Source organism: Sinohyriopsis cumingii, chromosome 4 (genome assembly GCF_028554795.1).
Source record: "Sinohyriopsis cumingii isolate HCF-2022 chromosome 4, ASM2855479v2, whole genome shotgun sequence".
In the NCBI taxonomy this organism is placed as follows: domain Eukaryota; kingdom Metazoa; phylum Mollusca; class Bivalvia; order Unionida; family Unionidae; genus Sinohyriopsis; species Sinohyriopsis cumingii.
Genome location: NC_142964.1, coordinates 139,647,683 through 139,719,771, shown reverse-complemented (window position 1 = coordinate 139,719,771; position 72,089 = coordinate 139,647,683). Strand labels below are relative to the sequence as shown.

At 36.4% G+C, this 72,089-nt stretch overlaps 1 protein-coding gene across 3 annotated transcripts; it reads right to left on the bottom strand.

Annotated features, from left to right (window-relative positions):
• Positions 1 to 14,677: 14,677 nt before the first annotated feature.
• On the bottom strand, positions 14,678 to 69,844 carry LOC149802199 (monoglyceride lipase-like). Of its 3 annotated transcripts, none has more exons than XM_089956610.1 (9): positions 69,567 to 69,844; positions 58,599 to 58,801; positions 51,568 to 51,674; positions 48,527 to 48,663; positions 43,957 to 44,067; positions 39,292 to 39,381; positions 30,542 to 30,594; positions 25,364 to 25,526; positions 14,678 to 17,598 (listed from the first exon to the last, which is right to left on the bottom strand). In XM_089956610.1, the coding sequence occupies exons 2-9, from the start codon at positions 58,622 to 58,624 to the stop codon at positions 17,497 to 17,499; spliced, it is 789 nt and encodes a 262-aa protein (XP_089812736.1). In that variant the 5' UTR covers positions 58,625 to 58,801; positions 69,567 to 69,844; the 3' UTR covers positions 14,678 to 17,496. The 3 variants fall into 3 exon arrangements, with proteins under 3 accessions (XP_089812736.1, XP_089812737.1, XP_089812735.1); XM_089956611.1 differs by lacking the exon at positions 69,567 to 69,844 and adding an exon at positions 61,007 to 61,278; XM_089956609.1 differs by lacking the exon at positions 58,599 to 58,801 and having other exon boundaries at positions 69,567 to 69,842.
• Positions 69,845 to 72,089: the final 2,245 nt, after the last annotated feature.

Here is a 72,089-nt window from a genome sequence, read left to right as displayed (position 1 = left end):
ATGCCTCCACGTTGGACCAACATCTTCTTTTTTTGACGAATGGGAATTTTCTTTTGAACCATTTGGCGAAGAACGTGACGATGCTTGCTTAAGCATTGTTTCTGGTGTTTGGACAAAGGGATCGTGCCTTTCAAAACGTTCAAACAACATTCGCACACGGTATCGATGACCTCTTTGGAGGCTGTTTGAATGAGTTTTTTTCGTAGGGGTGGAGAAGCTTTGGACAGGACAGATAACATGTCCCCATGTTTGGCTAAACGTGGTGGCAGTCCTTTCCTTTTCTTTCCTTGGGGTTTTCTGGAGGGTGACATCTTTGAGTCTTCAGGAGCACCAAAAAAACACTGATACCCTACTTGGTCACAGGCCTTTTTTATACTGGAACGCGTCGCCACTGATTGTCTTTACGTCGTATCAGTTTGAGGACAGGCATGACACGTCGTGCAGGGGTACGCAACGGACTAAATCGAGCCAGTTCTTGCTTGGACAAATCCAGTAAACTTTGTAACATGCCCGATCTTTCATGGACTTTGATTTTGGGAGAAGGTACTTTGTGAGCAGCAGCCACTGCCACTAAATTGAGAAGTTCTTGGTGTGATCAACGTCTCCAAGTACTCTTCAGTTCCTGGTGTCATCAACGGAGAAGTGGATGAACGTGAGGATGCCGGAGACGCAGTCACTGCCGTGGCAGATCGTGGTTTGCGAGTGTAAGGTTGCGTCCTGGCCGAAGTGCCTCTCTTGCGACTAGTTTTCTTCTGTGGACTTTTCTTTTTCTGGGGACTTTTTCTCTGTTTCTTTTTCTGGGGGCTTCTTTTCTTTTTCCGGGGTGGTGGTGTCTGGTCAGAGGAGGCTCCTGCCACTGGAGAATTCTCCTTGGGGACCTGGTCTTTTTCTTTTTCTTCTTGGGGCTTCGTTGGACTTTTTTCTTGGGTATAACTTTGGGGTCATTAGGATCCCATCTTAAGAGTGAGCGAATGATGACCCCTCCTAGAGTACCGCTCCCTCCAGGTTTCAAAATGATTTGTTTTTTGGTTTGAGTGTCGATGCGGGGATCGGCCAGTTGGACCAAAGCGACTTTGTTTCGATCGAAAAAGCGTTTGGTTTGATGAGGAATCTGAATGATTCCTTGGAGTAATTGACGTGCCGTCACCGTGAACCATCGTAAGACTTCTTTGAGACTAGCTTCTAAGACACGAGCTCGTGTTTGTGGATCTTTTTCTCGACTGATGCCATGCAAGGCACGAATCAATTTGACGGGAAGATGCGACTGAAAGGACGTCATGTTCACACTGTGTGAGACAGACGAAAAAGGGTCTGAGGTTTTTATAGATTTTTTTATGGGGAGTGAAATGAAGTCGAGGACGGAGACGTGTACAGGACAGGCCCTCCGTCTTGGCACCAGTGGTGAAACAAGTGGGTACGAAATCGCAAATCCTCGGGAGTCGTAGGTTTCAAATCGACGAGTAAATAAGCGTGTGGCGTTTGAGTGGCATCGTCGTACGCCTGAGTAAGCCAAGGCGTTCCTAACTGTTTGGCTAAGACTTGCACTTGCGATTTATCTCGAGGGCTTTTAAACAAGACCACGTAATGCGCATTGAGACTGATGGTGCGATGGGCTTTACTTTGTTGAAACAAATTTTGGGTGATGTAAACGACACTGGCAATACGGTGATGCCCTTTGCGCGTAAACCACAGTTTAATTTCTTCTTCGTCTTCTCCTAACATGTCGTCGAAAATGACCAAATGGGTTTGACGGGAGTCAGAGACGATGCCGTCGCCTTCTTTAGGAATGCCTTCCACAAACACGATGGAATCGCCTTGACTTTCTCGCAAGATGTCGTACGCCGATTGCCACTCTTTGTAACACCACACGATCCGTTGAGGTGGTCGATCGATCAAATGATGTTTATGTTCGATCAAACGTTTGACGAATTCGGTTTTGCCTGAACCGCTAGGTCCAGCAATGAGCATGTTAAAGGGATGGCGAAGATACAAAGCCTCCCAACTGGCACGATCTAAGTTTTCGTCGATGACTTTGACAGTAGAGGAAGAGGGAGCAGAGACGGCAGAGGTAGCCATGGTGTGAGAAATGTCACTTGTGACACGAAAAACAAACAAGACAAGAGTTTATATACTTTTTCAGAACACGTTTATTGAATGTTTTTTTTTTCAAACATGAATACGAAAGACAAAAATACATAAAAGCCAAAGGCTTAAGTACAAGAATAAAAGGCACATGATAACCATGAACGTGGAATAAAAACAAGTGTCTGTACAACAACCACATGTTTTGGGTAAAGTTCTAACCAGTTCTATAGTAGGGGGTAAGGTCACACAAGTGTCCTCCCGAAAGGGTCTTTCAGGCCTGTCCACGACAGTCCTGTCCTGGGTGACGGGTTCTTCTGGCACCGTCACTAACACAGGTTGAAAAGTAACTTTTTTCCTTGAATAACTCTCGTGCATACTGGGCCACCTCTTGTGTCCAAGCCTCAAGACCCTGGTCTCGGTGATGTCCAACATTTGACTCCTAACCAATCTGGTTTCTTCTTCGTCAACGACATGGTAAGTTACTTCAATGAACAATGAACTATCGATCTTGCCTAGGGTTCCTTTTTATATACAGACCAATACCGACGTGACCGTACGGCAACGTAAAGTGATTGGGAAGTCGCACTCGCTTCTGGTATACAATTTGATAGACTTTTTCCAAGGGTCGACTGACGATGTGGTGAGTGGGTAAACATACAATCTTGTTCGGTTGATAGGTGGTCACTTTAAAGTTTCCATCCTCTCCCGATTGCAAGGCTTCTTTCAATACCCCAAAGTTCACCACACGACTGGTACGATAATTCAGAGTCAATCTTTTCACTTTACACGTCGTGTGCAATTCTCCTTGTGGGTCCCGGTATTCGTAGCCGTAATTTTTGGGACCACCACTGACGAAACTTAGAATCTTGTCGTCGGGATGTTCGTCTGTCCAGGCTCCTAAACGGTCTCCTTCGATGTCAGGGTGCTGTTGACTCGGGTGATGGATGTAAATGCAACTGTCCGTGTCAAAGTACAGGACACGTTCCCCTAACAGTTCTAAAGCTTCGTACAATTTTAAGCGAGCATGAGCTGTCACGTAAGCCGCAATGATGACATTTCCAAAGGAGTCGTCTTGTACAAAGTCCAGATCTTCTTCGTAATTGACCAAGATCAAATCCTCGCGAACGACGTCCACGTGTTTCATGTATTTGGTTTTGTCGTGAATCATCTGAAAGTAGCGGGAAGGTTCTGTCAAATATTCCGTCTTGGGTAAACACGGTCGTTGTGCCATTTTACCCCACAAGCAATTTAACATCACTTTGGCAAACGACCGCCTGCCTTCGTTTTTCTCGATGTGGTCTAAAGAGATGCCTTCTTGTTCATAGTATTTCTCTTTGAATGTCTTTTCGTCTTCGGAAGTGTGACACCAGGAAGGATAGCCGCTGGCTTCTTGTTTCAGTTTCAAAAAGGCATCCACGTAGTCGGCGAAAATGCCTTTCTGAGTAGGGTCACCCTTGTGGTACTGTTGTGTCTTGGGAAAGTGGCAAATTTCGTACACTTCTAACAGTTGGTATCCCATGTCCAGAGCTTTGAACAATTCTATGCTGACCCAGGTTCCCGTCAAGGCCCGTTCTTCCTGGGTGTGCTGACAAGGCTGATCTTGGTTGCACGTTTCGGCACAAGTACGGCACAATGGAAACATCAGTTTGCCTTGACAATGGTGAGGTAAGACGGGATGGTATAGGTTCGTGGGAGGCAAAACTTTACACTTGGTCAAGCCTTCGTATTGTCGAATGTTTTTCAGGTCGATGTGTTCCGTTAACAATTGCGGGTGCCCTACAGGAAAGCGACAATATTTGCACACGTAGGGATACAGCGAACACACGTTCAAGTATTTGATTTCTTCTCCTTTCTCTTCGTCGGCTTGGTACAGCAAACAGGTGGCATTGGTCCTTCCTCCGTACAAACTATCCCTCGGGTTCAGCGGGTCCATGAACTGGTAACCTTCCACGAGGCGTTTAAACTCGGGATCGGTTTTCATACGGTGATCGTACTCGTGTTCCCACATTTCCACCACTTGGTATCCTTCCTGTTCTAACTTTAGGCGCCGCTGACAAGTGTCCTGGTACAAGTCTTCCATGGTTCGTTGCAAAAACTGATTTTTAGTGCCACGGTCAGGGTAACAGACGGGACATCCGTGAAATAAGCAACCGTTAAACTCGTACACGATCTTGGGGTTTTCTAAGTCCCAACCATCGACCGAATACGTTCCGATGGTCTTTTCGCCCCCTCCGTTGCGGGCATGCTGAATCCACTTGTATTCCTTGTCGCACAAGTAATGTAACCAACGTAGGGCTTTGACCGAGTATTGACGTTTGACAAAGTGGGTCGTTTGAGGACTGATGACAGCCACAGTGTTTTCAGGCATGAATCGTTGTCGATACACTAAGGAACACGCTTTGGCAATGGTGCAAGCTTCTTTCAAAGGATCGACCCCTCCGTGTTCCATGAACAGTTCTCAAAATTTTCCATAGCAAGGTCGTAAAATGTCCTCGTTGGAACGACAATACTTTAGCATTTCTTCCTGAAAGTCGAAAGGGTCCGAGGCGTGAGCCTGGTACCAAGCGTAGAAAGCTTCTCCTTGTTCGGTACGCATGTTGTCGGGGTCGTAATAGTGAGCCTCAGGTAAATGGGGTAGAACGGCATGTTGATTGGCTTCCGTATTGAAAAAGTGTGGAAAGTACCCTTTAGCCATTTCTGTCATTCCAAACGTTTTAGGCATTCGGCTCAAAGGCATGGCCAAGTAACTCATCGAATCTTTAAACTGCACTTGTCCCACTTGCATGAAAATGATTTTGGCTCCGTTCAAAGTCACTTTAGGACGCTCGGTGCCTTGTTCCGTATAGTATCTGAGAAGAAACTGTCCATCGTATCCGGAGAAATTGTGAGCCATCACTGTGGCATGACGATGACAATCTCCGTAACGTTCGATGTCCTCTTTGCTCCATGTCTTGTCGATGGGGTCTAAGACCCATTGGGCAAAATCGGCTAACGTGTTCGGTCCTCGAAAGATTTTTTCACGCCCTCCAGGAATCTTGCTGCAGTGAGGGCAATGACTGAAGATAGGTTCTTGAATGCACTTCTCGCACGCTCGATGAGCCACGCAGAAATTAGGAATGTGAATGCCGGTCTCTTGCATGCATTCGAAATCGAAAAAGATGAAATTGCCTTTCTTCTTGTGACCGTCCTCTTTCTCTGGTGGGGGTTGGTATTTTTGCACGTAACATTGGTGTTCCAAGTCCACGATGTGGTGACAAATGTGACATTTTTTCTTTCCTCGACATACGTGTGCCTTGGTACTATTGGTACGTATGCCTTGTCCACAGGTAGGGCACAATCTCAGGAGTTGACAAGCACATTTCTTCTGTGAACCTTGTGTTTTCAAATGTTGTTGGTAACAGGTAGGGCTGACAAACGTGCGCAGACAAGTCGAACAAGGCACTGGTTCTTCGCTCAGACAGGGTGGAGAGGCCAAACATCCTGGGCATTTCCATCCACAATGCTTGTGTTGCTCTCGATTGTTATAACCATAGTCACATTTCTCACAATAATAAACATATCCCAGGAATCCAGTGATACTGGTAATGGTATCGAAATGGTCATCGTGATGATAAACATGAATGTATTTTCCGTCCTTAAAATCCTGGCCTCGAAACAACAGAGACCCGCGCATTTCTTGAGGGTGCACTTTCAAGGTGTAGCGTGGAGCTAGGGCATCTTGCAATTTTTGCATCTCAGGAATGCCACAGGGTGTGTCTTTGGACAGGCCAGCTTGTTGCAACAGGAGTTCTGCTTCGTTTCGTTGTTTGGTTCGGTTCGATTTTCGAATGTTCTCCCAGGTTCTTTTCCATTCTACCGTGTCGTTCTTGTTGGCATAGGTTCGTCCCACCACGATGGCACGGGCTAAGCACATCTGGTCTTGAGGGTTGTTAATTTGGACGAGACTATTTTTGGTGTTGCGAAGGTCGTTCACCAGTAGGACCTTTTTGCGTCCTGTCCCTTGAGGAAGAGAGACGTGAGCCATTTTCAGTGTGGCTTTACCATCGGTGATGTCAAACTGGTCATTAGATTGTTGTACGTGTTGAATCTTGTCCATGACTTTGGAAGGGGTTAGTTCTGCGGGTCTGCTAAACTCGATCCAAACAGGGGATTTCAAACCGTCGTGATCTATGGATAGTGTCAAGCGATCGTCTTCTTTGGGTTGACATTGTCGCTTGAGTGCGGTGAGCAAAGAATCCCACATCTCGGTGATAAACCCTTCTGCTTTCTCCAAGGGTACGTCGGCCTTGAAATCTTTAAACTTCACCGTGTAGGTGTAAGCCGTGGTTCTAAATTTTCTAGAGGAGCGCTTTTCCGTCTCTCGAATGGAATAGTACTTTTCAGGGTTGACTAAGGGTGGTGAACTTGGTTTAGAGGGTTCGGATTCTGGTTCACTCATGTCCTCTTCAAAATCACTGGCATGAATTTGTGCCAAGATTTCAGCCCTGGTACGAGGCGATAGATCACGTTTCTGCCTCTTACTTTCTTCTTCTTCTTCTTTTTTCTCGAATGAATAGGATCGTTTCATCTTGAGTGCAAAACGTCAAATGACTCAAGTTTAAACACCATAGACTAATTTATAGTCATGACAAACCAGCGTATATAAAAGCGTGTGTGTCTTGTCCTTTCACTATTCATTTCACTCTCAAACCGAGCACAACGATGGAAGAGACTACCCAGATGGAACGTTTCGTCAGAGCTTTGCGAGGGGTCATTAGAAAATTCTCTTCAGACCAGCCTACGGACTACTCTCCTTCCTTTCGAGATAAAAGTCAGGATACTTGCTATATCTGTCAGAAGAAAGGGCATTGGTCTTCAGAGTGTCCAGACCGTCAAAAAAGAAAAAAACAGGGGCTAAAAAAGACAAAAGTCAAGATACCTGTTATTATTGTAAAGAAAAAGGACATTGGTCTCCAGATTGCCCAAAAAAGAAACAAGAGGAGTCAGAAGAAAAGAAGGATTCTTCAGAAGAAGAGAGGGATTCTTCGGAAGAAGAGAGGGATTCTTCAGAGGAAGAAGAGGAAGAAAGAAGACAATTCTATTTACAAGAGGCAAAGAAACAGGAGAAGAAAAGAAGAAGGGAAGAAAATGAGGAAAAAACGGTGAAGAAATTCAAAAAACAGAGAGACTAAACAAGGAGAAAGAAGAAGCGTTCTGTTGTGAATTGTGAATTGGATTGTAAAAAATGGATAAAAGAATACATTAATGATATAAGGTAAGTGTCTTTGAGTTTTGATTTTAAAATAAGAAGCTACACTCACGCACTAATACACAGACACGTACTATAAGGGTAAAATGGGTGGGGTTTATTTTTGAGTTATTGGCAAATTGAAATTGTATTTCTTTTCGAGAAATGTGGGTGGCCCTGAAAAGGGCCTTTTTTCTTTATGGTGTAGGAGTGAGTTTAACCAATCAACTTTAACTGCCTTAAGCCTTTGCCACGGCCAAGGCCTACTTCTGATGATTGGGTTGAAATCACTAAGGGTGGTACGATAGGCTTAGTCGCAGGGTTGGCGTGTTTAGCTCGGGAAGGTCGTATTCTCTTCGGTCGTGATAAAGAAGTCTGATACATTTGTTTCAGACTTCTTAACTCCGCTAAAATATCCAACAGTACCGTAGCCGTTTGATTTTCACCCTCTTGTTTCTTTGCTGCTACTTCTTCTTGCTGTTGTTGCTGTTGTTTTTTTCTTACCTCTTCTTGTTGCTGTTGCTGTTGCTGTAGGAGAAAAGCTTGTTCCGCTTCCTTTTGTCGTTGCATAAATTTCTCCAATTCTTCTTTCTGTCTCTGTCTAAAATTCTCCACTTGCGGTAATGAAGAATGAGACGAAGGTTCCGGAACAAATTCTTGCGAGGTAAGAAAATCCACAAAATCCCAATGTACCTCTTCTGAAAGTAAGTCCGGGTTCCCTTGGGCAGTCTCCCTTGCTGGTGCACCCCAATGGATCGTTTTCTGAATTTCCGTCATGTTGAATCACTGTCGCATAGATTGACTGTACACAAGCGCTAGCGAATCTATATAGACCAACTGACGTCACAGACTAATCTCTTCGGATTGGATGCGGGCTGACTGAATTTTGTAACGCGTGTTTGGATTGGTGAATGAACTCGATCCGTTTCAATCCTACCTCTACCTATAAATAAGCGCAGTTCAGTGCATTGATTCACCTGTTCTCGTCGCTTCAAGATGTGGACCGATGTGCAATCTTCTACGCTTGTGTCTTCCATGATGTTCCGGACGGACATACCCATGTATGTCCGATCCAAGTGGACCGTTGTCCACAGGACAAACACCAGTCTGTGGATACGTAGGATCTACGTAGAAAGACAAGGATGCCTCAAAAGAGTCCTGATTTACGGTCCTACAGTGAAACGCAGCCTAAGGACAAGAAGAAGACCAATGCAGTGCCCTTTATGTTAATGAATACATTAACATAAACCCAAAGGCCCTTTTCAGGGCCAGCCATATTTCTCGAAAAGAGATAGCCTTTCAATTGCCTACCCTTTTTTAAATTTAAATTTAAATTTAAATTTAAAAAAACTTTTTAAAAAAATAAAAAAAATAATCCCATATTCAATTCCCTTTGTCCCTAAACAAACCCAAACTCTATTCCCATGTTAATTTCCCTTGTCCCTAGACAGACCCAAACTCTATGTTAAATTCCCATTGTCCCTAAAGTGACCCACGATTTCTTTCCATGTTAAATTTCCATTGTCCCTAAAGTGACCCAAGGGTCTTTTTAATGCTAAGTCCCATTGTCCCTAATGTGACCCCATTCACTACTATCGTGTGCGTTTGTGTCTTTGTCTCTTACGAAATGGTTTTTATTGTGTGTTCTCAAAGATCGATTTACCTTAAGTTACTAAGTTTTTGTTATAGATTTGTTGCTGTTGTTGTCGTTTAATTTTAGTACAACTACGTCAGGCAGAACAGAAGACAGCAAGGGTTTCTTTTTTTTTAAAATAGTTCTGAGCGCGTGGACACCTTGACTGAGACGACTGGTCTGAGATGACTAGACTGAGACAAGAAAAGTAAGGTTAGTAAAACAAGTAGATTTCTCTGTCGCATGGGTGAGAAAGTAGAGTTTTAATCATAACTTGTAAACCTATGTCTTTTCATGAGTGTATGGTTGCTTTACAAGATAATATTACACCTGTCCTGTTTATGTAACACTTTAAAAAACAGCAAAAGGGTTATATAAATAAAAATGTATTCTGAAACAAAAGGCAAAAAGCTATTATGTATATATAAGTATATAGTTTAGTCCTTATTTAGTGTCTACTTAGCGCTTCTCTTTTATTCATTAACTGGAGCGTATCTTGTCACTGCCCAGCAATAGTCTGCAAGTATTGATGGGCCCCATTTGCTATGACAGCGTTTCCCCATTGTTGCAATGTCCTGGTGAAATCGCTCGCCATGCTCGCAGCTCACTGATCGGCGGAAAAAATCCAGATGAGAATGCAAAAAGGTATCTTTAATGACATGTTGCAACCAAGGCTTTTGTATACCTTGAGGAGATTTTCAACAAACTCCCTTCCCTTTAGTTATCTGCTTTGTTGTTTCCGATAAAATTTGTTGCCACTAACTGGAAGGCTTTCCATGCAATCTTATCCTTGCCAAGCAGTGCACGGTCCAATGCATCATCTTGAAGTTCACGAATCTGAGGACCAACAAAGACACCTTCCTTTATCTTAGATTCACCTAACCTTGGAAACTTTTCATGGAGGTACTTGAAAGCTGCATGTATTTTATGCATGGCCTTGACAAAGTTCTTCATCAGACCCAGCTTAATGTGAAAGGGTGGTAACAAAATCTTCCTTGTTTCAACAAGTGGTGGATGCTGCAATCTCCCTCCCAGGCTCCAATGACTGTAGGAATGGCCAATCTTTCTTGATGTTGCAGGAATCTCTATCCCATTTACAGAGAAAACAGCAGTACTTTGTGAATCCAGTCTGCAGACCAAGCAAGAGAGCAAGAACCTTCAAACCGCAACAAACCTACCACTGATGTTGGTCAGAGTTTATGCACCTCAAAAGTTGCTTCATGTTTTCATAGATTTCCTTCATATGGATTGTATGAACAACTGGAATTGATGTTCAAAACATTGCCATTATGCAGCAAAACAGATGTAATACTCGTCTTCGATGAATTAATGAACAGTCTCCACTTATCTGGATCATGAACAATGTTGAGGGCTGCCATTACACCATCGATGTTGTTGCAGGCTACAAAATCACCTTCGATGAAGAATGATACAAGATCCTTTTGACGGTCATGGAACATGAAAACCCTAACATCACTTGACCGGAGATTCCACTGCTGTAGTATGGAGCCCAACAACTCTGCCTTACTCTTTGGATAGTTCCAAATCCCTGACAAGGCCATTCAGTTCACCTTGTGTCGTGAGGTGTGGTTCATTGGAGGAGGATGGGAGAAAATATGGGTCATGTGACATTGATGGTTCAGGACTAGACGTTTCATCCTCTTCCTCTTCATCTGACTCAAGTGAGAATTATTCTGGTGCATCAGGAACCGGCAGTATTTCTCCGTGGTGTACTGGGTGTATAGCTGATATACTGTTTGGATAAAGCACAGTCCACTTCTTCTTCTTTGACTCACCTTTCCCAACATGCAAAAGTAACAACTGCTGATATGATCTGCAGGCTCTCTCCAAATCATTGACACTGAAAAGGCATAGATTTCCTTTTCCTGTTCAACCACTGGCGAAGATTTGTTGCACAAGTGTTGCAGCGTATGTGTGGGGACCACCTCTTGTCCTAATCTCTATTTTTGCAGCCAAACTAAAGCTGACAGGCTTTCATAACCAATAGTGGTTATACTGCACTTTTGTGATGCAAAAGTCACTTCACCACAAACATAGCAGAAGTTATCTGCATTGATCATACAAGTACGAGGCATCCTTATCCACTTTGGCAAAACAGAAAGGCGTCCCTTTGCAAAATCAAACACTGATAAATAAGACAGCAAGGCAAAGAATGATTTCTGGAGCTGATACATGGCAATTTGTTATAAGCGTAGTTATGATTGCATCATCCAAGACTTCTAGGAATAACATGATGCAATTCATATTATGTATGATGCAACACCAGCTTCAGATTGCATCATTCATTATTTTCCCTAACAAGCAAGTATTGTCCAAACCAATAGATTTATTCACAGATCCAGTCCAAGATGTATTTTAGTCATTTCCGTTTTAAAATGAGATCCCTCCAGTTTATAACTCACTTATCCTCTGCTGTTTCCCAAGTCAATGGTCATATATACTGACCCAGTATCATATCTTTAAAACTATAGCCAATCAACAATTTTAAGCATCATTTTAGTTCTCAGTGACCCAGAATAAAGTTTGACATTTATTTCTGAAATAGTTTGGCTGTAGTGCATTATCTGGCACATAATCAACCAATAGTATATATTCAGAGGTTTGTTACTTTTTCAGCAAATAAAAAGCTGCTGCTGTACAGTTGATCTAGCTCTGTCTTTGAATATCAAGTTCACATGACTTTGGTACACTCTTCATCAGTATTGTACGTACGAAATTCATAGAGACAGGTTCAAATGCTGCTAATGGTTGCCGCTCAAATTCTGTATCCGAACTGTATGGTGACGACGAGTCAATTGAAATTGTGGTTTGTACTTTGTCACAGAAGAAATTAGCAAACCTGTCCGGAAGGTCAACTGGAGAGAAGGTAGTTGAAGTGGTGTAGATTTGTTCCTTGACATTAGCTTGTTAGTAATCTCGAAGAGCTCTTCGCAGCTGGAACTTTCCATGATTTTAGTAGTGTAGTGGGCTGATTTCGCTTCATGGACTATATTTGTGACATTTTTCTTAGCGGCTTCATAGATTTGCTTATGAATAGTGAGTCTGGTGGAATGCCAAAGCCTCTCAGCTTTATGGCGGTCTCTTTTAGCAGTGCGAAGCTGGTCCCTAACACTGCCATACCACGGAGAACACTTCTGAATTGATACTTTGCACTTGGTAGCTGGGACATGTTTGTCGAGCAATGACCGCAGGCAGTTATCGAGTTTTTCTGCTGTAAGAGGTAAGCAAGTTGTTAGGTTTGCTTGGATGTCATGCATTAGTTTGGTTCTATTTATCATACGGAGGTTTCTCTTAGTAGCAGATAAAGGTGGAGGGTTAGGGACCGATACGTCAAGATGGCATATAATGCAGAGGTGATCGGAAGTTCATGGGATACCAGGAGGACCGTAGAATGTTATCATCAGGTCTATGAAGAATCCAGTCTAAAATGTGACAATGTTTATGGGTGGGTTGGTTAACCGTTTGAGGTTGAAAACATTTATGGAATCTAGGAGTTTTGAAGTGTTTGGGTTTCCGGGACAGTCAAAGTAAAAGTTGAAATCTCCAAGAATAATCAAATTGCCACCTATCAAATTTCCATACTCCAGAAGATTAGGAAACTGCTCCAAAAAGAGAGATTCAGTCAGCTCGTTTTTTCTACTAAGAGGAGGGCAGTATAGGCAAAAAAAATGGACAGACCTTTGCTCCAGTGTGAGTGTGGTTTGGACTAGTTCAGACGATGTGTAGTCGAAACTGAATGTTGTGGTGTGGTTAAGACGTTTGATCATGGAGTTCTTTGTGATGATAGCAATTCCACCTCCGTTAGAGTTACGGGGGAATGACTTGATGGAGTAAACAGTGGGCTCATTGCCTGATGTTTTTAGCCATGCTTCTGTCAGGAAATAGACGTCAATATTCTGGTCGTTGATAAAATTAACTATTTCTGTGCGCTTTTCTGGTGATACTATGTTTTAAATTCTTGAGCTGGAAAGGGCATAAGGGAGAAAACTGGAATTCTTCTTCCTGTTCTACGCCGGCCAGCTTTGAAACGTTTCTTTTTTCACTTCTGTTTACATCATTTAGGTAATGATGAATGTAGTCCCAGTTTATTTAGTCTAGAGCACAATGTAGTGTGGAGAGCCAAGGAGTGATCATTTAAAGCAATTAATGATGGTCCATCATAGCATAAACGGGTTGACTGGCGAGTATCACATGATGGCGGTTTGTTCAAAAGCAAAGGAAGTTGTAGTAGTGGAGCAAGACAGCTGAGAAAAAGTCTAATTGTTCTCGTTTCCAAAGCAAGGAGATGAAGAAACATACGAACTGAACAGTCAATACATAATAAACACAATAACATAGACGAAGACAAGCACATATATCATAAAAACGGCACAAAATATGGAACAGCTGCTTCATGCCGGTTAAGCGATAGCGACCATCTTGAATCCAAAAGCATATTTCTGTTTCTGCATTAAAAGTGTAATTTTCACAGCAAGAGTTATCAACAATGTTTCTCTTCTTCACTACAAAAATGAGACAAAATCATGTACCAGGAGTTACAAAAGATACACATATACATAACTATAGAAGGGGTGTAGGGATCAGGAACCATAATCAGCCGGTCAGTCTCAAAGTCTATTATGATACTGCTGGCGTTATTAGGGTCAAGTCTAAGGGAAGTAATTGGGAGATAATTTACTGAAGTTAAACTGATACTGATTTGCTGGTACAACTTGCAATAGAAGATGTTATTCTATGCTGTGTGCAGCTAATTCTCACTTCCATTTTACACTGGTATGTGAATTCTGATCAATAATTTACATTCAGAAATATACTGTTCCTAGACTTGCTAATAGACACGGAAAATTATTTAAGGTATGCAATACTGATCCTTCCTGATTAGATTTGCTCGAAAATAACTAACTTTTAATGTCCTTTCAAATCCCTGCACAAAAAAAATATAGATCCGTATCATTTAGTTTAAATTGCTCCTTAGAAAAGAATGCAATTAGGGTAATTGTTATGATGAAGACAAAAACTGAATAAACCATCCAGAGGAACTCAAATAACCAAATTTTTGATAAATGATTCTAGAATGTATGGAGTACAGAGCATTTTCCATATTCTATACGTTCTTTGTTTCCGAATAATCCTATGGAAACAAATAAATAGGATTTTATTAAAGCTTTATTAAAATATAGCTGTTAAAAATGTTTTTTTTATTGTTATGTCAACCTAAAATTGGATTCAAGATTTTATGATGATGATGAAATTATTAATAATAATAATAACAATAATAATAATTAGAGCAACTGCAGCGACTCACCAACATAAAGTTCTCTGCTTTTTATCCAAATCCCCATTCACTCACTCAGTACCACCTACGGTACTCATCTCCCCCGACCCCCCCAAAAAATAAACTATGACAGCAACCTAGACATCATAATACACATTCCATTACATACATAACACATCTCCTGCTATGGTAGAAAGTTTCATCCACAAATATTTTAAAATTTGTAAATGAAAATGTTTCTACAAGTCAAGGATGACACAATTCTTGCAGATGGTTACCTTATGGTCAATATTACAAAGTTTCATGGAGTTTCTATATCTGGTTTTGGAAATGTGGTAACCAACAAGTGGATGGGCAGACAGACAGATGAAGTGATGGATGGTATCAGAATATCACTTGATAAAGCATTGGGATAAAACAAAAGAAACAATAATAATACAATCAGTATTGAATTTAATAACACAAAATTTATACAAAATATGAGGTAATTAAAAGATGACTTTATATGCATTGGCATCTTTTGATTACTGTAGTATGACTAGGGATGCATAATTTAGCTTTGTTGGCAAGTTATAAATAAACTGAAATTACTGAGGCACATGTCACTTTTTGGCACACACCAAAACTCTTTTATAAAACAATCTTAAGGCCAGAAGCAAACATCCAGATCAAAGGTCTTGTATAAAGAAAGTCTTAAGTTCAGACGTAATCACCCAGATCTAAGATCTTGTATAAAGAAAGTCTTAAGTCCAGATACAATCACCTAGATCTAAGGTCTTGTATAAAGAAAGTCTTAAGTCCCGATACCATCATCCATATCTAAGGTCTTGTATAAAGAAAGTCTTAAGTCCCGATACAATCACCCAGATCTAAGGTCTTGTATAAAAAATATGAATTCTAGACACAATCACCCAGATCTAAGATGTATTACAAAAACAATTCCAGAAGTATACACCCTGATCTGAGGTTGGTATAAAAAATTCTTAATTTCAGAAGCAAACACAAGATCTAACATCTTGTACAAACAATCTAAATTCCAGAAGCAAACACCCAGATCTAAGGTCTCATGTGAATAAAAAAAAAATCGACTTCCAGAAGCAAACAACAGACCTAAGGTCATGCACAAAATAATATGAATTTCAGAAGCAAAAACACATATCTAAGGTCATGTACTAAACAATTTTAATTCCTGAAGCAAACACCCAGACCAATCTGAAATCAAAAACATCAGTGGAATGAAGAAAGGGTTTATAGTATATTGCTTCAATTATTCCAATAGTTTTAAAAATAATTTTCATGGTCCAACTTACATAACCAGACAATCACAGATCCTGGTAAAGTATGTACATTAGGCAAAGGGAAATAACCTACTGATTTTGGACAAAAGATTTTCAAAAATATTCTTTCTTGAATCATCATGGAAATTTGGATATGTTCATGGACAAATTAAACAAGAAAACGTTAGAAAAATGAATTTATACCACAAAATATGCCATATCATGATAAATAATTCCAAATTTCTCAACAAAAATTCACAGTTCTCATATCTACAAGTGACTCACAATTCAAATGTAAAAGTTCAATACATCATCACAAGTTATTAATATGAAATATAATTTTTTAAATTTTAAGACATTTTTGAAAATAGTCCAAAAATAATTACACAAATATATAATAATTATATAAATATAAAAATGTGGATATTAAGGTGACATGCAATAAAATGCTTTTACAATCTGTGCCAGAAAATTTATTCTTATAAACACTCAATGCATGTGCCATAAAAAGGCAGTAACAGCTATGCCATTCACTTCTTCCTACAATAATCGTTGGCACATATCAGAGAGGCTAAAATGCATATACATGCATATATTACAGGGCCATAAGTTTCTATTTCCAAATTTGTGAAATCTCATGATACAGCCTAATGTAGAGGTCTACACAAATCTCATGATACAGCCTAATGTAGAGGTCTACACAAATCTCATGATACAGCCTAATGTAGGGGTCTACACAAATCTCATGATACAGCCTAATGTAGAGGTCTACACAAATCTCATGATACAGCCTAATGTAGAGGTCTACACAAATCTCATGATACAGCCTAATGTAGAGGTCTACACAAATCTCATGATACAGCCTAATGTAGAGGTCTACACAAATCTCATGATACAGCCTAATGTAGAGGTCTACACAAATCTCATGATACAGCCTAATGTAGAGGTCTACACAAATCTCATGATACAGCCTAATGTAGAGGTCTACACAAATCTCATGCTACAGCCTAATGTAGAGGTCTACAGACATAATGTTACAACCTTATGCAGAGGTCTACACAGACTGATGATACATCTAGGTTCCATCAAATCATAGATACTGACTGAACAAAACATAAGCTCTCTGGAAAAATGGTAGACAGGTTTACTACATCTATTAACAAATTTATACTGCTAATACAATGCATACATGAAGCTTAGAGTTGTGAACATAATGTAGGCTCAAGACAGGCTATTCTTGCAATGTGCATGAAGTTGTACATATCTTATACATAGTTTGATGAAAATAAATTTTGTCATGTTACAAGACTGAATTAAAGTTTACATAAACACTAGTACTGTTTTCAGCTGGAGTCCCTGTTGACAAAAACAGATTCTCTGATGTTTGGCAATGGTTAGTCAGCAGACCTGTACAGTGAAAACCGTCAATAAACAAACCTTTATAGTGAAAACGGTGAATCAACAGAACTGTACAATGAAAACAGTCCATCAACAGACCTGTACAGTGAAAATGGTCAAACAACAGACCTGTACAGTGGAAATGGTAGATCAACAGATCTGAACAGTGAAAACAGTCAATCAACTGACCAGTGTAGTGAAAATGCTCAATCAACACACCTGTAAAGTGAAAACAGTCAATCAACAGACCTGTCCAGACCTTTACATATTTGTTGCAACTTACTGAAATTGTCAACTACAGCATTTGTAAGTTGTTTCAACTGCACAACCGATAAATACAGCATCCATAACATCAAATTTTGCATGTATTGATTGGCAATAAGAAATCTGAGTTCAGCTATGTAGTAATTAACATTACTGCAGTTTTCACATATTTAATTGTATTTCTATATTCATTTCATGCTGATCAAATATTTGTTCCTTAAAGGATAGCAAAGTAATGCTAATTATCACCAAGAGTTCAATTGTGGATGTACACCGAGGGATTGGTCGTCTAGTTGAGCTGTTGTATTGTGCTGGTTTACTTGGCCCTTGCTGCTAGCCAGGTTTTGATTTCCTTGTATACTGAGTCCTTGACATCAGGTAACTCATTATGAAGCTGGTGAAATGCCCCTGGATATAGCTTGAAAGAAATATAAAAAAGTGAAATCATCCAGTAAATAGGCTCTTCCAAATCAATAAAATGTCAGCTTCAAAAAGAAGTAAAACAGTAGATTTTATTGTAAACTGTTTCTCTGAATACTTACCTGATCACACTTAGGAAATAAACCCCACTACGTCTTGAATCCAGCTCTCCCAGAAAGCCATCTCTCTTTCCCTCTCTCTCTCTCTCTCTATATATATATATATACACACACACACACATATATATATGCACAGCCGGGGCCCCGAGTGGACGAGTGGTCTAAAGTGCTCTCTATTACGGATCACTGCCATCTCACCTCTGTCTTTGTAGGTTCGAGTCTTGGATTCGGCTAATGTGGGTATGTGAGAAAGCTCGCCAGTAGCTTCTCGAGGGTCGCTGGTTCTTTCCGGAGATTTCCCGGGTTCTTCCTCCACCATTAATACTGGCCGCCATGTATAGCCTATCGTGTGCTGAAAAATGGCGTTAAACCGTACAACAACAACAACAACAATATATGCACAGCCACACAAATATACACCAAACAGAATGGAATGTGCTATGGATTTTACAAGTGTGCTTGATAATACTAGACAGAATTAGAGAATTTTAAACTCATACTCAATTGAGATTTTAACCCAAGTCCGCATGTAAATGGCACACACCACCTTGCCTGCACACACCAATCCATTTTCCATCATGACTAATTACACATCACCAAAAAATGATACTAATGAGTCAGTGTTATAGGTACTCATGCATAGCAGACACAATCACATGACAACCTAGTAATTAATTCTCATCTATCTACACAGTCATTCCAGATTCCTACAAGAGAAATCAAGGTACATAGGAATAATTTTTATAGAGAATTAAAAATGTTCTAACATGTATGATAGTATTAATTGTATATCATATTAATTTTGCCTAGTATTATCAAGCATTCTCTGAAGAATCCTGGGATAGCACTTACTGTTCTGTTTGGTGTATATTTGTAGTTCTTAATAATTATTCCTATAAACCTTGGTTTCTTTTGTAGGAATCTGGAAACAGTGCAAAACTAGTTTCTTACTAGCCCAAGCACTTTCAGCTCTAAATGAGACTTTTGCAAAGGCAAATATAAAACAGGGCAAGAGAAAAGTCAAATAAAGAAAATGCAATGAGGTTACAAAATTTTAATAAAAGCTTGAAATTTTTAGGTTTCAACTAGTTCGCTTCCACTTGTTCCTGATCCTCACAAATATTTTACATTAACCCAGAAATCAATGGGCCATAATGCCATCAGTTTCTTTTATGCATTTATCAAAGTGAAAATGAGAAGAAACTCGTCCAGATAATTTCCTCTTGACATAACCGGGTGGTCACCCATTTACCAGATGTTAGTCAGTTTTAAATCTGGTTGAGACATCAAAAAGGATGATCACATCTGCAAAAGAGGTGTGGGAGGCTTTTATAATAATGTGACTGGGCAAGTATTCTTGAAGAAACATAATTAAAAAACTTCCATTTCCAAAAAAAACCCATCACCAATCATGTTTTCATTACGTGAATAGATGACAGAAGGAGGAAATGCATGAGCATCCGACCCCTACCACGTGTACCCTTCTAGGGAAATATGTCCAAGTCCCTGTGTTAACGATATAACAAATCCCTTCATATAATGGCAATGCAACCAAAAGTTTTCCAGACCTTCACAGGATGGGTTTCCTGGCCTTTATGGGAAACAAGAAGCATCATAGGAAGTAAAAGGAACAGTTGGGCCCATTGACTGTTTTTTTTTGTTTCATGTAGTGCCTGAAAGCACCCAAAAGGATCTTGCATTGCTCCCTTGTAGTGTTAAGTCTGAATTTTTTCACTAAATTTAAATCCAGCTTGCAAACACAAAACAGAGTCCAGTAAATGGCATAATATTTATTCACCCCATATTTAATAGACTGAAAGTCCCATATATTGATAACTTACACTTTTGTAAATAATCCCCTTTTCTTCTCTTTGTTACAGTAAACCTGAGCTAGACGTTTAATCTCAAAATCAATAAGCCTCCTCTTTACATAAAGTGTTAAGCCATGTAAAAAGTTTGGTCCAGGTCTGTGATGTAGAACTATGTTATTACCTTTGCCTTTCAACTCAAAATTAGCAGGCTTCTTCTTTACCCAAAGTGCAAGCCATCCACAAAAGTTTGTTCCAAGCATGTGATGTAAAATTATTGTTATTTATATGAAAACCATTTATCTCTTCTTTTGCTCAGTGATCTTGACCTTTTCACCCACAAAATGGAATGGGTTCTTCCTTACACCAAGTTCAAGCTATCCACAAAGTTTGACAACTGTAGATTAAAGAGCACTGCAGTTATTGAGTGAGAACCATTTACCTTCTTTTAGTCATGGTGACAATGACCCAGACCCTCAGTAAAGCACTCAATATTTTCTGACAAATCAGACCAATTTTCAGTAAGGTGTAAGAAAGCAAATCTTGTACTAATGAAATTTAGTATACATGTTTCTCTATCAAATGTATATCTTGATCACATTACATTAGGAAAACTTTCTTAGCTACCTCAGAATCAGCACTCCTGGAGACGGAAAAAGATCTTTCAATCTATATTAGTTTATAAAGGGAAGCAACTCCTCCATGTTAACTCCCATTTTACCCAGTAGTTGGCTAACATTCTACCCAATTTAACCTGATTTTTACCAGAGTGACACTTTATAGGATGCTTGCACTGCAGGGAAGGGTGGGGGGTTATTTGTACTGTGATAGTTTAAGTAGTATAGGAGAACTATAATTTACTAAAAAATTTGCTTTCTACATCACATACAGTGCCTGTTCACATTACATTAGAAAATATGTAAGACACGAAAATACTGAGCGTATTACCTGTGTCGTGCACTAAGATCATGATTACTCTACTAAAAGGATGAACATCTCTTAATGTTAGTTAACACAGCAAGAGATAATTTGTTTATACATGTGTGTATGTGGTATCTCTGGGGGATTCTGCACTGATTTTTGTCCCACCATCAAAAGTTTCAAAAGAAAATCAAGTAAATATGGTAAATTGTGTCTCTGATAACATAAAAGGTCCTGCATCTTTGCTTCTCTTGATAGATTGAACAGAGAGAGGGAATGAACAGTTATTGATGGTTGACAAGTGACAGCAAGCTGTTCTTGAGATGGAACCAGCTTGTGTCATTTGACCAACTGTTGAGCCAACAGAATGGAACTGCATGCAATTCAGATCTATGCATGTCATATGTCACTCACTCACTCTGCATGTTGAAGTTAGCATTATCATAAACTGCAAGTCATGTATAATAGCTGCTTCAGTGAGTTGATGGGGGAAGGTGAAAAGGGTAGCTCAAACTTAGACCAGTCTGGTCATGTTGAGCTCAGGAAGAGATTCCATAGTGAATAAAATGGTTGAGCATCTCTGGATAAAACCAACTGGGCCAAAATTCAAAGGTTAACTTGCTGTGGTAAAAATCATCTCTGCTATGAAATTTTGAGATTATCTGAAATCATGGAACAATATCCCTTGCCTGTGATGGGGGTAACTTCTTGTCTTAAACATGAAATTGAAAGGAGTTTGTAACTGGGCAATGAGCACTGAAAGTGTTGTGACTTCATTGATGTGACACTGGTCACTAACAACACATGATTTCCCCTTGTGTGTCCTCAAAGTGAAGGATCTTCAGCTGTTGCATCCCTCTTCATGATTGAAGCTCTAAACTCCTTTAAAATCAGAACATCCCTGAAAGGAGCCAGCAGTGAAGGCAAAATTTGCATACGAATGGTTTAGAGGATCTCAATACCTTGATAGACCAAAATGTTGAGAAGGGACAAGGTGAGACTTCTTTATTTTGATTATCCACCATGCAATTAGGGAAGTAAGGTTGTTCTGTCATGAACCATAGACCAAACTTACAGAATTTGTTTGTGGTGTGTTATGCAGGAACGTCGCTATCTCTGAACCAGATTTTCTGAGCTCTCAGTGAAGGTCCAAATTAACTGGTATATGGAAGTACATGTCAGACACGTCAAGACTGATCATGAATTAGCTGCATCTCTATTGCAGGTCTCAGTTACCATTAGACCTTGAAACCAGAAATGTCCTGGAGTAGAAGCCATTTGTGCAGTTTTTGTATTATCTACACAACCCTTTACAAGCAGAAAACTTGCATGATGTAAGAAGATGAGAGTGGTGGGGTTCCAAACATCAAATCCATATCACCCACCGTTTTGTGAGAACACTTGGTCCAAATCTGACTAAAGGGGAGTAATTTGGCATGCCTAAAATTTGCTTGGCCAAAAGAAAAAGAAAAAAATTCCGGTGAGGAGATCTGCCACTACAAATTCTCTGGTGACAATCATCTGTTCTCTCTATGACTTTCACAGGAATGATTGGTCTGGTCAATTGGTCAGCTGGATTACCAGCCAGAGGTAACAGATTCCTGACCATTATAAATGGACAAAGCTTGTTCATATGACTGGACCAGTTGGCTAGCAGTTGGAACCGCATATCAAAGTAAGGATATGCCTTGTGGTCCAGCTGGCTGGTGCAGTATGGTTGGTACCACCAGCCTAGCTATACAGTCTGGATGGATGGATGGCTTGCACCGTTTCCGCATCTGCATGAAGGAGGGATGGTAGGCATCTTTGACATCCCTCATTAGATTAATCAACAATTCAACTAAATTCACAGATACAGTATATTCTGGCACTATTTTGCATTTTCAGAGGAGTGGAGAGGACATCTCAGCATCACCCTTCAATCAATGATTCTATTGTATTCATGAATACATTATGTTGCAGAACTATTTTGCATCATTTTGAGCGGTGGAGAGGCATCTACATATCTACTGAATTCACAGGTACAATATGTGTGTGTGTGTGATTTGGATTTTTAATGTAGCTTTAACAATGTTTTAATGATATCTGCAGTGTGACAGTTTATAGTGATGTTTAGCACTGGGGCATCATGCCACAGACATGTAGCATGATGTCCTACCCAGTCACATTATCCTGACACCAGGTTAATCAGTCCTAACACTAGCTTCTTAACGCTGAGCACCAAGCGAGGCAGCTGTAAGTACCATTTTTGTAAGTCTTTGGTATGACTCGGCTGGGGATCAAACCCACAACCTCCCGCATATGATGTGGATGATCTAACCACTAGGCTACCGGAACAGTGTAGGTACAATATGTTCTGGTGCTGTTTCTACATTCTGCAGGAGGGAGAGGGCATCTCATCCCCAATGAGATTAATCCCTGATTTGAGAAACATGTTCAAAGTATTGCTACAATGTACTGGAGCATGCTCGTTTTGCTAACCTTGAACTATTTTTTCAAATAGGTGGATATGGTATAATCAAACTTAAGTGGATGAGCAATTAATTTTATGTGTAAACACATCTCATGTACTTCCTTCCTGATCTTAAATTATTTACACTTCTTGCAACTGCCTGTCATCTCCGTAATGAAGAGGAATGCAATATTGCACACAACAAATATATGTATATAATGTGAAATAATGTAAACTGTATTACTGAAACAACCTGGAAGTGTAATAGCTGGTAAGGACAGCGTCTCTAAATTTCTCCAGGGAAAATGAATGATCCGTATCAAAATCACAGGTAATGATAATGAAAGGTATGATAATTGCAAACAATAAATTCACTGGAATTCACAAAGAATTTGCATGCACCAAATAAACCTCATTCTGACTGACTCTACTACTGAAAATGAAGTGTGGATGATTTAAATTTAAATTTAAATTTTAAAAGATGCAACTAGGCAATGCATTTGACAGAGAATGTATGATATACCGGAAAATGTGCATTGAGAAGTTTTGGTGTAATTCAAAATTATTTTCAATAATGTACACTTCAGATTAATGATACCTAGTTCAGTTACAAAAACTGCAATTGCAAACCAAGTCAATGGCTTAATGATAGACCTCAACTTGATATAATCTTTATGTTCTTTAACTCATATGGTTACACAATCATATCTACCACTATGGGCATTATTAAATTAAACACAATATGATCTCCAATGAATTTAATTGTCATCCTTCCTCATTTTGTGTCCATGCAATAAGAGTATCTGAACATTCCATTTCATACTTATGAACTGATGGATGATGTCTCTCCTTCACCTATGTCCTTTCCTTGTCAGATGACATATCCTGACAATGACGGAATGTAAAATAAAAAGCCTCATCATGGGGGTATGCTGGATGAAAAGCATGGGTAGATTAAAACGTCTGTAGAGCTATTCTGGTTCCTTGACCAACTCCACTGATTCAGAATCTATTAAGCCAAGCCCAGATCCAGACCAAATCCAATCAATACCATATCCAGACTTGATCACAACAATCATATTTTTGTAATTTTTGTTATTGTTCCAAGCATTTTTTATTTAAGTGTCTTTTCAGTAAGCCTTAAGGTATAAATCAGGGTTGGCAGGTCTGTTGGCCTTTTTAAACCAAACCAACAAGATTCTTCCTTAGCCTGCGCAGAACTTTTTTTTGTGTGTCAGTGACCTTGACCCTTGAACTTTTGTGGCTGAAATTAACAGGATTCTTCTTACCCCAAGTGCAAGACAGCCACAATATTTGGCAACAGTAGACCATGGAGAACTAGATTTATGGTGCAGAAACAATTGTTCTTCCTTCAATCACAGTAGTTGTTGTTGTTGTGGGGTTTAACGCCACATTTCAGCACACGATAGGCTATGCATGGCGGCCAGTATTAATGGTAGAGGAAGAACCTGGGAAAACCCCGGGAAGAACCACCGATCCACGAGAAGCTACTGGCGAGCTTTCTCACATACCCACATTAGCTGAATCCTGGACTCGAACCCATGCAGACAGAGATGAGATGGCAGTGATCCTTAACAGAGAGCGCTTTAGACCACTCGGCCACTCGGGGCCCCTCAATCACAGTAATCTTGATGTCTAACCTCATAACCAATTTGGATGTTTCCTTACATTAAGTACATGCCATCCACAAAGTTTGGTAATGACAGACAGTGGACAACTTTACTTACTGTGCAGAAACAAAACAACTAACTGACTGATGGACAGACATCACAATGTAATATGCTATAAAACTGAAAAAAGGGACCAAAGTGTAGTACTTCTGCCCTATCTCAGTCCAAACATGAATATTCCTATTTGAGATTTAATTTAATTTGCTTTTCTAAGAATGAAATTTAAAGAAATTTTGATCCAATAAATTTTTTAGTACCACAAAAGTGTCATACACATTTGGTTTCTAAATCTAGGCATATTTTCTGAGTGCAAATTTCTGCATTTGAACCCCATAGTACTCTTACCACATGATGTACTTTAATTAACTTTAAAATGCACATTCACACCAAAATAAAATAAACTGGATTCCATTTTAAAAACCAAATAATATCAAAGGCCTTTTGTGGGTTTATTGTTGTTGTTGGGTTTAACGCCATTTTTCAGCACACGATAGGCTATACATGGCGGCCAGTATCAATGGTGGAGGAAGAACCCAGGAAAACCCCGGAAAGAACCACCAACCCACGAGAAGCTACTGGCAAGCTTTCTCACATACCCACATTGGCCAAACCCGAGACTCGAACCCATGCAGACAGAGGTGAGATGGCAGTGATTCATAACGGAGAGCGCTTTAGACCACTCGGCAACCCGGAGCCCCCCCCCCCAATCCTTTTGTGGGTACAAAACAGGAGCAAAACCTAATGAAAGTATTGTGGTTTAAAGTATGAAGACCTTCAACTGCTTGTCCTTGCTCGTTGCTTTCTCTTGTAACATTTCTGACCCCTCTGGATCACAAAGAGCATCCAACTCTCCATGCAGGGTTAATATCGGCCAGTCTACTTTTTCCTGCTCCATCTTGATCTTTTCCAATGCACTGAGAAAAGCAAGACCCCATCTGTAAAAAAAAAAGCTTTTAAATATAAACTTCATTTGAAGTTGATTTTAAATGGTTGTTATAATAATTCCCATCTACTTCCAATGGCTTAAGTGCTAACTGCGGTGTTCCCTGAGCTAATGGAAATAGAAAACTAACAACCTTAAATGCATTTACAAATGGGTATAAAACCTGGGACAATAATACAATGTCTGAAGTCATATAATGGGGGGAAAGTTGGATTTACAATAATTGGTAATTATTAGTTCAAACACCTGCTGGAAGAAGGGGCAAGAATAAAGTCTTTCAGATCTAGTGAAATATAATGAACCATCTGAATAATCATGGTGTCAGTGACAGGTTTCTATAGCAACTAAGCACAAGTGTAACGAATTTCCATCTCCTTTACATATGAAAACATGTCAGGAACATTTCATATCATGACAAATAAGTCAAGAGCAACTCTAATTGCTTGCCATTATAAATCCCTAATCTTTCTAGATACTGCCTAAACTGAATTGAAATATGATTTATTAAAGAAATAAATGGTAACATTTATGTTTTTTAGGGTCCTAAGGTCCAGAAAAGTTGCCCCAATCTCAATGCTAAATATTTCACAATCATGTCAAATTCCTAATTTCAGCAGTTTCTCATGAACAATTTTATTCCCAACTGATCAAATTTATCCCCATTAAATAGTCCATCTTGATTACCATTTAATAGTCCACCTTGATTACCACTGAATAGTCCAGCTCAATTCCCATTAAATAGTCCACCTTGATTACCATTTAATAGTCCACCTTGATTACCACTGAATAGTCCAGCTAGATTCCCATTTAATAGTCCACCTTGACTACCATTTAATAGTCCAGCTTGATTCCCACTGAATTATCCAACCTGGTTCCCATTTAATTATCAATCCTGGTTCCCATTTAATTATCCATCCTGGTTCCCATTTAATTATCCATCCTGATTCCCATTTACTGGGCCAGCCTGATTCACATTTAATGGGCCAGCCTGATTCATTTTTAACAGTCCACCTTGATTACCATTTAATGGGCCAGCCTGATTCCCATTTACTGGGCCAGCCTGATTCCCATTTAATGGGCCACCTTGATTACCATTTAATAGGCCAGCCTGATTCCCATTTACTGGGCCAGCCTGATTCCCATTTAATGGGCCAGCCTGATTCACATTTACTGGGCCAGCCTGATTCACATTTAATAGTCCACCTCGATTACCATTTAATGGTCCAGCCTGATTCCCATTTAATAGTGCATCTTGATTCACATTTAATTATCCATCCTGATTCCCATTTAATGGTCCAGCCAGTTTCACATTTACTTACGAAAAACAACTGCAGATAATCAAGATGCTCTATACAAAAACACACTTTAAAGTCATTCGGGAGTGAAAAACAAAAACTGTTTAATTATATCTTGTCTTTCTTCTTTAACATCCAAATATATTTTAAAAATGATAGTACACATTGAACTTTTGCACATGGTTACCATCTGGAAAATTAATGTACAAAATTTGTTCAATATCAATAGTGCTTGTGAAGCAGAGTTACCAAGAAATGAATGGATTGATGCACTGACACACAAGGGTAGATATCACAAAATCACTGGCACTAAAGAATGGGGAAAAGAATTTCTGATGTGCTTAAAGTAGTCTGCTTTTGTAGATAAACACTTACTGCTCAGCTTGAAATAATGTGATCATTTTAACTAGGTGTATCAATGCAGTAAGATGTGAAATGAAGTGACTGCAAATTCTCTTATTAAATAATAATAAAGCAATTCTATAATTGTAATCACCCCAGCAAGCTGTGTGAAAAAAGTTATGTCATTGAAGAGGGAAAAAGTGTATGAGATTTATAAAAATCTTGAACAAAATACAACCTGCTGTAAATCAGCTGTTCAGACTTCTCCATATACTGTGAATCACTTTAAATTTAGGACTACTGACTGAGCAACATATCCTCTCATCCATGTACTGTCAATCATTATATATTCATGGCTACCAATTTTTATAGTTCATGTGAGTAAGATAGACCACAAATTCAACCAGAACAATGTTTGACGTAAACTGGTATTGCACACACATGCTGCCGTTGTAAAGAATCAATTAATTAATATTTATGGTGCGGAGAAATATACATCATGATATGTTTATGAAAAAACATAGAAACGTATTGATTACAATTTAATTTGCATGTAAAATATAATGAAATTGAAAGCTCTGTACTAAAGTAATAGTTCTATATGCTGCTAAATGCATGAAAATTATTAATGGTGTGTGTTCTTCTTTGCTTCCCAAAGTTCATTATAACCAAATTATAAAAATTATTATTATATGCTCATTTTTTTCCTTGTTAGCTATACATTGTCAGAATCGTTCGATATTACCCGATACTTAACTCGCACAACAATACACATATAGCATTCACGTGCATAAAAGAACTATTTTCTATTGTAAACAAACAATGGACGTAGATGCCAGCACTTTTGATTTGTACACAAATCATGTACACTCGTGTAAGAGGCTCTTTATGTTGTGGTTGTTAAACTTATTTCTGAATGAACTAAAACATGCTTCATGGACTGCAAAAAAACCCAGCTGTTTTGGCACCTTACGCGTTGATACAATGTTACGGATTTAGGCTAGCTACATTATATAAGATACGCAAGATAAGGTCCTTACAAATAACATACAAGTGACAAGTCATATACTCTCTTCTTTAGCTGGTGATAAGAATGGCAAAATAAAATATACTTACAGTTTTACATCCTGAATTTCCTCAAAATGTATCTTCCTAATTCTGCAAACCCGAATTACATGAGCCATGTCATAGGTTTTCAATCTGGATTACACTTTTCAAAATTCTGCTGTAATTTCAATGATAAGTGCAACTGCATCCTCCTTACTGCACTCAAAATGAAATAAGCATTAAATTCCATAGCGTCTTCATGATAACTGCAATTGAAAGACTTCATATTTTTCCCACATTATGATTTCAAACATTCAATGACAGAAACAGAAACACATTTACAGATGTAAACACGCTTCTCCCGTGCCACTTCAATCCGATGTATTTCATGTATAATTTGCACAGATGAATCCAGTCCAAAATCACAAACTTTTGTTGAATCGAAACAAAATACCAAAATATATTCATTCCAGATCAAATGGAAAAGTTGTTGCAATGCGCATTCATTCACAATTTGAGTGCAAATTTCAATTTTAAATAGACACACCATTTTCTTTTGAAAGTTATGTCGAGCGCACAACTAAGTTCAAATTTATCTGTGCAGAGCTATGTGCGCATTAATAATGATGTCATTGTGTAATGACAAATCTGCACTTGTGTATTTAGTTTGGAATACGGTATTCATTAATTTACGTTGTTTCTTGTAGTGTATTTTGTTTATATAATTAAACCTTAGGTAGAATTAAAAAAATGAGCATATAATTAAAAGGTTATTGCATTTGTATGGTAAAATAAGAACTCGTTTTGTTGGCAAGATATACTGCACTCCCAAGGTCATCCAGTATTCCATCCCAAAACTCGTTTATATTTTCCCATACAAATGCAGTAACCTATAAATACTCACTTTAACTTTATGCAATCCAATGAAATAAGCACACATCCAACAGCATTCAAGTTCAAGAAAGTTCAATGTCAATTACAGGTTATGCCTTTTACAAGCACACACAAACTATACAGCCATTGCTACAAAAATTTACTCACAAATATTACATTGGTGTATTTGATAAAAAGGAATTAATTATCTTGAACCTGTGCACATTTGATGAATTTTTAAAACCCTATTTAGCTATTATTTTATGAACAATTAGTGGCACTGCTGTTTTTCAATTATTTTTCTACACAATGATCCTTACTTGAGGACCTATATTCACTAAAGATTAGCACAAACAACACATCAGCCAATACTGTAATTTAGTGAATTTGGATTCCATGGACCCTATGTATGTAAAAATATCAGTTTTAAAATGGTTAAATCATCTTTCAAATTATCATCCTTCACTTAAAAGCACTGGGTAACTTCCTTAAATGGTTCACCTGCTCAACTAAAAGTAATGGCCATTCTATGGAGATGGCCATATTACAGAGGCTTGACCATTATTAGAATGGCCTTATTTGGAACAAAATATGTGGTCAGTTGGTACTGGAGATCAATCTACTGACAGAGTGGTCAATCTGTAGTGGAGACTGGGTTACAAACAGAAAGGTCAATTTTTAGTTGATACCAGATTACAGAGGAAGCACTTCAGAGATGTTTCACTGTATAAGCTGTAACTTGTAAAGATTCTTCAGTTGCAAGAAAAAAAATTTCTCACCCTTCGCACCTAAGCTTTATTCAACACATCTGAACACCATTAAAAGATCGAACATGCATTTGGCTGGAGTTATCTTTCTACATTAATTATGGGGGCCCCAGTGTCCATGTAATCTTAAGTGCTTGCCTTTGCTGATCACTGTCATCTCAGTTATATCCCGGTGGGTTCAAGTCTAAGGCTTGGCCAATGTGGGTATGTGAGAAAGCTTGCCAGTAGCTTCCTGTGGGTGAGTGGTTCTTACCGGGGCTTTTCTGGATTGTTCCTCCACCAGTAATACTAGCATGCCATGCACTGAAAAGTGGCTTTAAATGCAAAACAACAAAGACTATATAAATACTGTTTGAATTTAAAATTTATGCTGAAGGGATGGACAAGGTACTTATGAAATATCCTAATAAAATTACCTTCCTATCAGAAAGTCTTTCTTAGAAATAATTTGATGAAAGTGAGCATTTTTTCCATGGTTAATTGCTAAGCACTTCACATCTGTGCTATGAAAATGTACCCTATATACTGTCTATAATCAAGAATGTGCAGTGGACATTCAGTGTTACCTTTGACCATCTTTTACATCTTGGTCAGTTTTTCGTTCAGGTCAGGAGATTCATGTTGCAAAACAAAGGAAGAATGGGGCATTCATATTTTATGAACACATTTCCAGGTGTACTTACCTTGCTTTTATACCACCATGATATACCAGAGGGTCGTCATCGTATTTCTTGACCTTAACAAAGAAGAAAACAGTTAAAATGCAAAAGATCATCTCTGATAAACATAAATGATGAATGATGCCTATGAGAGGCATGTATTTTAAGAACAGCAACCATGTTTGTGATGAAGATAAGTATAAATGTCAAAGCTATGTGTATGCACAGGGATTCCATTAATGGATCACATCGGTGCTTTATATGCCCCAACTTTTCCTCCAGAATTCTACCACCAGACAGTCCAGGGAGTTTCCTCTCTTCCAGCTATATGCAAAAACAATAAACCAGTCATCCCAAGTATTAGGTATCTCTGCCACTTGAGCCTCTGTACCTCTTTAACTGATTTACAATCCCCATATAAGAAAAATACTGACTCACATACCACTTCCTGTCTAGAAATCATTAACATGTCAACCTGGTGTGGACACTGGCAATGGAATATCTAAATTGATTGTGTTAGTCCATAATTTAGGCATATCTTAGCGACCTGTCCATAAATTACATTTATTACCATTTGACCTATATAATGCCACTAGCATTTAAACTGATCAAAGCCATCTTCTTGATGAACATACATGTGTAGTGAATCTGAAAGATTACCGTGACTGGCCAACACAGAGTATTTGCCAACTAAAGGTGTATATTTCACAACTTTAGTAGGCAAAAGACTTCAAAGGATACGTACGCTAGTCACTTCAACTCTGCTGAGACTGGTACTGCTCACATTGTTTTCAATAAATCATGCTAGACATCCTCACCAATTTTAAGCAAGAAGTTTGACTCAGCTGTGCAAGGTTGTGTTGGCAATGGTGAGAAAGTAACAAAATGACACAGACTTATGATTAACTGATTCGACTGTCCTTGGAAAGTTAACCTGAGATTATCATATATATTCATAATAATTATTTGTGTGGCAACATTAGCAAAAGGCCGGATTAATAAGCAACATTGTTAAATAACTTGTTCATAATTCTGAATTGGCAGATTGAATAAGAATATGAGTTATTACAAAATGCATGCATGGGAAAAGGTGGAATTTATAAATGATACACAAACTTTTGGTTTGGTGTTAAGAATAATATTTTTTAAAAAAGCTTTTGAAATATTGTAAATCTTTTATGGAAAAATGAATTAGCTTTTTATTTTTAAAATTGTTACATTTTTTTTTCTTTTTCTTTGTGACATATTTTTTGGTCAATATGTTTTCCCAATATTTTCAACACTCTGCAGCCACAAAACTCAAGAGAAAGGTAGTATGAAAACATATCTCCTGGGCTTATCAATCACTGTAACTAAATGATATTCCCAGGGTCTTTACTACAGACATTACCACACACCATAAGCTTTTTAATTACACTGTAAGGCAGTGTTAGCAGATATGACCTTTAGAATAAATTCTGTATTGCCCAGACCCTTCCTAAAAGACAAAAACTAGCAGCAACAACTAACTTTTATTATCTTCCACCATGACTTGTATAAGAACCTGATCAAAGACAATTTTACCTTTGGTCTTGACCAGAACTGACCATCAATTAAATGTTAGGTGATTTTGAGGCATCAAGTACTTGTTGTCAATTTCAAGTTGAATAAAACACTGTTGCTGGGAAAACTTCCATACTAACATTTAAAAAAACAGAAATATCATTCTTATAAATAAAGTTTACAATGATGTTAATAAAAACTGAAGCAACTGCAAATCAAGCGCAAAAAATGACATGTTTTCTAATAATTTAATAATTAAAGTACTTAATGATTTATTATTTGTTAAAACTTCTAACACCATGTGTTGAATGCTTTCATAGTACATATCACAAATATGTGGCCACAATCTTTGGATTAAAAAAAAAACATCCAGCAAGACCCATTAGAATTTTGGCATCCCTGATATTAGCACATAGTTAAGTAAATCTGAATAAATTTATATTTCAGGGTAAGTGCAATGGTGTGACATCAAGAAATGAAATATCAACGGAATTCCTTGTACATACATGTATGCATGCTTGTATGTGTGTGTGTGTGTGTGTGTGAATGTATGTATGTATGTATGTACATATGTAAACATATGTACCTATGTACATATGTACATATGCATGCATGCAATAAATACATACACACACATGTACATACATATGCACACTGCTTCCTTCACCAGATTAAGATTGGGGGGCAAAAGTATGGGAGATAATGCAGCAAGCAGTATGATGGGCAAAAGACTCCATAAGATGCAGGGCATGTGTTTTGAGGAACGTGATTGCTCTCATGCACTCCTTAAACTTCTACCAGGAGAGCAATCCATCGCTCTCCCAAATCTCATTGTTCAAAACAAAGACTTCCAGATATCTGAGCAAACTTCTCAATTTCTGTCCCAGATTTCATGGCAGTTGCCTTTCACAAATACTTATATGTTTACAGGTTCCAGAAATTTGATATATGACATCATGTGCTGTAAATGACGATATGCCATAAACGATGATATGCCATAAACGATGATATGCCATAAATGATGTTGCAAATGTTTGAGAGAGAATAATTCTAGTCAACACTACCAGAAAAGCATTTCACGGCTCTCCTGCATTTTACAAAACACAAACCATGAAGATGAAATAAAATGATGCATTAAATAAGTTGGAAATAAAAAATTCCTAGTGTTAAAAAAAAGAAACGTAAAGGGTGAAGTACACACAAAAATGATTGTACTCCGTGCTTAAAATTAGGACATTAAATAAGTGTGAAACCAATAGTTGATAACTATGCAATTGCTTAAACATAGTTCATACTCAGCAATAGGTGACCCATCTCTACCATCCTACAAAAACGTAGTCTGCATTAAGATGTTTCAGCTACATGTTGATACAGCACATGTCAACCAATCAAAATAATTTCAGCTGTCACATGTAGCATTTTTGTTCAACAATTCTTAGTTTGGAACAGCGAAAGATATCATGGATATTTATAATGATTCTCATTTTCAAAAATTTCACCACCTTGATTTGTGCATTATTCCGTACCTTCTAACAAGAACTTTTTAATATGGATTTCTTGCTTTTCAGTGTGTTTTTAAAGTGTGCTTTGCTTTGTGCACTATTTCATACCTTCAGACAAGAACTTTTTAATATGGATTTATCGCTTTTTGGTGCGTTTTTTAAGAGTGCATTGCTTTGTGCATTTTTCCGTACCTTCTAACAAGAACTTTTTAATATGGATTTATTGCTTTTTGGTGTGTTTTTTAAGTGTGCTTTGCTTTGTGTACTATTTCATACCTTCAGACAAGAACTTTTTAATATGGATTTATCGCTTTTTGGTGTGTTTTTTAAGAGTGCACTGCTTTGTGCACTATTTCCGTACCTTCAGACAATAACTTTTTAATACAGATTTATCGCTTTTGGGGTTTTGTTTAAAGTGTGCTTTGTTTTGTACATTATTCTGTACCTTCAGACAAGAACTTTTTAATACAGATTTATTGCTTTTGGGGTTTTGTTTAAAGTGTGCTTTGCTTTATAAATTATTCTGTACCTTCAGACAAGAACTTTTTAATACAGATTTATTGCTTTTTGTTTCTTAAGTGCCATCTAAACCTTTAAGTCAGGATTTTAGGTTGCACATCAATGCATGCCTTTTTTTGTAAACAGTGGCACCACAGAGCAAGTGACAACAGGTATAGTTTCTATATTGTTTAAACAATCTTTTTGACTTGACGTCTCAGTGCGTGAAGCAAGGATTGGAGGCAACTGGTATTAAGGGACTATTCATCCTTGTACACGAAACAATGATTATAAATTCAGTTTTTTCTCAAAACAACCGAATTCATTACCACACAATTTAATCACAACTGCTGAATCTTCAACAAACCAAAATGGGTAACTTTTCACGCATGTATGGATGGATACATTTATTCAAGTTTCATTCTGAAGGTTGATGCAGCGTGGTGCATGCAAAATGTCAGCATGCTGTATCACCAAAACAAATCAATATATCTCCTTTTAATCTAAATTTAATGCATACTCATTTGGGATAGGTGCTGCAACTTCTGCATCTAACTAGGGATCAATGTCCATGTGATTCAAATGCTGTGATGTTTGACCACAATTCATATAATCCTAATATCATAACCTCGAATAATGTCATTGTACAGGCACATCGGTCATGGGTAGATCAAGGTGATTTTATGGACAGATTCATCTACTGTATCACATGCAGTTTTATTACATATTAGTGCATTCATTTGTGGTTATCATACAGTATGCATCAGTGTATTTCTCCTGTGATCATTAGATTTGTGTTGGATGATAGTCGATGTATTACTGTATATTGTGATCATTCAGATTCACTGTACAGATTTATTCCCCTTGGATCTGATAATTTAAATTCACTGTACAGATTTATTCCTCTTGGATGTGATAATTTAGATTCAGTCAACGGATGTATTCCATTGCCAATTGTATGCATTCACAATGCCACTTACACCCACAGATGGTGTCACTTCTTAAAGGGCATTCAACTATTATGCCCATATGCTTATACAGCTTCCTATTTACTGTATATCAGCTGGTTATCACCGTAATCATTGCGTCAGATTTCTAGAGTTTTCAAAATCAGTGTCCCTATATACCTTGTTTTCGCCATTTCCAGCTCAACATGCAGCTGACACTCTTAACAACCCTTCAAACTCCCACATTTCTCTTTCCAAGCTATTAGTATAAGCAGATCACTGATAGATAACTGACTGACAGATCACTGATAGACAGATCACTGATAGACAGCTCACTGATAGAGAGATCACTGATAGACGGATAACTTATAGACAGATCACTGATAGGCAGATCACTGATAGATCACTGATTGACAGATCACTGCTCATTGAGTAGTGACTGCCAGGATGAAATTTGCCCATTTTGCTAGAATGTAAAAGCACAATTAAGTTTTAACTGAACATATATTACATATATTGCGTACCGTTTAAGTTTGAACTTAATTTCTTATTTGCCAGTACATCATGGATCTTTCTCTGGCTCCTTGATGTATTCCTCCATGGGTCTTTCCCCGGATATCATGTCATTGTTTGCAAGTAAATGTAACTATGCTTGTAACCAGTGTTTGGAGATATTGTCCGGTGGAGTAAATCTTATGATCAGGTTGAGGTACGTGCACAAGATTTGTTACATCAGTACCACAATCTTCACATGGAGGTGTTTTCTGATGCAGATGCTGTACTTAACCTTAAGCTATTCTGAAAATTAAAATACCAAGTACATCCCTACCTTTCATACTTCTGACATTTCTTGTGTATTTTGCCTGTTAAGTTCAGTTCTGTCACATAACCAGCTTCATGCATTTCACTTTTCTCACAGTACTTCCATCCCTCACATACTATAATACCCACATACTTCATACCAGCTTCCTGCAGAGCATGTATGGTGTATTGGATGCAGCTGTTCTCATCATAGCAGTCTTCAGAGTTAGACTTCCCAAACAGTACTATGGTTATCAGTGTTCCAGCATGCCTTGTATCATCCCTTGTGGTGCCATATGCAGGCATTATGCCCGAGTGGCCGAGTGGTCTACAGCGCTCACCGTTCCAGATCACTGCCATCTCACCTATGCGTGGGTTTGAGTCCAAAGCTCGGCTAGCGTGGGTACATGGGAAAGCCAGCCAGTAGCTTCTCGTGGGTCGGTGGTTCTTCCCTGGGTTTTCCAGGGTTCTACCTCCACCAGTTATACTGGCCGCCATGTATAGCCTATCTTGTGCTGAAAAATGGCGTTAAACCTTAGAACAACAACAAAGCAGGCATTGGACACTCTGCACAACTCTATTAACTCCACAAGACTCTTCTCATGCATTTGTGCCGATAAATTCCTGGCTGATACAGTTTGCTGTGAGATTTGCCACATGTGATGTGATCATTTCAGCTTTACACTAGTGCTATTAACTCATTTGTGCAATATTTGCATGCTGTTTCTTGCCAATATCGGTGCATTTTATGCTATTACATAATTATACCTTTCTTATTGGAGCATTGTTAATATGACTGCTGTTAATTATGTCACCGAACATTGTAGGCTTCCCCACAAAATTTAATTCTCGGGGGACAAAAGCCAAGACACATCAGTTCTCATTGAGCATTCACATCATTCCAATTAAATTTTTCCCCAAGAATCAAATGTCAGTGCTATGTATTGTATCTTCAAACTAAAATTATTACGTGAATTCCACATGGTTGCCCTTGACATCCCAAATGTACTTTGGACAGCCGAGCGTTCACTGGGCTCCTTCAGTTTCTGCAGAATAAACATTACTCAAGCGTTATCCATAACATTCTGTCAGGGAGCATCACAACCCAGCTGTGACCTTTTGCAAAGCCCTGCCATGCCCATTACTATTACATTTGAAAACTCACATCTGTTGTCTAATTTTGAACTTCAAATTAGTTATTGTTATAAAGTTTTCACGTTCCGTTCCAAGAGAATAAATGGGAAACTGATGAATCACATTTTTCAGAGTTTTGACATTGATTAAATATATATGTTTAGTATCATAAATTAGGGAACCATGGGGACTCAGATTTGACATTAATTATATATTTTTGGTATCATCAATTGGGAAATCATGGGGACTCAGTTTTGACATTGATTAAATCATACATGTTTGGTACCATAAATTGGGGAATCATGGGGACTCAGTTTGACATTGACTAAATCGTATACATTTGGTATCATAAATTGGGGAATCACGGGGACTCAGACAAGTAATCCAAAAGTCATGGGTTCTGTAGTCTTGCCTGGGTCAGCTGCCTCAGTTTGTCTTCAAGTAAGTCACTCAGGTCCCATTCACTCATAATATAGCCAACAATGTGTTAAAAGAGCAGTTAAAATCCACAGAAAAAAGTGTAATCAGTGCTTACATTCCTTAAAGCATCTGCCTACTACTGATTTTAAAAACAAAAACCATCAAGGATATAAAAATTCACAATATTCAGTCACTTTATTCATTAATTATTTCTAATTTGACTGTCACCTGGGAGCTTCTAACACTGTTGTTTCCTTTGTGTTTCAGTCCAAACAAGGAATTCTTCATTGAGTAGGTGAGTCTGACGTAAGGGAAGATGTCATTAATAAGTTCTAAATAATTAATGATTACCCTTTTTATTTTTTGGGGGGTGAGAAATACTAGAACTAAACATCACGAACATTGGATGCAGAGGACAGGCACGCATAGTCCAAAGAAAATGCACCTCTTCAATGAGAATGGACCTCTCCAGAAATCAGAAATTGACAGTGAGCAGACTAGGTTTTTTTAATCTCTGTTTGGATTTAATACAAACAAAATGACATGATAGAGACCCTCTGATGATAATCAGGTTACAGATTTAGAAATGAACAAACTCAAAATTTAATCCAGGTCAGTGAAGCATAAAATATGCTCAACATTTACCTACTACTGCAATGATGCAGTACTGCTCATAAAGATGCATTCCAAGGTTTCAGGACTCAATATATAATAGTACACACAGAACACAAAAAATGAGCTTGGAGCTAAATGTAACAAGTTAATCCATGCCAGTTAAATGTGAAATATAGGTCACAGTGATTCTTTTGGTATGGATGTGGTACTAAGAGATTATGAGGCCCATTTCAAACAGTTGCCTGGGACCTAGTTGGCATTCAGTGTAGATATACATGTGTGATGGCAATGCCAACACCGGTGATGGGGTTAGTGCAATAGCATATTACTACATCATAAAGGTGAGCTAAAACCATTTACTGACAAGTAAAATTAACAATTTCATTAGACATTTGGCAACAAAGTGTAATTTATTTTTCAGTAATCATTTTAAATTTAAACGTTTTAGGGATTTTATCAATTAATGACTAGATAATTTTGCTATGCATCAAAAACTTTTCACTCCAGTTTTTGAGGCTGTGTAAATATGAAAATGCATTGCTTATTGATTATACAGTTCATGAATGGTAGTTATGCTTCCAAATATTTAGTAAACACTATGCAGAAAATGTTAAAAACTTAAACAAGATTTTCAATAGACCTTAACATTCCTTAAGGGTCTGAGGGAGGGTAAAGGTATGGGGATATATAACCCTAGAATTCAAGAATGGCAGATATTTTTCCAAGATGTGAGATTTATAACCAAACAGAAAAACCTACTTAATCATTTAGCATCCTTACAATGATAGCAGAATTAGTGATCTCTAAGTATCGCATCTGTTAAAACAGGTGAAACAAACACTTTTTGGTTTTATCCAGAAAACTGCCAGTGATATAAAAAAGAAAATTCAATTTTCTAAGCGCATCTAGAAAATTGAAACTATTTAGGCTGGAATAATCTTCTATTTCTCCCGATTTGGGATTGACATAAAACGGACAACATTAAAACCTTCATATCTTTACAAAAAATTGGGGCAATTAAAATAATTTTCTTTTTCCAGCTAACTTGACAATGGCTGCTGTAGATTATTCCAGTCATGTTGTCAAAACCTTTTTAATAATATGGCTTTTTTTGTAATTGTTGAATTTGTTTTCAATAGCATCTGATGGGGACTAATACAACATACATCCTTTACTGATAATGAGTAGATCAAAGATAATAATAATAATAATAATAATAATAATAATAATAATAATAATAATAATAACAATAATAATGATCTTCCTCTTGATGCTTGATCAGACATGAACTATTCATCAAAAACATGCTTATTACCACAGCCTTGTCCCTGGATATAGTTGCACTGTCAAGTTTAATGACAGGAAGTTGAGGCAACAAACGAGCCAACAGCTTTCCCATGAAAATCTGAAATTATACAAATATTTTCTGTAAAAGCACAAGTTATTTATTGTTCTTGTTATTGTTTCTGTTGTGGGTTTAACACCAATTTTCAGCACATGATAGACTATACATAGCAGCCAGGATATCTGATGGAGAAAGAAAAAAAACAGGAAAGAACCACCAAACCACAGGAGCTAGTGCCAAGCTTTCTCACATAACAGTGTTTCCTGAACCTGAGTATAGAACCCGTACAGAGGTGAGATGTCGGTGATCTATAAAGGCAAATGTCTTCAACCACTTCGCCACCTGCCCCCCACCCCCATTATTTGTGATTTTTATCAAAATAAGAAGTCTTTTTCTCATAGTCTTGACAACTGTTTCAATATATTTCCAGACAACCTTTCAGAAAATTTGGATATACTGCAAAGCAAGTTCTTAAGAACAAAGATATTTCATTTTCTCTTATTTGTTCTTTTGTGCTGCACGACAGTAGATAGAAGAGTCAAAACAAATGGATTTACTACAATTGAAGTCCTAAAGTTTAAAAAATGCGATAGAGACATAAAATGTTCAGTGTAAAATTAAATTCTTTAAAACTTTTTATATCTGCTATGACCTATGTAGATAGTGGTAGAAGAGGAAACTTGGGTAATGGTCCTTACAAGAACGTGCAAATAGGATCATATTAGTGATGAAATGGAAATAGACTGTCACCTTTTTAACTGAAATTTCAATAAGTCATTACAACCAGGGTTAATTGCAATTTCAATAAGTCATTACAACCAGGGTTTAATTAAAATTTCAATGAGTCATTACAACCAGGGTTTAGGGTCCTAGAGTGGCCGAATGGTCTAAAGTGCTCTCCGTTATAGATCACTGCCATCTCACCTCTGTCTGCATGGGTTCGAGTCTCGGCTTCAGCCAATGTGGGTACGTCAGAAAGCTTGCCAGTAGCTTGTCATCGGTCAATGGTTCTTTGCGGGGGTTTTCCTGGGTTATTCCTCCACCATTAATACTGGCCGCCATGTATAGCCTATCGCGCGCTGCAAAATGGCATTAAACCCTACAACAAAAATAACAACAACCAGGGTTTAATTGCAATTTCAATAAGTCATTACAACTGGGGTTTCAATGTGGCACTTAAGTGCTCTATTTATGCTAAATAACTTCCAACATAAGTCATTACCCGGTACAGTATACTTGCACTGCAAATACACCTTGTAAAATTTTTATATAAATTAACTGCAGCCAGTAGGAATTTGTTTCTCTATTGTAAGGAATAGCAATAAAAACACAACAATGATGATACAGAATAATTTGTCACCCTTGGTATAGGCTGTTTATGACCACCAATCTTTACAGCATTAAACTGGATATATTCTATGATGCCCGATTCCAGGATTCAAACTCATTTCTAAAACATCATGCTGAAGAATCAACAGAACACATTAAAATTTCATATTTTTTCCAAGCCCTAGTTTGTTTTATTTCAGTCTATCTTTCCATTAAATTGAAAAAATTCCCCTCTCTCCCCTTTATCAAATGGAAGGGGGAGAAGGAGGAAGGTAGGGGAGATTAGTCACATTTAATTTTCGGAGACTAAACATATGTAAAGTATTAGTGGTTGGTATGAAAGGACTCAATGCCATAAAAGTCTACAGATACAGTTATTAGTTCCAATCTGTTATAAAGGAGTCTCTAAATTAAGTAAAAGCTGTACAGGTCATGTATGCACATTTACACAAAATAAATTAGATACAAATTGTGGTTCTAAAATTTAACATTAATTTTGTCTAATCAAGCCTGAATATTGAATGCTCTGCACCTTATCTGTCAACAAGAATCTTCCAGCTGAAAAATGTTCGACCACTATGGACTTTTACAAAAGTGGCCATGTACTAAGATGGGTCAGGAAAAGAACATGTCGCGTCAAATTGTCACAAAATAGGGTAATAAAAATTTGTTTATCAACATGACTAGCTTTCATTGTGACAGCACAGCACATGGCATTCAATCCAGAATGTACTGGATCACTCCTTAGATTGATCTCATCCAAAGATGTCCATGCACTTTAACAGTGATTTTGCCATATTTACTTCTCAGAGACAGTTAATAATTACCTTCTAAAGGAATAAAGATGCATCAGGATGCAAATAAAGTGAATAGTTGCCATTTAAAGGTATGTAAAATAAAAAATTTAAAAAAAATTAATACCCATTACTAAAATAATTGATACTGAATGGGTATATGGCCTGTATGACTTTTACTATAACTTAGGATGTTCCTTGCTACTTTACAATGGGGCACATATTTCTTAATTTTTAGAAACTTCTGAAAAAAATGGTGGACTTTTCTGGCAGAATACATTAAGAAAGTTGTCTAAATTGGAAGCAGGGTTTAACTTATTATTTGATCCAAAAAAGCCCTGGAATTTGTTTTTGTCAACCCCACTAATAGGTCTTAAAGCTGTATATTTAATTTTAGAGACATCAACATTGACCGACTGAATGATTATAAGAAAACAAGTACTTGTTATTGATGTTGATTTTTGTAATCGTCAACATGGATCTGGTAGCGTTATATACATGATGACCACAAATTCGCTAGATAAAAAAAAAGGATAACTGCACTCATTAACACAGCAACAAGTATTATTAAAGACTGTGTCTTAATTTACCTCATTTGGTGAAGCTGACAGCATTTCCCAGGAAAATAAAACACTGGAATCCAAACTTGTACAAGTTCTTATCATAATAAAGCTGCCTGACTCAATTCCAACAACACTATGCGTGTATGTGTGTAGCTGTGTGATTTGGGTTTTTAATGTAGCTTTAACTATTTTTTTTAGTCATATTGCTACAATGTTGGCAGCACTGGGGCATCATTTTGCAGACATGTTGCATGATATCCGACACAGGTGAATTATCCTGACACCAGGCCAACCAGTCCTAACACTAACCTCCTAATGCTGAGTGCCTAGCGAGGCAGCTGTTAGTACCAGTTTTATAAGTCTTCACAACCCTAGGTAAAGTTCTGCCTAGGAACCAAAATCAGAAAATGGGGCAATTAGGTGAAATAACTCTTCTAAATGAGATAAAACCTACACATGGTACATAACAGTCTACGTGACAATGTACACACCAAACTGGATCAGAATGCACACAGTGGTTTCCTGTTGAGACTTCTTATCTAAGAAAAGACAGAAGTTTTCATCCAAATCAGGGCTGAAATGACAGAACCTTGAAAAGGCTAATCAACATGTTATGTATATCTATATTCTGTATATTATTTTCATAATACAAGTTTTTGTAAGGGTAAGGGTCATTTAATTTATGACATTTTAATGCTAATATTCTTTGATCACAGTCTGCACTTTAAAGATGAGTAATGTATATGATTTCATTCAAAAATTTCAAGGTTGAGATGTACTAAAGTTCAGATAAACATCAAGTCATCCAACAAGGTCTTTATTTCTGGTAAAGGTTTAGATTGACCCATTTCCTGATTGGCTAGAACTGGAACAACTGACTTGTCTACAGCAAAAGTGATTTTGAGATACATCAATGATTCATTGGAAGCTTTGCATTTCATTCTCACTTATAACTGCATGTTAACTTTCTATACACTCAAGTAAATTATTGTTGTGGAACTGGGATATATGAATTGTATTACTGATCTTGTCAGGCTCATGTGAGAAGATCAATTCATTTATTTAATTTTAATCATTCATTGGAATTATTATACTCTAAAATTTGAAGACTATTTGGAAATATAACAAACTGCTGTATGGATTTACTGTGAAAGATTCAAAGACATCTGGATTTTTAGCTCTATTCAGATTACCATTAATTCATTTAAAGACATTTGTATGTATAGCTCTATTAGGATTACTGTGAATTTATAACATAGTGATTCTTCTGTATTGTTTGTACATAAAAGTACATTGTAGTTATCATTCAGAATGCCTTTAGATTCAGTCACCATAATGAAAGTTATTTTTGATTCTTTCACATTGTATTTTAAGAAATAAATTATTATTTTAAATCTGACAACACTCACCGGATTTTGTAACATACATAAATTAGGCAATTCACCTACTGGATGGTATTCAATTGTGTGTAAGGGTTGTAAAGCTACGGTGGTTTTAAGAAAAATTGAAATGGATGGGCAAATAACCAAACAGATTGCTGGAAACGGTATTACCATAGGGCACCTGCATAATGATCCTAATTAATAATGTAACCAATTAAGAAATGTGTCATTATAGTGTAGACTGGTGTCCCATTACGACAGAACATAAAAATTAATATTGAACTTCAGTTCCAAATGAATACAGTCAAACCTCCTAAAATGACACCTCTAAGACAGCCATCTTTCTGTAGGACAACCACCTTTATTAGTGACCTCTTTAAGATGGACAACTCTGAGGCAACCACCTTGATAAGACAGCCATCTATAGACACATTTTTCATGACCCAATATAGTACAAATCATATAAAATTAGTGTCAATAAAAGAGCCACCTCAATGTTACAGTTTTAGACAGTCACCCATGTGGTTCTTTTATACGGGGCTTCATTCTGAAGAACAAAAATTCTACCTTAAAGGGTGAAGCAGCATTTTTATCTGGTATTATAGCTGGACCAATCAAGATCATTCCTTGAAAATAATCTGGCTGCTCCAAACCTGCCATTATGCTCAAACAGCCTCCCTGAAAGATAAAAAAAAAGTTCAAACCTACCTTTATGCTCAAACAGCCTGCATGTAAGATAAAAAAAAAAGATGAAGTAAATCTGCAGCAGGTTAACCATATAACCAACTACTGATTTAATTTTTATTCGCATGGTGTATGTGTGTGTGCTATAAACATAAAAAATAGTATGACAATCAAAATAAAGATTGGTTGGAAATACCGTCAAATGAATAAACACTCAATTATGATTTTCACTGATTAAATCTCAACAAGTGTACTTTCCTTTTCTGGTCTGTTCTACCTATTGGGAAGAAATGTAATCACAGGTTCCATTTAATACTTCTTTTCACTGTTTACAAACACCCACGCTCCAACAACATGGAAGGTGACAAATGTGCTGTTGAACTATTTTGCAGAGATATTGCCAGGACTTTATGTAAAGGGGGTAGCTCCCTGCTTGCCATAAAAATAAAGGGCAGGAGGAAACAGTCAGGTTCATCTCATTTTTCTGTATTATGCAAATTATGCTATAGGACAATTAGCTGAAAGAGACAACAGTAAAAGATTAATTTCATCTGTTGGTCTAATTTTTAATAGCAAATGGTCAAATTACATCTTTGTAGTTGGTTCATAGCAAGACCACTGTCCACTTTAAACAACTATCCTTGTATCAAGCTCACTGGCCTTTATATAGGTAACATGATTGATACATGGAATGGAAGACAAATGGATTGTGCAAAATGTAGTGGGGCCCTGAGTGGCTAAGTGGTCTAAAACGCTCTCCGTTACGGATCACTGCCATCTCACCTGTGTCTGCATGGGTTCGAGTCTCAGATTCAGCCAATGTGAGTATGTGAGAAAGCTTGCCAGTAGCTTCTCGTGGGTCGGTGGTTCTTTCCGGGGTTTTTCCGGGTTCTTCCTCCACCATAAATATTGGCCACCATGTAAAGCCTATCATGTGGTGAAAAATGGCATTAAACCCTACAACAACAACAACAAAATGTAGTATTACTAAAGTCTGTGAGGAATTGACATTATGTTAATATTCTTCTGCATTTAATCGAACATTTTCTTTCATACATAATCTTCGTTTTAACTAGGATATGTTGATATGATCAAGATTTGTTCAGTATCAAAGAGTCAGCAAATTTCTCCTGAGAGTTAACGATGTAGATAAATCAGTGACTGTATTTCTCTCTGAGCCTATCTGGAATATGCTTGCTAGGGTCATAAACAGTAAACCATGACCATTTTATCAAGACCTTGTCCAATCTGCGGAGGTCATCAGTCAACAGAAGTGACTCCATGAGAAAGCATAGAGTGCAAAGCCAATCTCCATGAGACATGGCAGCAGTTCCCTTAAGTTGCATAGAGATTTGGTGGTAGTTTTTCTTAGTCCCCTCCACCCCCACCATGCAGCAAAGGAAATCGAAATAACAGTTGAGTTTTTCTCTAAATTTCACATAAAAAATGTGTATGGATCTTTTTTAAGCAGTATTTTCATTCTGTATATGAATGCATGTATAAACATGTTAATATGAGCTCTGAATAAAGAATACAGTATATATTAACTGCAATTATGGTCAGAAATAGCTTTTCATGTGATAAGAAACGAAGCCAATCATATCCAAGATCACCTCATTACAATGCAGAGAGATTGCTCATAATAAAACACTCTTACTCATAATAGTTCTCATCCATGATCTTGATAAATTAAGCCTATTTAGCAAGTTTGATCAAAGTTGTATTAGAAATATGGTCTTTAGAAAAGAACATGCCAGATGGCCTCACTAAGACCATGGATCCCATCCATTACTAAACTCCTGTCAGATCTGGATCAAAATAGCCTATACTAAAAGTGTTAACAAACCCAGATAAAAAATATGGCTTCCTGAGTGGCAACAAACTCAGCCAATCAGATGCAAGATCACTTAATTAACACGCATGGATCTTGTTCATTATCCTAGTTCTTGAAGACATAAACCCATATACCAAGTCTGATCAAAATCAGACCAAAAATATGTGATGTGATGTGATTTTGATTTTTTTAACGTAGCTTTAACAATTTTTTCAGTCATATCGCTATGATGTCAGCAATGTGGCAGTTTATAGTGATGTCTAGCACTGGGGCATCATGCCGCAGACATGTAGCATGATATCCCACCCAGTCACATTATCCTGACACCAGGCTGACCAGTCCTAACACTAACCTCTTAATGCTGAACGCCAAGCGAGGCAGCTGTTAGTACCATTTTTTAAGTCTCTGGTATGATTTGGACGGGGATCAAAACCACGACCTCCCGCATCTGAGGCGGACGCTCTAACCACTTGGCCACTGGAACGGTGAGGCCAAAAGTAAAAAAATATGACTATTTATTGAACCCATCCAACATTCTGATGATACAATCCTATATTTCAAGTTTGATTAAAATCAGATCAGAAATGTCAATTCCAGTACGATAACAAACTTAACCAATCAGAAGCAAGAACACCTCATTAATATGCATGCTTTTCACTCATTAACATGCTTGTCTAAGACTTGATAGAATAAATTTCAAGTTTTGATCAAATCAGGATCAGATAAAGAGCAGTAACAAACCTAACCAATCAGACAAAGATCGCCTAATTAGCTGTTGTTGTTGTTGTGTTTTAACGCCATTTTTCAGCACACGATAGGCTATACATGGTGGCCAGTATTAATGGTGGAGGAAGAACCCAGTAAAACCCCCCAAAGAACCACCAACCCACGAGAAGCTACTGGCAAGCTATCTCACATACCAACATTGGCTGAATCCAAGACTCGAACCCAATGCAGACAGGGGCGAGATGGTAGTGTTCCGTAACGGAAAGCGCTTTAGACCACTCGGTCGCTCGGAGGCCCCCCTCTAATTAGTATGTGTGGATCTAACTAAATGTTGAACTCATCTGAGATCTTGATAATATAGGCATATATTCCATATTTGATCAAATCAGTTCATAAGTATGGAATCTGAAAAGGTAAGAAGCTCAGCCGATTTCAATGCAAGACTTTAATATGCATACATCTTACAAATTATCAAACTTGTCCAAGGTTTTGATGATAAAAGCATATGTTCCAAGTCTGACTGAAATCGGGCCAGAGATATTTACTCTAGAGCGGTAACATGCAATTGCTGATGGATGGATAATGGATTTTGCTCATTAATGAACCCAATGAAAGTTTCGATGACACAAGTTCGTATTTCAAGCTTGATTAAAATTGGATCAGAAATATTACATCCAGAGTGGCTACAATCTCAGCCAATTAGATGCAAGATTACTTCATTTACATGCTGGTATCACACTTATTTCAATTTTGGCCATTGTCTTGAGGACACAAGCAAATAGTCACCAATCAGATCAAAATCAGATCAGACATATAAGCACCAGGATGGCAATAAACTCAATCAGATGAAAAATAATCTCATTAATATCCAAGAATCTCACTTTTATTGAACATGTCTGAGATCCAATTGATATAAGCAATTATCCCAAATATGATCTAACACTGTATCAGAAAAATGGCCGCCAGAGTGGTAAAAAGATCAACCAATCGGATGCAAGATCATTTTTTAATTATGCATATCAAACTTTTGAAGATATTGATGATAAAATTCCATATTTGATTGAAATCAGGTCAGATATGTGGACTCTTAAGTGGTAATAAGCAATTGTTGAAGGATGAACAACAGGCCACACCATAAGTACTGTCAATAACGACAAGATTTTGAAATTCTATTTATGATAAAACAGCAGTCTTTGCTTATCTTGTTCATGTCACTAACTGTAATTCCTACAAGTCATCTCACATTGTATTTTATAACTTTTATCATATAATTTTACACTATACCCTGTATACTGGCCATTTTCTACTCAAGTCTGTCTAGTAGTGTAACAGACCTTTATTAATTTACAATCTATTAATTTACAATCTATGATGTTACCAGCTGTAACAACTCGTCCATGGATTCTGACACATCCTACAAACTGGCCATGTAAAATCTAACTTTGAAGTGGAGATGAGTAAAAGTGGTGCAAGAAGTAGAACTAAAGACAGGCATAATAAATGCAATTGCCTTCAACAGCACCCTTCACAAGCACAAGTAAAATATATGCAACCCATTCATAGTGTATGTCACACTAATAAACACATAAATTACTGTAAATTCATTATGATGGGTACCAATTTTCATGGATTTCATGGATGGTACAAACCACAATTTTACAAACCCAATGAACAATAAGCCTTTTATGGAAACAACAGAACTTTTCCCAACCCCCAAAAATAAATGAAAATGATATCTTTTGCAAAACAATGAAAACAGGTACCCATGAATGGAATTTCATCTATATCATGATAGTGATATAGAAATAAGATTTCAAAAGTGTATATGTATAATTAATAAAAATGGATTCAAATGGATTATGTCTTTAAACTAGTATGTACATGAACACTTACCATAGAATGTCCGATTAAGAAAAATGGAAGTCTTGGGTGAGTCTTCTTCACCATATCTGCATGCTGGAAAATATCTCTAACATACTCTGAGAAATTGTTGACATGTGCTCTATCACCCTCACTCTGACCGTGGCCCACTAAAAAAAATTAAATTATTTAAGTTATATCGCTTTATGGTCATATAACTTTTTGAAGGTACCTCTCCAATCCTATCTGAAATGCAAGCCATGAAATGCCTACACTTTTTATATTGCTTACCTTCCCCATCCCCTCCAACCCATGACCAGGGTGTTGTATAACCCCAACCCAAACCCCTTCAGCCTATGATCTAGGAGTTTTAGCCCAAAAATACATTATAAATATTTTGTTCTTTTGAATGAATGCACATTATGTAATTGCAATTACTGGATATCTGACCTTTGACACCTCCCAGGGACCCACGGGGAGAAACCCAAAAATCATACCACTCAAGTTTTGTCAATATCCACACCCAGTTTAAGAGGAAACAGTGTTACAGACAGATTGATGGTATCACAATATTCCCTTGCTAAATCATGAGGATAAACACAAGTCCCTCAAAATGACAGCCACTTTAGTGTCCTCATGTTGATATGATCATCCATTCAGGAGGTATAGTGATAACAACATTGTCCAGATAGCCATTGTGGGGGTCACACTGGCTGTAACATCGGCATTGTCCAGATAGCCATTGTGGGGGTCACACTGGCTGTAACAATGGCACTATTTTCACTGAGGATCAACTATTCATCATAAGAAGTCTTGGAGAAAAAAATCCTATGTCATTATGACCATACTTTTATGAGTAGCCATAACAGATTTTCGAGATGACCAACATGGTGGGTACACTGGTCGTAAGATTGGCACCATTTTCACTTAGGACATGCTGCACAACGTAATAAGTCTTTTTTTATATATATAAAAAAAACAAGAAACCTAAAATCATGTGTCTATAAGACCATCCATTATGAGCAGCAATAAGAAAATTCTCAGGATGGCTGTTTGGCACCCATAATGAATGTCAGTTCAGCACCATTTTCAATTATGAGTAAACAGACTTTGTAAATAGTCTTTTTGTGAAAATCTTGTGTTAATCTGGCTTTCTGTTCAGTAGGATTTGCATTAACAATATTTTAAAGATGACAGTCATGGTGGCCATACTGGATGTCAGATCAGCATATATTCATTTAGGTCAAATTGGACCGTCTTTTGGTGAAACCCAGTGTCTATATGACCATTCATTCAGAAGCAATAACAAAGATTTTCAAGAACAGCCATCATGGAGTCTTTGGACATCAGACATAAGGAGTCAATTGGTAAAAATCCAATGTCAATGTGACCATCCATTTTGAAGTTCAGCAAAAGCAAGCTTTTCAAACTGGTTGCCATGGCTTAGGTACTCAAGGAAAGATTAGCACACTCCTCATTTAGGACCAAGTAGATTTCATAGAAATCTTCTGCTGAAAACCTCATGTTCCATTCACTAGAAATAACATGATTTTCAAGATGGCTGTCATGGTAGCCATATTCATATCAGATCAACACAGTTTCATGCAGGACCAACATGACATTATAATAAATCTATTACTGAAAATCTCATGATGACGTGATCATTCAGAAGCAGCAGCCATAATTAGATTTCCAAGATGACCAAGTAGTCTTATTTTTCATTCAGGGCCAACTAGACCTAGGGATGAATGTTATGTTTTAAGGCCATCCAAAAAGAAGTTATGAGGAGTTTTTGTTGTTATAGGGTTTAATGCCATTTTTCAGCACATGATAGGCTATACATGGCGGCCAGTATTAATGGTGGAGGAAGAACACGAGAAAAGCCTGGAAAGAACCACCGACCCATGAGAAGCTACCGAAATTATGAGGAGTAGAAAACAAACATCAAAGATAGTTGCTTTTCTCAAGGTTATTTAGTTGCTAAATCTATCTCATCCTAAGTCAAAGCAAATGCATTGTATTAGTTGTTTATACTTAAAAATATTAAGATGAAATGAATACAGTTTAAACTCTTAAGTATTTACAATATGACTGAGTATGAAAAAAAAAGCCAACTTAAAATCTTAGCTATAAATCTGAGCAAACAAGAGCCACAATGAGATGATATTTATTGAACACTTTACTAAAAACTATTTCTGAATGTACCTCATGGTCCAGCAATTTATATACTATTTATACTTGTATATGTACCCTCTGGTTCAGTAGTCTCTTAATTTATATCCTATTTGGACTTGTACATGTACTCTATGATCAAGCATTCTTAATTGTTATACTAGTTATGTTTGCAAACATACCTTATGGTCCAGCACTCTTAATTTACATACTCCATGAAATACTGTGCATAGTTTGAGACCTGTGCTCCAGAAACAAATATATTACAGGCATAGGGATTTATGAAAATGATTTCATATTTTGAGTGCTCACAAACTTGAAGAAAAAAAACATAAGAGGATGTAAGTAGGATTTGTTTTTTTTTGTATTACTGTAGATGATACTGCATTCATATTCACAATGGATTTATGATTTTACTGCCCCTTGGCACTGTCCGAGTTGCCACCCGCTTCCCAAAACAAAGCCTTCAAACTGGAGTCTTTAAAGACGCTTATGTCTTTAAATAATGGCAAAATTTCACTAGATTATTATTCTTCTTTTCGTAGTTTTAATTTCAAAAAATAAATTTTGTAACATGGTCAGATTTTCATAATTTAAAATATGCCCCCCCCCCCCGAACCTTGCCATCCTAGGCAGCTACCTTGTCTGCTTAATGGGAAATCTGCCAGTCTGATTTATATCTCTTGATTATTCCTCCTTCTCAAAAAAAAGAAGAAAAAATGAAAAAGGTTTGTGTGTGGCTTCTTCTATACCACAACTGAGATAATTTTCTTTGGCTTGGCACACATCATTTTTATAAAATAAACGATTCTTTAAACAAAGCAACAAATTATTCATTTGCATGTTTTATGTAAGGAAGGATTTAATGCAATGAATGAAAGAGAAACGCTTGTATATAATACCATGGTCATGTGCAACAACCAAATAGCCTTCTTGAACCAGGACTTCTGCTAGCTCATTATACCAAAGACAGTGTTCTGCAAATCCATGGACAATCAGCACAATAGCCCTGAAAAAACAAAGAAGAAATTAATACACAAACATTTACATAAATGGAGAAAACAAATTTTAAGAATGAACTAGAAAGGTATGATAAATTGCATGTCCTGGTATTTTCTCAATAGTTGTATTACATTCACCCTTGTCTAAATAAAGACTTTCCACTCTCCTCCTTAGATGTCTAAATATCACCGAAGACCTTCCTTGACCTCATTCGATATCTAAAAGCTAAAGCAGACCTTCCACTCCCTTCTTATGTATAAATATCACAAAAGACCTTCCTCTCACTCCAAAGATGTCTAAATACTATTGAATTCCTTCCTCTCCCCCTCAGATGCCTAAATACTATCGAAGACCTTCCTCTCCCTCACAACAAGATGAAATCAAGTATCCACAAATTCCAGTCAAGCCCATTATAAGGATGGAGATATCTGACATTATATTTTCCTTTCTTTTTCTTTTCCATAGGCAAAGACATCAAAGAATATTTATGCCTGAATATTGGTTACCCAATTTAAGATAATAAAGGTTTTCTCCAGTGCAATCTTTTCTACAAACCTTGCTATGACATATCCCCATTTTATGACGTATCAAAATGTAAATGCAGAATCTTCAAGTTTATGATAATGCCACCACCAGTGCCTAAATAGTTAATATACCTCTCACCATCTGCACAAAAAGACAACAAAACAATGGAAAAGATCATCATGTATATAAATACTTTGCAACTTCAAAGAGAAGTTAATTGAATGTTGGCAATTTGTGGCAATCTGGCATCATCATGGCATGAATATTCATTTGATGGCAGATCATTACGTTATGTTGTTTGCTCATAAACAATTCTAATTCCATGAGTTATCTCTTGTTGAACCTTGTTCGTTGATTTGAAACAAAATGTTATAATCAATTTTGTCAATTATGTTCTGATGATTGTTTTGTAGCAAATTTGAAAAACTTTATTGTCCACACAAAAAGATTTTATAAACTATTCCTACCATTTTATTGACTTGGTTTACTGCTGCTTATTTCCCAACAGCACTACAGTCCCACAGTCTTTCTATTTTCTTTGGTTCGATTTGCACCTAACTGATATTAACTTGGTCTTGTTAATAACTTATGTTATTAACTTCAGTCATCTTATTAACTTTGTCTTGTTATTAACTTTGATCTCATTACCTTTCCTTATGTTATTAACTTTCCCCATGTTATTTACTTTTGATCTTGTTATTAACTTTCCTATTATTAACTTTCCTCATGTTATTAACTTATGTCTTGTTATTAACTACTAACTTTCCTCATGTTATTAACTTTGGTCTTGTTAGCAACTTCCTCATGTTGTTCTTCTTGTAATCAACTTTTCTTATATTATTAACTTTGGTCATGCACTATTGACTAATTTCCTTTATAAATCTTAAGTGAAATACTTCACATTTATTGTCAAGCCTGCCTTTAAGATCACCTGTATTATGCAACCATATATCCTCAAAAGGCATTATTCTAGACAACTCTATTAAGCGATCATCTGTATTTGTAGGCCATTTTTGTCACTTCCCACAGGTGGCTGCCCAAATCTGATTTAATTATAATGGGTTTGTAGCAGTTGCCACTTCCTTGATCAATCACGAAGTTTTTGTTAAATCCTCTTTGATTGACTCCTGACTTGTGGGTGCAAGGGTTTTTAGTATCATCTGTGAATAACTGCAATGCCAGTAGCTGGTAAAGGAAATTAATATTTCCATTGGTCAGAATGTTACCACATGATCAACACGAATTATGTTTATTTCTGTATGAACTGTAAGGAGAACTACATTTCTAAGAATACCCACCTCTATAAACAGAGTCACATGTACAGCAGAAGATAAACACTGCCAGTTAAGGCAGACACGAAGTAAGCATTAAAGGAAAAGAACATTCTTACAATTCAAAAAAAAATAATTTAATAAATTTATTCTGAAAGACTAAAGCAACTGACATTTCTCATCTTTTATGAATAAAATCATTCTCTCTTTGTCGAAATTTGTGAAAAATATTGATAAAAATGTTTTTAGTGCACTAGGTCAAGGTCACCGGTATACTGAATTATAGCTATCCAATGCTGAAACTGATACGTCAGAATTTGGAGATTTTTCGCTAACTTTGCCTTATCAGATAGATTACATACATGAAGATATTGAAAATTTTGACCCATTCATATTTGATGAGCCTTCTGAAGTAAAAGAAGTATCACAAACTGAGTTATCAGTTAGTTTGAATGAACCAACCCCAGTCCAGTTGTTTAAGAAGGCTGCTGTGGTGGCCATATTATCTGTCTGAGTCGCACCATTTTCATTTAGGACCAACCAGACCATGGGATAAATGTGTATGTTAAGTTTCATGGCAATCTCGCATGTATGTTAGCAGGAATAGTGATAACAAAATTGTGCTAACAGACAGACAGACAGACAGACAGACAGAAGGATGAAAACCCATGTCATAAGCTTTTCTTGTCTATGACTAGTAAAGATAAAAGTGAATTTCACAAAAGCAAAAAATTGAATAAACAATTTTTCTTCTTTAGAGCCCTTGACCTTTGACATCCTGACCCCAAATTGAATAGGCTTCTTCCCAACCTTAAATATATGCCATCCACAATGTTCGGTAAGTTCTGTAATGAAAAACTAATGTTCTTGTACTATTAAAACTCTGGTCTTAAACCAAGAAATAAAAAGCAAACCAACAGGTTTTGTAAAATTCAACAAATATTTTATTTCCCCAAAATACAAGTGAAATTTAAAAAGGACTTACATCAATGCAAAGTAAATCACAAATTGTCCAAAACGTTCCATCACCAGACCAGATGAATAAAGTTCTAAGCATATTCCAGTGGTGTTCAAATTAAGATCCATCACTGAAGGCATCAATGTGCCTGTGTTGTAGTCTTGAATGTACTAATATACCAGTAGCCTGAAGAATGATGATGTACTTACAATCTTCCAATTAATATAATCCAATATGACCATGTCTAAATTCACTATAATTCCAAATTACCATTTCTGTCTAAGAATATGAATTAAGAGCACGTTGTATTTCCAGTGAATAATAATATAAAATATTTCACCCAAATCAAATACTGAGCACAACAATACAAATGATTCTGATTCAAGATCTTACACTGAGAATGAGCAATTTTTCAAATAAACTAGATGATATATAAAAAAAACTAAGACAAAAAGGAAGAGCCAAGATGAAGGTCAAAAGTTCATTTCAAGAACAATTTGATTCTAAAATTATAATAAGGAATATGGTAAATATCAGGTAGGCTAGTTATTTTATGGGGGATTTCCAATATCATAGACCCAGACCCAAATATACATGTTTGCCACTATTGATAACAATCTGAATATCTAACCCACACTCCTAGTGAAATATCAACTATGTATTATTTGTTTACAAAATAAAAACACCGGTATCTTGAGTCAGGAAGACAGTGAACTTGATTTTAGACAAGGTCAAGTCCAATTTACAATTATAAATAACTTATAATGATCGAGAAAATAACCTAACAAATACAAATTAAATATATATAATAGTACAGAAACTACTGTTCTTTTTTCAGTCATAAAATCCATGTCTTTTGACCTTTTTGCCCCAAAATAATTTTTCTTTGTCAACTTATATTTAAGTCATCCATATAGTTTGGTGGAGGCATGTGATGTAGAAATGATGCAATTTTAGCAAATGACCTTGACCTTGGTACTCCAAATTCAATACTGTTCCTGCACATCCAAAGTACAAGCCATAAAAAAAAACTGTTACTGTAGATGGTTGATGACTTCATTTATTGTGCTGAAACCATGTTTTTTGTATCAGTAACCTTGACCTTTAACCTTCTGAACCAAAATTCAACATTAGTGCTTCAATACCCGAACTGCAAGCCATTCACAAAGTTTAGTAACTGCAGATGGTTGACAATTTTAATTATTGTGCAAAAACCACTTGGTAACAGATGGACACCATCACATCAAAATATGCTGCATCTTGTAGTGAAATTGGCAATGATTACCAAATATTTCTAAATGCATGCACAGTTTGCAATAAATGAAATGGATGCTGTTTAATCAAAAAGACTATAAACTCAACCATTCCCTCAGCCTATCCCAAGTGCTCAGCAAATCTGACAGCCCAATGCTGGGGTCCCCTGTAATTTCAGACTGGGTCCCTCACGTATTCTAAGTGAAGTGCCCACTAAGCGTGTCCACAAAAATCTAATTTGCCTGAGAATATTTTTCAATTTGTTGAAAGACGAGCAAATTATTAATATTCACCCCTCGTGTACGCCCCTCACCATTATGAAAATCATCAACTTGCCATTCATGTGCTTCTATCAAAAGCTAACTGTGTGTACAAGCAAAGCATGTGACCTATTAATGAATGTGTACAAGCAAAGCATGTGACCTATTAATGGAGGTTGGGGAAACACTGACTGGGTTACCTATAATTATCTCTCACTTGGCTTTAACATGCATGTGACAAATGTATAATTTCAAAGCTGTCTAGTAATCTATTGCACATATTGTTTTATAACTGAAATTGATAACTTTTGAAAATAAGCTTTTTTTTTAAAATAAAAAGTTGAAGACAAAATCTGTCTTTTGGTGTGTTCTACAAAATTAATTCATATTCTGAGATCTGAATAAACACACAAGTCAATTTAATATACTCAGCAAAACCACTCATCTGGATAATGTAATAACACTTAAGAATAAATCATAATGTCTTTCTACCTTAAACAAGCTGAAAAGTTCAACATTACATAACATCCAGTGTGCATCAATGATTACTTTTGCCTCATTTTCCCAACTTTTAATGTCAGCCCAAAGCATGCTGCAAAGGAAGCAGACATTTTTTTTATACCTGATGCATGATAGATACTAAAATGGGTTAAAAATACTAATTTGCAGCTGAACACCTAGCCTTTGATAGTACTTGCAATTTACAGTGACACTTTCAATAATTCAGGCATCTAAAATTTCCTTACACATACATTTAATGGTGATTATTCACTTTATTCGGATCCTCAGGTCCCCCACCCCCGGATCTGTTTCTGGTTGGCTGACCATACCTGTTTTCTGTTGTTGATCCTAAAATTGTTTGCCCCCAGGGATAAATATATACCTACCTACCCTAATTTTACAAACAGTGCAATAGGAAACATGTTTTTGGGTCTTGTACATCCCTAGTCATTGAAAGGTCATTACATACAGGCCCCAAGAAATACATAGGGCAAAATCTGTTCAAGTATGTCAACATCTTTTAATAAGGTCAACCTAAAGATGTGATCCAGAACAAACCGGATTGAATATCACTATGTGTGGTGTTACAATAAGAGCTACAAATATTTTTTTTAAAAAGCAAAACAATCACAATTTTTTTTTTATACTACCCTGTTATTTGTAATGATGGATACAATATCCTCTATTGTGTGTGCAGTTTAGCACCTGGTGTCAATGTCCATGGCAATCCATAACTTTTTTATGTATTGTTTACTTATAAAGATTCATGAAACCCATAAAGTTTACTTGATATCAATGATCATTAACTTATTGGTTAGCAAATAAAATGTTTATAATAAATATTTATTGTTTAATAACAAATCTTACAAAGCCATACAAGATCAAATTTTAAGGATCATAAAAAATACAAACTTTGGGACAAACCTGACATTGTTTGATATATGCAATGACAGTAATTATTCCTAAATTAACCATGTTTGGTCCGACTCTGTAACTGGATCAATTAAATTGTTATGGTATAACTCTAGAATGGGCCAAGAACTCCAGTCACTGTTCCAAACCATGTAGTAAAAATAGCCAATTTATTCAGTTCTTTTCCAGAACTCCACCAGTATTAACTATATGATACACTTGCAAAAGTATTGCTCATTAAACAGCCTAAATTTTCTGTCAAAGTAGTGGTGTATAAATCAATAAAGACAAAGTCATTCAGAAGATTACACTTTGTATCTCTTAAAGTTGAGACAAGAAACAAGAGCTCCTGATGTCATGAAAAACCAACTAGTAGTATATAATATAAATTGTACCCAGTATAAAAAAACCAACGAAACTTTTCCAAAACTCTGAAATGGACTGATATTACGTATTTGACAAAGGGATAAAAGATATGTGAATTCTACTCGGTTTTCTCTCATAAAAGATTGCTCCTGGAGAATTCAAGATGGCCAATAGAGTCAAAATATTAGTGTAAATTTCTCTCAAGTGTCGTTATTTTTTCTGTAAGTTACAATGTAGAAAGTGATTGGTTGGTTATATATATATATATATATATATATATATATATATATATACACACACACACACACATGTATATATATGTGTGTCTATGGAAAAGCTTTTGGCATTATTTCTATGACATGTCAATGTATGGATTTAACTGACTATTTAAAATGACCGCTATCCGATTTTTGTCCTCTCCTGTAGGGTTATTAGAAACCTAATCCAGTAACTTTTGAAGACAAAGTAACTAAATTATTTGTAACTCTAATATTAGAACCATTAGTAGCATGAAGAAAACATTTCATACCACCCTTAACTCAAGTTTGCGTGAAAAAGGGAAAGAAAGTTCAAAAAACCAAACAAGAAAACAAAAAACCAAAACAATAATTCAGAATCCAGTGCAGCACAGGACCCAGGAGATTTAATTATGGACACTGAGAAAAAGAGTGGTGCTTAGGTGTTTACTAAATCCAGAGATTTGTAAAAAAAAAATTAAGCTGACACTGAAATTGGTTTTTACAAAGATACCAACTTGTCAAAAGACAGGAAGTAAGTAAGGTTGTGTCAGAAATTGCATCTCAACTGTTTGCCAGAATGAAAACATAGCTGAAAAGAGAATACAGCTGTTTAGCAAGCTATAAATATTGTATGATGTAATTTACCCACTAGGCATTGCACCATCAGCCATATCGTTTCGGGCACATATTTGATAGTGTTCAGTAAATCAAACTGTTGTTTTCATCTTGATCGAAGTGATAACAATTGTGTGTGTTATCCAAGAGGGAATACTTTTACAAAATGGTTGTGAAACACTGTTGTTATAGAAATCAGACTGACTGTTCCTGCCTCCATGCACTGTTTTACCCTGCAACGATCAATAATAATAAAAATAATAATTATTATTATAAATTTGATCTTAGGTGATTCAGTTATAAATCTATTTGCACTAATTACAAGAATAAGGGACATTTTAATTATACAAATTGTTTAACTGAGCTCATTCTGAATAGAGTAAACCAATTAACCCTTTGAAATTAATCTTACCCCACCCCCTTTACCCCTCAGAAAAATCTTGTGACTGACAGTAAAAATGCTTATCATGTGTCAGAGGACAAGCTATTTCATTTAGTTTATGAAATGTTACAGAAATGATACAAAGATTCAAGGGCCAGGACTTGTAACCAATATTTGGGTGGGGTGGTGGTCCAAACGTCATCATGTAACCAGTGTTTCATAAACAACATTTCTACTAATGATACTGTATTTTCCTTTAACATTAGTTAAAAATATTAGAAAAGAATTACTAATGTTTATAAGTGTTTATTTTTATTATTACACAAGAAAATGATGTAAAAATTTTAAACTTTTGAAAAAGTGCAATAAAATAAAAAAATCTGAAAAATATGAGGTTAAAAATGGACTGTAAAATAACATTTTGCACACAACAAAATCAGAAAAACATGAGGCTAAAAAATGGACCGTTATTTTGCATATACAAGTATTATGGTGTATTAAATCACAAGAATGTCTATAAATGGTGTTCAGCATATGTACAAATAGAACAGAACTGCTTTACATATATGTTGTTATGCAGTATTAATAAAGGGATCAATCAGAACGATTACTGATTCATTATATTGATTAAAAGTTAATTTGTTTTATTCATTCTCTCTATGTGCAGTATTTTATAATATAAATAATGGTACTGACCCACCATTTATGTTTAACCAAAGTTGTGGCTACTTTCAATTTTCTGATATTAAGTAGTGATTTCACACAAAGGTCACAATAAAAGAGAGGTAGGCAGATCCGCAAGAAAGGATGGAATCTTTAGTGGTTATATATCAACAATGGAAAGAAAAATTAGAAAATACAGAAAATGTGAATCTGAATACACTTAAATTTTATGTCAAAAAATTGAACTATATAATGCGAAAATCAGATCAAAATGAACAAAAGTGGTACTCCAGAAAAAAAACAATGTGAAAATATTTAACAAGATAGAGACACAAAATCAAAATTTAAAGACAAAAATTGTCCAGTGAGTCAAATAAGCAACAGGTAAAGACATGCATCAGAGACATACTCACCATCCAAGGAATTCCAGGACCCACAAGAAAACCAAAGCCAGTAATAAAAAAATTAATGAATTCTGAGGTCAAAACAGTCCAAGGACAAAAGGATGTTTAAAGAAAAACATTCATTAAGAATGACAAAAGATGTAACGCAACTAAACACAGGTCTCATTAACATGCTCTCTCAGCAATTGAAAATAGAATCCGCTTGGTACTTTAATTGTCTGGCCTGTGCCAAAACAAAAGCAATGAAAAGACTTAAAATTGACCTTTTTCATGCCACTGATTCAGTTCTCCACTTATCATAAAGTCCTGAAGAACTATGATCTGTGTGAACTATTCCATACCTTCTGAATATTCTGGAGGTTTGTATATATATTTTGTTATACTTTTTGCAAATAACTTTTCATAATTTTTAATATGTCTCAAAGTATCAAAATAAATATAAAAAGATGCTATTCTGACTCAAATAAGTCAGCAACTATAAATGTAGTAACCAGGTATTCAAATACGATGCATCTTTTTATGTGTGTATCAGCCAGCATTCACATTTTTTCTGTCACTGTCTCACTCATTTAGCTTTGAATAATGTGTTTTTGTTCCAAATTGTTATTTATCCTGCACCTGCATACAGCTTAAGTCTTGCTGATTTAATCTAAAACTGGAAAGATATGAGAAGTTGCTTACCTGAGTTAAATAAGATGAGTAATATTACAAGGTATTAGGCTGCCTTTATGTCGGTAAACCTACTCAAATGTGGTTAGTTTGACAGATATAACAGTACAAAAGCTCAAGTGTCAGGAGCACCTTATACCTAACTATAGGGCTTAACTTAAAATGACAGTGGTTATGTTAATCCTATTTAGGCCGATAAATCAGCTCCTTGCCTGTGATGATATTGAATTTCGGGTTTGGGTCTGATATCAACTATTCATTACAAGCTGCATCTGCTGCCAATTTTGGCTGCACACATCAGTGTACATTTTTGCACTTACCAGTAAATCTCTTGGGTGTGGAGCTACCATTGGCTGAAGGGTTCTTTTGACGACATGTACATTATATTTTCGGAGCAAATTCTATGATTATTGACTTGTAAATCCACGTGGAATAGAAGAACCATCTATCCTGTGACCATTTGGAATTTTGTGCTAGATGTCACTGTTACCAATTACTAGTACATGTCTAAAGTATACGCAGGTTTGTTCTGGAATGATTTGCATGCAGCAGAATTGCACATTTTAATGAACAGGTGACATCAGACCCACATATCGTCCATCAGTATCAATCTAGATTTTGGGGGTTGATGTATCGGACTAAATCCTGTTACACGTTACTAGGTGGTCTGAGAGGAGAGAAGTTAAACATATAATGTAATAATACTGTGTATCAATGGTTATATATTTTCTCTAATAGACAGCAATGACAGTGTTAGCAATGATAATGATGGTGACAATAATAATAAATATTGGTATTATTAGCATCAAGGTTAGAAAAAAATCACCACTTACTACTAAAAATAAGGTGACCTATATTAGAGACTATATATGCACAGAAGAATACCCATAATAACTTCACACTCCTAATATTTGTTTGTGTACATGTATGGCTCAGCATTATGACAGATAATCTTCCAAATTTCAACATTTGTAAATGTATAGGTAAACCATAAGGTTACCAAGAAATAATTTGTATTCGCATTATTTTGAAATATATGTTTGTATCAACACTAAAGCATGTGTCACAGAATAAGGCAAGACATAACTTCATTTCACCTTAGAACGATTTGATCATTTTCATCGTACATGCATACAACGTTACCTAGGGTGGATAATTCTAATATTAGTTAAGCGACTGAACTAGGATGCATCTCGTCGTAGATCGCTTGTAGTGAGACACACAAAAAGTATGGTATACATGGGTATTTTACCCTAACTAACACCCATTCTCCTGTAGATTTAAGGCAAGTTTCTTTTCTAATTGACACAGTGGTCTTTTGGATCTTGACAAGGTGTGTACATTCTCCATTTTTTGTTCTACAGCCATAGGGGTAAATGTTACATTTTTTTAAAATTTGATATGTGAAGCATTTTCAGTTTTTAATGTCATAGCCTGAAATGTTGCCTTTACCACTACATGGATTTGAAACATTGTGAAATTTTGCATTGTTACAAGTTGCTATTAAGAGTTTAGTTTAGTAGCATGTATCTATAGATTTTAATTCCGTAACTGTTATTATGACCAGTTTGGTTTTATTGTAACTGTCTTTGTGAATGTGTGTGCAGGTATATCAGGCTGTTGTTCTGGTTGTCTGTAAGGGCTAAGGGGATGGAAGCTGGTGTGACCATCAAGGATGGAACTGCCGATTTGTAAACTTGTGCACATGGTGGATCCATGAAGTGTGTCTCTGGCCAATACACGTGGGCCAACCCAAGAATTCAGGAGAACTGTATGGCTTGTCAATGGACACGTTTGCAATTTTTACAAGTATTTATCAGTCATGTGGCAAGACAAATGACTGAGTCACGTGTCATATGTTTGTTTCAATTTATTATGTTGTTTCAATTGAGTACAAATGAGTCATTTTCATTACATGAGATTATTTGAATCTTACTTTCATTATATGAGATTATTTGAATCTTACTTACATTATATGAGATTATTTGAATCTTACTTTCATCACATGAGATTACATGAATCTTACTTTCATTACATGAGATTATATGAATCTCACCTTCATTATATGAGAATATATGAATCACATTCTTTTTTCCTATTTGTGAATCAGAGGTCTCAAAAACACTTAATCATGCGTATTTGGACTCAGTTTTTTTTACATGGGACGCAGAAAATCACATACAGGAGTCCTCCATAAGCATCATTTGCCAGATGACAAATTCAAAGGCTAGCCAGTCCTGCTTCAGCCATCTGCTAAGTGGGAAAATGTGTTGATCAAATGATCATCATTTTAGCTGTGCCGATATTTACGATGAGAAAATTCAGTGGATGTTGTCACTGTAAGAGTACATTTGAAGAACATGACCCCAATAGCTTGGCTGCAAGTTCAACGACTTGACTAGTTGCAGAGAAATGGGAAAATGAACTGATATTTACAATAGCTGAATACAGAGGAAGAAAGACCCAGAGATGTACTTTTGTGTAATTAAGAGTACATAAAAAATGAACAACTTTACTTTTCATTATTGTGTTCATTTCCAAGTGTTGCAGAATAAGCAGTGCATGTGACCTCTAAATCAAGACATGTTGAGAGTTAGACAAAATGCTATTTGCAAATTTAGATAAGTATTTTGGGGCAAATTGTCGAAGATTGTAATAAGATTAAACTGAGTGCTAGAAGTTGCAAGAACTGATATTTCACAAGGAACACTATCTGTGATGCTTAGCTTAGTGTATGGAGTAATACGTTTCTTTGGCCTGACATAATTCACTCTCACTTTAATGGACAAACAAGAGTTATATGTTAGTGGTGTAATGAAGTTTGAAAATTAAACTCAATGGCAACCACTAGTTCTACTCATCTGCAAATTTAGCCACTTCAGATATGCCCAATATGCTTCAGGTAGGGGACTGCAACTTTTGCTGATGGGCCTAGTTTTTTCCAAAAATAGGAGTCATGGACTCCTAGTTTTAAAATCCTATCAAGACCTCTGTGAATGTTTGTGTAAAGTAATTGAATGAGTCATATGTTTAGAGGTGAAAGAATCCCATTGTATTTGTAGAGTATATACATATTTTTATTAATTCATTTCATAGACTTCCATCTTTCATCACATTGTGTTGTGTTGCCATTTGATCCAAGCATCCATTCAGCTATCTCCTGTTACAATTGGTGTCAGAAGTCGGATGCTTTGGACTGAATGAACTACCGATACAATGTATTTAATTTAAACCATAGACAGGCTGTAAATCATGGACTTTTTGACAAGCGAGGCTTTAGTAGGTGTGGGGTTCCCTACATGTACACATTTTTTTACATTTTGTTGCCTTGATAACTAAGATTGTAGAATGACAACCTCTAAACAACTTTACTTAGATCTTATCACCAAATGATCATGACTTTGCTAAAGGATCTTGCTGAATTGGGAAAACAACTGGGTTATAAAGGGCAAAATCTTAGGAAATTCATAAATGAAGAACAAGTAAAAGAAAGGGATGAACAGGCAAAAGAAAGGGAATTGGAAAAGGAAAGATTGGTATTAGAAAGTGAATCAGAAAGGGAAAGACTGAAAAGGAAACACCAACTCGAAATGGAGAAAAGGTAATTGGAAAAGGAAAGATTGGTGTATTAGAAATTGAATCAGAAAGGGAAAGATTGGAAAGGAAAAAACAATTCGAAGAAAGAAAAAGGGAATCAGAAAAGGAAAGACTGATATTAGAAAAACAGGCAAGGTTAGAGATTTTAGAGTTAGAAGAAAGAAATAAACAGAGTACAAAAGACAATTAGAATTAGAACACGCTAGAAAAGAAGAACAAGATTAAGAGGCCTAAATTACGTTTCTTTGATGATGAAAAATATAACATGGATAGTTATCTTCATCGGTTTGAGCAGAATGCCGATAACCAGAAATGGAAGCGAGATAATTGGGTTCTGCATCTCAGTGCTTTGTTAAAAGGTAAGGCTGAGCCGCTCTTGACATATACTTGCAGCTTCCTAGTAGTGAGGTGTTTAACTATGACATTCTGAAGGAAGCACTACAAAAGCGTCATGAATTGACAGAGCAAGGTTTGTGGAGAAAGTTTAGGTATAGTAAACCCGAGAAGAGGGAAACCTTTAGGCAATTTATCGCTAGAATAGATAATTACTTCCAATGCTTGATTGAATGCATGAAGGTGAACAAAATACTGATGGTCCTACATGATGGGATTTTCACCTCCCAAACGGTCTGAGCAAATCATTATACTTCTCAAGGTTTATATTTTGGGAAGGTGTATTTGTGTGTGCATGTCTTAATACTGTAGTCTGTTCCAGTCTAGACAGTTCTGGGTGGACATTTTCCTTGATGTTTTTCCTAATCTACATGTAATGTTTCTTAATCTATATGTAGTATTTATCACTACTGTCTTTATTCGTTATAAAACACTGTGCATTTTATGTATGATGAAATTTAGTTTTATACTAAAAACGGATCGCTCAAACAAACAAAAAATTAATCTGCCAACTGTTGTGGACTGAGAGATTTTGAAAAATGTAGGGATATTTTTGAACATCTTCGACAAAAAACAGTGTAATACACACTGTAATATATCACAAGATACACATTTTACAGAGTTTCATATACTTGGTAGAATGGTGTTATCAACAAATTGTAAATTGAAAAAAATGGTCAAACTCTTGAGGAGTTTGCATTCTATTAAGCATCAACTCTGAATATGATATACAAGAATGGAAAAAAGATCCTGATTGTAATCTGATTGCATTAGATATTCAAATTGGTGAAAGGAACTTCTTAATTATTGTATATGGGACAATTTATGATTGCCATGAAATTTAAAATAATATAAATGATATTATATTATATGTGGGGACTTTAACTTGGTTTAAGATCCAGAATTAGATTCATATAATTATAGAAATGTAAATAACCATAATGCAAGAAATACAAAGTATAAAACCAACTTTTGGCCTTAATCTATTTTGAGCATTAAAAACAGGATTAAAGAGATATACAAAGAGCAAAAAGTCCTTTCAAATATGCTAAATCAGATTTCTTTCTTGTGTCTGAATCTCTGATGCCAAATCTAGGAAAAGTAATAACTGAACCAAATTAACTTATAATTCTGACCACACCATATTAATACTGCATTTGAGTTCAAATAATTTCACAAGAGGTAAAGGTACATGTATGTGGAAATTTAATAACAGTTTACTGGTTTGATACAAAATAAACTGACTATATCCGATTCATTATTTCTAGATACATTGTTGATGGAAATCTGTGGAAAAAACATTTCATACGCTTCATATAAAAAATGTAAATTAAAACATGAAAATGAACTTGTGCAGCAAATACGGGCCTCAGGGAATGGTTCCATGGGATTTTGTGATTTAGAAATACTGGAGTCTAACAATAATGAGCTTGAAAGCATGAGAAAAGAAAAGCTTTGAGGAACTATTATTAGATCTAGAGTGACAGAGGGCAAGAAAACAACATGAAACTTTTGCCATCGAAAAAATATAAATTGTGAATCAAATAATTACAAAATTAAGTAATGATAAAAATGAGATCATTACTATTTATTTGATATTCATGGGGAAAGTAAAAGAGTATAATAATAATCTGTATATTGAGGAAAAGGAGCTGAAGATATAGTCTAGGTTGACTTAAATATCAGGCACTGAACCAAAACTTTATACGGAAATATCTCATCAGCAGTTTGCAAAATGGCTTTCTTTCAGAGTATTTCAAAATTTCCAGAGGTTGTCCACAGGGTGAACCAATATCCCCATATCTCTTCTTATTATGTGCAAAAATATTTTCTATAGTATTAAATAACAACAAAAATATAAAAAGTACCAAGTGAAAGCATCATACTACTTTAATTCTTGATGGTTCTTTTGAATCCTTGGAATCCTCTAATGAAGTATTAAACTTCATTGCAAGGATTTCAGAGCTGAAACTTAACATTGCCAAAATGAGAGCAGCTTGGATAGGAAGCAACAAGTACAGTGCAGAAACATATCATCGCGGTTAAAAATTAAAATGGTTGACTGAATTTACATCATTGGGCATAAAGTTTTTGGTGAAATATAGAAAAATATATCCTGGATAGAAGATCTCAATAAAAGAAGTTTATGGATGAGCAAACCTTTAAGGGTGAACAAGGCACCAACTTTCTATAGCAAATGGTTCAAACATGTGTAATATAATTTGGTGCTATGCTTACAGATCAGGAAACTATTAGTGATTTTGATAGCTCTAAAGCTAATTATGGTCTCAACACAAAATTCAAGGTATAATTCAATGTGTAAAGTTCTTATGTAAAAGTTACAGTTAGATATAGAGACACTGGTTAGACCAGAGGTCTCATACTCAAATCACTCCGAGGGCCACATGAGGGCATTTTTGATGGTTTCATGACACCTTGTAACGCCAATTATTTTGCAGGCCACAGGATACAGCGTGGCGGGCCGCATGTTTGAGACCCCTGGGTTAGACTACTTATCTCTTTCCATGTAGAAATTGTATTTATAAAGTATATAAAGACTATTATAAATCACTTCTGACATAGGATGTTAAAACAACTAGTGACAATGGAATGAAATTTTCAATTTGAATATTGATAGATGGCTGGCATCCTCAAGTTTTTACAATAACAAAAAACTTAAATTACAATGGTTTCAATATTGTGTTCACAGAATTTTACCAATGAATTCAATTCTGTATAAAATAAAATTGTCTAATACTAATGAATGTGCTTTTTGTAAAAATCTCTAGAAACAATGCTGCATTTCTTTCGGGAATGTAACATGATAATCAGGTTGTGTCCCACTAGATTCAGAATAAAGTGAACATAGATACTGGTGCCATCAGTGCAAAACTGTTATATTGTGAGATACAAGTAAATATGGAATATATGAACTAACAGTTTAAAAAAAATTCTACCCCAATGCTACATCCATAATATTAAAATCAAAATTGGGTATGCCTAGATTAGAAAGGTTTTCATTAAGACCCATATAATTTGGAAATGTACACTGCAATCAAATCAGAAAAGAAGGATGTATTTATGTTGATTTGGTTATAGTGGGAACCATTACTTCACCAATTATTGAGAAAGAAGTGTTATAATATAAATACATCTTTAATATCATCATATCACAGTGTGCATGTTTGTATATAAGCTGATAAAACCCATCTTTATATTTAATATTTTGGTTTGATATGAAGGTAAACAGGAACAGATGATTATAATATAAAAAAGTCTGTCACATAGTCACTGTATATGTGTATTTGACTATCTAAATTGTACATCAAAATAGTATGCACGTGTGGTTGCATGTTTTTGTTTTTTGTCAATGTGACCTTGGGATGGCATTCCCCAACCCAATGGTCAACCTATTATGAGGATAACTAAAAAGAATAATATGAAAAAATTGGGCTCTTAATTCATCCCCAAACTTCCCAGTTTTCATTTTGTTTGCTGTACGCTGCAGTAGCACTGTTACGTCATATATTGTAAGGCCTAAGTCTGAAAATAAAGCACAAGCTATGTGCCACAATGTTTCCACATCGTTTTACATAAATTTTAAACAATTATCTTCTTTTTTGTCACCCCTGCAGAGACCGAGAGAGGCAATGAAAAAGACAACTGCATCTTCCAGCTGTCAGAAATGTGGAAAGCAAAACTCCAGCATAACGTTATTTGAAGAAATAGCGAAACTCCAGTGTGTATAAAGAAATTACATCACTCTGAATACTCAGACAGTTGGTTCAAGGGGGAACTAGTGTGTATACTCCAACGCTGTATTATTGCTGGCTCTATATTATTGCTGCAAATGGGATTTTCCAATTAATTTTGGACATGTGCCATCTAGTGGTTGTTTAAAGATGTAAGCTGTAGCCAGTAAGGACGCAAATATCTTACAGCATAATTTCCTCTAAAATATCAACATTTGTTATAAGTTTACAATGAAAAAGAATGAACATCACTTTTTTGTAAAGTACATACATATATGCTGATCATCATGTAAAATGTCCCGTCGAACTTGCTATACCTGCATTGGCTTTGATTACGAAATATATTCTGTACCGTCTGATGTATGATGATTACAGGTCATATGCAGATGGTGACACACGTCTTTAAAATGTTACGGTTTAATTTCATTTCATGGTAGCCAATATGGACTAAAATTTACAAAATGTTGCTTATGATCATACTTCTCATAGATAAATAAGAATATAATAACAGCTAAACTTTCTTTAAATCAGTAATATTTCAGTAATAATATTAGCTGTTAGATTCTACTTTTTTGTGTGCCCACACTGCATTTAAATTCAAGTTAGATAATACTAATAGTTTGCTTTTAATTTGTAATGTTGATATTCATGGATTTACACTTGAATTACATTTGTGTGTTCGATTTTATCATTGGATCATTTCGTTTATACTTGTGGAAATATGCCAGTACAAGCGTGTACATTTCTTCTCATAGGCAAGTTGTATTTTATGTTATTATAATACCTGCGTATTACCACCATACGTAAGTTTGGCAAATACAGCGATAATATAGCTGTTCCCCCATGGAACGTTACTCTGGGTCAGCCACCATATGCTGTTTTATTTACATTTACGAGCTACGATTGATAAAGATTTTTTTAAAGTAATATAAAGAGGGAAAGTCGTTGCAACTTTACAAATTATAAGTAATCAGCAATAGCAAAACAGTTTTGATATGTACCGATACGAACATTAAGTACCGCGATAATACAGTGTTTTGGGCTGAACTCACCAATTAATTGACGAGTCTGTACACTATCTAGTACTAATTTCCTCCTGAATCAAGTGCCCGTGTCAGACCTACTCAGTAAAACTTACCTTAACTGTCCGGAGGAATTAGATTTTAAAGCGGGGTCTTCATTCCAGCATCTGCAAAATATTTTCTTGCCATTTTCATTTGAAAAATGCCACTCTGACGATACCTCCATACTTATAATCAATGACATTCGACTGTGACAGACGTCCAAAACACTCACTGCAAGCACCTGTCATCGTGTGACAAACACTTCGGTTACCCTTTAGTGACTTTTTTCTTGAAGACGCTTGTTATTTCTTCTTCCAATGGAAGTAAAGCGTTTTTTACTGGACTTCCCGCCTCACCCCACTTCACTTAATTGCTCCTAATGACTGAAGAGTTACCAAATCGTCACAGTAATTTTGCCCTATATGACTCACGGTACGATTTCTGCCCCAATAGCAGACCTATGCAAACAATATATTAAAAATTCAATAACTTAACGCTGCTCATGATCAAACCTATATTTATCAGTATACACATTGGTATTGACCATTCAACGACGTGTGTGTGTGTGTGTGTGTTAGGGCGCCGGCTTGAATTTTTGTGGACGAGGGGGTGGGGAGCAAAAACATAGTGGTCAGTCCCCCTCCTCCCCTTTCCATTATGTGCGCATCATCTTGGGAGACCTGGTTACCACGATACATTTTATTGGAAGCTTCCCGCGATATCGCGGGCTCTTCGTATCCCCGCATTGAAGGTTTTCGGTATTTGTCTGCATTGCGCCACCTGTCGCGTGTTATCTTGTATACACTGAATGACAATAAATTTACCGATTAATTCAGTAATGTGTCAGTTATTTTTAGAATTTGATTATACGTACCATTGTATGGCATTTATTCACTATATTGGGATCTTCGTACGCAAATTCATACGTACCTATATTGTGACGATTATACTCAAGATGCTGTTTTCCTGACCAAATTAGGACCTGTCCACCATTGTAACTGTTTATAGCGATCGATAATATTCGTCTGCAATTTTCTTGATGACAGATAAGGTGCAGAGCATTCATTTATCAGGACAGAATAGACTTTGGTTTAAATAAAATTGGTCTTAAATTTAAAAACAAACTTTTATATTTAATTTAACATGAATAAATGCGCATAAAAGACCTGAAAGATTTAATTTTAGTTCTACATCACCAGTTTTATTTTCGGAAAATGTCGGAACTGCTGGCAAGTACACTATTTTAAATATAAAATGCACCCATGACTTTCCCTTTTTCAAAACTTGGCCGCACCCCATGTTCTCAAATTAAATCTGTATCTTCATAAAAGCGAAATCACTAACCAATCGGTTCAGGGCCGGAGGGTGGGGCGGGGTTTCAGGACAACCATCCCCATATTAAAAAACGTACACACACACACACCATGTTATGTGTTTAGGCTCTTACAAAACGTAACAAGAAAAAAGTGAAGACAACAAGCTTTGTAAAATTTAACAAATAAATTATTTCCCTAGAAAAAAAAACAATGTAAAAATGAGAAAAAGAACTTACGGTTCTACGAATCAAAACCGAAAATTATCCAAGAATTAAAAAATAGAAGTCCTAGTAATAAAAGTCCTAATGAAAATGAGTTCCAATCCCGATGAAATCCAAAATGGAAGCGATGACGTAGGTTGTGGTCATCGTCGTACTGATATGTCAACAGTTCTTTGTTGAATCATAAAAAGTAATATTCCAGTTTGAATTCTGTAGAAATTTCGATAACTGTCCTTGTCCAAAAATTTTTTCGGAGCACTAGTATTTCCAAAGAAAATAATCTTGAATTCAAATAATTGGAAGAAAAATTAAAAATTCAACTCAAACTGGTCACAACAAAACACCTTTAAATGTCTATGGTTTAGAGCCCGATTGGCTAATTCTTTTTTCATAACATAAATTATTAGACTGACTAAAACGCAAACCAGATGCCCGGATGTGGGTCAATCCTCTGGAAAAAATAATTGATAAATGTTATTTGACACGTAGGCCAGATATGACCTTGACTGCAATCAGTGGTTCCTTCAGTGGGAATGAATTTTAAAAAAAATAACCAAAAAGTTGTTTACCAGAAACTATCAGTGTTTCTGAATCAAGGTCAGGAATTAGGTCAACATTAGATACAAAGTCTCTATAAAGTTTTTAAGTCAATATTAAATGTATAATTAAAACTAACAAACAAACAATTAAATTAAATCAAATATAAATTATATGAAATATACATAACAATCACTTCTCACTTTAAATTCGAGCATCCTTTTATTCTTGCTCACGTTTATGGGATATTATGCACACTTTGAGTTTCTTACTTTGGTGCCCTTTCGAGGAATATCATGGTCCTTCTAACATTTTGTAGCCCCCCCACCCACCCACATCTGACTTGATCCGGCCCTGCTCTTAACCAGATTTTCGTCTGATAATGTCCAATGGTGCAAGAGTCTGATCATATGATTACCACGTGGCGTACTATGGGTAAATGGCACCAGGGGCGACGATGACGATTCAAAGTGGTCTTGGCGCCCCAAGACTTCTGGCGCCCGGGGCAACCGACCCCTCCCTC

Bases quoted from the DNA above. Each gene is read 5' to 3' on its own strand.
- LOC149802199 (XM_089956609.1), bottom strand. From the start codon at position 69,694: ATGTCATTGATTATAAGTATGGAGGTATCGTCAGAGTGGCATTTTTCA. The intron at 44,068-48,526 runs GTAAGTGTTCAT...TTTATCTTTCAG, and splicing joins TCTTAATCGGACATTCTATG to GGAGGCTGTTTGAGCATAAT. The intron at 39,382-43,956 runs GTAGAATTTTTG...GTATAATTTCAG, and splicing joins ATGCTGCTTCACCCTTTAAG to ATTTTCATGGGAAAGCTGTT.